This window comes from Quercus lobata, chromosome 4 (assembly GCF_001633185.2).
Source record: "Quercus lobata isolate SW786 chromosome 4, ValleyOak3.0 Primary Assembly, whole genome shotgun sequence".
Classification (NCBI taxonomy): Eukaryota; Viridiplantae; Streptophyta; class Magnoliopsida; order Fagales; family Fagaceae; genus Quercus; species Quercus lobata.
This window is the reverse complement of record NC_044907.1, coordinates 52,468,492-52,540,580: the sequence shown is the minus strand read 5'-3', so window position 1 is coordinate 52,540,580 and position 72,089 is coordinate 52,468,492. Positions and strand designations below refer to the sequence as shown.

General features: G+C 35.3%; 2 protein-coding genes, 2 long non-coding RNA genes and 1 pseudogene across 8 annotated transcripts in view; 1 reads left to right on the top strand and 4 right to left on the bottom strand.

The window, feature by feature from the left end:
* Positions 1-2,941, top strand: part of LOC115983886 (subtilisin-like protease SBT4.3) — a 4,820-nt gene extending 1,879 nt beyond the window's left edge. For both annotated transcript variants that reach the window (XM_031106740.1, XM_031106741.1), the window contains 6 exons: positions 180-675; positions 1,216-1,310; positions 1,399-1,605; positions 1,783-1,894; positions 2,017-2,230; positions 2,317-2,941. In XM_031106740.1, coding sequence (XP_030962600.1) covers positions 180-675; positions 1,216-1,310; positions 1,399-1,605; positions 1,783-1,894; positions 2,017-2,230; positions 2,317-2,843 — 1,651 coding nt within the window. In that variant the 3' untranslated portion in view covers positions 2,844-2,941. The remainder of the gene's footprint in view (positions 1-179; positions 676-1,215; positions 1,311-1,398; positions 1,606-1,782; positions 1,895-2,016; positions 2,231-2,316) is intronic.
* Positions 2,942-4,777: 1,836 nt separating this feature from the next.
* On the bottom strand, positions 4,778-5,666 carry LOC115983498 (E3 ubiquitin-protein ligase RNF181-like). Its single transcript, XM_031106204.1, has one exon. The coding sequence runs from the start codon at positions 5,566-5,568 to the stop codon at positions 5,014-5,016; it is 555 nt and encodes a 184-aa protein (XP_030962064.1). The 5' UTR covers positions 5,569-5,666; the 3' UTR covers positions 4,778-5,013.
* Positions 5,667-17,817: 12,151 nt separating this feature from the next.
* On the bottom strand, positions 17,818-19,850 carry LOC115987434. Of its 3 annotated transcripts, none has more exons than XR_004091084.1 (4): positions 19,653-19,850; positions 18,589-19,353; positions 18,196-18,270; positions 17,818-17,966 (listed from the first exon to the last, which is right to left on the bottom strand). It is a non-coding gene; the product is annotated as an uncharacterized LOC115987434 (long non-coding RNA). The 3 variants fall into 3 exon arrangements; XR_004091083.1 differs by having other exon boundaries at positions 17,818-17,963; XR_004091082.1 differs by lacking the exon at positions 17,818-17,966 and having other exon boundaries at positions 18,004-18,270.
* Positions 19,851-34,783: 14,933 nt separating this feature from the next.
* LOC115987435 lies at positions 34,784-40,367 on the bottom strand (annotated as a pseudogene). The gene is made up of 5 exons (XR_004091085.1): positions 39,247-40,367; positions 36,305-36,428; positions 35,566-35,859; positions 35,265-35,465; positions 34,784-34,890 (listed from the first exon to the last, which is right to left on the bottom strand). The product of XR_004091085.1 is annotated as a mechanosensitive ion channel protein 10-like (transcript).
* An 11,182-nt stretch (positions 40,368-51,549) lies between these two features.
* LOC115987447 lies at positions 51,550-53,019 on the bottom strand. Its single transcript, XR_004091093.1, has 2 exons — positions 52,924-53,019; positions 51,550-52,084 (listed from the first exon to the last, which is right to left on the bottom strand). It is a non-coding gene; the product is annotated as an uncharacterized LOC115987447 (long non-coding RNA).
* Positions 53,020-72,089: the final 19,070 nt, after the last annotated feature.

Here is a 72,089-nt window from a genome sequence, read left to right as displayed (position 1 = left end):
ACTCCCATGTGCTGGTTTGGGGCCATCCTGTGTCTTTCGCCATTAAAGCCTCTAAGAAGATTTTGAACACCCAACCTTTTACAGAGCCACCCTGTACCGGAACATTGTAGGATATTTGTAGGATTTTTACATTTTTCTTTGTATTTGAATACTCAAGAATATGAACTGTACATTTGCAGTAAGATCATTGGAGCTCGATTTTACACATTAGACATTCACAGTAATTCCGCAAGGGATGAAGAAGGCCACGGTAGCCACACTGCCTCAATAGCAGCTGGTAACAAAGTACCAGGTGCAAATTTCTATGGATTGGCCAATGGAAATGCAAGAGGAGGAGTTCCATCAGCAAGGATCGCTACATATAGAATCTGTGGTCCGGGAGGGTGCACAGATGACAGTATCCTTGGTGCGTTTGATGATGCTATTGCAGATGGGGTTGACATCATTACAATTTCAGTTAGTGGAAGTCCAAGACCCTTCAATTTTGATTCTATTGCTATTGGTTCTTTTCATGCAATGGAAAAAGGTATACTCACTGTTCAGTCTGCTGGAAATGATGGTCCTTTTCCATCAACAGTAGGAAGTGTTGCACCATGGTTATTCTCCGTAGCAGCCAGCAGCACAGATCGACGAATCATTGATAAGGTTGTTCTTGGGAATGGGAAGACCCTTATTGTAAGTATCTCTGATTTTTTTTTCTTTCTTCTTTGGTCAATTGAATGTAGACATAATTGTGTTGTGGGCAGCTGACAGATTTAGCTCTTTCTTGGTTATAGTAGATCCCGGGGTGTGATATTAATGTTGAGAAGCTTACAACTCCAACTCTCCGAGGCACCTCATCCCCCCATTAGGCTAGCAATGTGGACTTGAATGACCTGAGTCTTTCAGTAGTATATTCTAATGATTGTACAGTTACCAACAGCTTTGGGACAGATAAGGTGTCTAGTGTCCTGACGGCCATTTGGAATGAGGTTTCACAAGCAAAGCACCCTTAAATTATTTGTAGTGGTCATCAAGCGGTGTATTAAATTTTTTGTCATTGCAACTATTGTTATTATTCTTTGCAATACTTTTCCGCTAAAATTTTCTGATTTCATTCTTTGATTGCCACTATGTGAACTAATGTTTTGATTTTCTTCATCTGCATTAATCGCGCAATTTTCCTGTGCCTGATTTTCTTTATTATGCTTTTTTCTTTTTCCTTTTTCATTATAGGAAAATGCAGTTAATTCTTTCACACTAAAAGGAGTGAAGTTCCCTCTCATAAAGGGTGAAGATGCTAAGAGTAATTGTTCTGACGCTGATGCTCGGTAATTGTTTTTCTTTTCGTTATTGCTGACTTTGAGTTGTCTTAAAAAAGAAAAAAGAAAAAACTAAACACTCCATGTTCCATACCAGGCTTTGCAGTCACCTTTGTCTAGATAGCAGCTTAGTGAAGGAAAAGATTGTGGTCTGTGATAAGTCAACAGGATGGAATGAAGCTTTCAGAGCTGGCGCCCTAGGGTCAATCACCTTAGATGAGGATTATTTTGTAGTTCCCTTACCTTCATCTGGTTTAACTTCTCACAACCATGATTTGGTGAAGTCCTACATAAATTCTACAAAGTGAGAATCCTAATATTTTTGTACATTCTGATTTCTTTATTACAACTTTCAAGTTGTACTATTGCTAGAATTCATGAGAACTCGTACACTGATTGATTGGATTTTATTGGTTTAGTTTTTGATTTGGGAGAAGATTTATTCGATTCTGTTGTTCATGTCTCTAGTTTCATTTTTCAGTAACCCGCATGGAGAAATTATAAGAAGTGAAGCTATCAAAGATATAGCTGCTCCTAAATTTGCTTTCTTCTCTTCTCGTGGGCCAAATTCAATTTCTGACGAAATTTTAAAGGTTGCCCATCAATTACTGTCTTTCCAGGGATGCATGTACCGCTTAAATGAATTTCATTTCTAACAGATATATATATATAAATATATATATTTATATATTTATATGTTTGCCACATATTGCAGCCAGATATAACTGCCCCAGGAGTACATATTTTGGCAGCATATTCACCTGTTGCTTCACCATCAAGTGCCCCTGGTGATAAGAGGTCTGTCAAGTACAATATAATGTCTGGAACCTCCATGTCTTGTCCCCATGTAGCTGGAGCAGCCGCTTATGTTAAATCATTTCACCCTCATTGGTCTCCTTCAGCCATCAAATCTGCTCTCATGACCACTGGTAATCTTCATTCTCCATCTTTCTTGCTCTATCAGTTTCTTAGTTGTCCTATGTTTCTGACTTATTCTATTTTATTGCACTTCAAGCTTTGTCAATGAATGTCACAGAACATTCTGATGGTAAATATGAAGATGGCGAATTTGCTTATGGTGCTGGCCATGTCAATCCAGTAAAAGCAATAGACCCTGGTCTATTGTATGATGCTTCTAAAGATGATTACGTGAAAATGCTCTACAGTATGCAAGTTCGTCTCTTCAGTCCTAGCCCCAAGGAGACTAAAGGTTCTCCAAAGGATCTCAATTACCCATCAATGCAAGCTCTTGTTAAAATAGGCATGCCTATCACAGTTGAATTCACCAGAACAGTGACAAATGTAGGCCTTGCCAACTCCACTTACAAGTCAAAGATCATAGCAAATTCTCAAATTAATGTTAGTGTGAAACCTAGCTCCATCTCCTTCAAGTTATTATATGAGAAGAAGTCTTTTATTGTGAAAGTATCGGGGGAAGCATTAACAGCAAAGACAAGAATTTCTGCATCGCTCATATGGTCAGATGGCACCCATAATGTGAAAAGTCCTATTGTCATGTACACACAGAATCCAGAAGAATAAGGGATGAACTTAATTGGTTATGCAAGTGTTTTTATTAGTAAAAATTTGACCCATAAATGGTCCAGAAAATTATTTTTGAAGGTGTTGCAATATATATATTCTAGCATTTTGCAAGTAACTTTTCAAATTTTTCAGGAAAACATTTTTAAGATATTCAAGTTCAAATTCAATGATTCAGAGCAACAATTCCATTCATGCTCTTAAAGAAACCCAAACTCCGAATAAGAATTCTAATGGTCACCCCCAAACCATCGAGTGTTTGTTGCCATATAGCATGAACGGTCAGTCGTAACATCTTGGAAGAGACTGAAGGATCAATGAAAGTGGCAAGAGGGAAATATGAATGGCCAGGCAGAGTTGTTATGCAGAAAAGCCATACCCATGTAAAAGATATGTCAAATGACAACTACCAAATTGGACTAGAAGTCCACGCAGGGATGTTAACATAATTCAAAAAGTTCCACTTTGAAAGTAGAGAACTGATTCCAACAATTACCTCATTCAATTAATGGCAGCACTTAAAGCCATGTAATTTAAAAGAAGATTGCAAGTTAGAACCAATCCAATCTCAAAGAAGTTTAAACTTAAATCAAGACCTACCAATGTTCATAATAAATTGTTTAAGCTCAATATCATCTTGTCAGTAAGAAATGTCTGTTTTCACATGTCCTTGGCATTGTAACAAGGTGGCTCATTCTTTAGCAAGAAGACCGTTTTCCTATCCTCATTTGTTAGTTTGGATGGAAGATGTTCCACCAGACGTTTTTGATGTATTCCAAACTGATTTGAAGGGCCTTACTTAATAAAATGCAAGTCTTATTTCTCAAAAAAAATCTTGTCAGTAGCTGTTATAACTGTTTAATTGCTCAATATCATCTTTTGTGGTGCTACATCTAATACTAATGACCTTAAAGCTCCAAGAACGATAAACTTCCTCAAAGTTTTTAGTAGGTTCGGATAAAATATAAGTGTGTAGAACACAAGGCACAAAAATGCACATTATTTAAAAGCTTAAATAAACCATGCCTAACGAATTAAAGGACACGGAAGAAATTAGCATATGGCTTGCAGTTACTCACCACATCAAGCAGCAATAAGAAATAACACAAAATGTCACTAGCTTGGATATAACCAAATTGATGGTTCTTTGCTCATCAAATTAGGTCTATTTGTTGCTTCATCATAGGAATATCGTAACAAGAATTTAACTTAAATCAACCGGCATGAGAGCATCCACAACTAAAAAGCTATTTTTTAGCACCACCATACACAAAAAGGGTGCTACAATGGTGGTGGTATAAGTAAATTTTTTACTTACATTGCTACAATGCACAGCTATATATGGCTATGCACTATAGCTGAAAGCTAAAAAAAAATAATAATAATTAATTTTTACTCTACCTCCTATTAAAATATTATTTATTTATTTTTTTCGTTCAAAAATCTCACCTCTCTCTCATCGCTACTAGCCCACCCCCACGCTGCCGACCCACGCCGTTGCCCTGCTTGGTTGCATTTTTTTTTTTTTTTTTTTTTCCTGTTATGGGCTGTGGTGTGGTGGTGGTTGTGTGGGTAGATTGGGCTTGCTTGGTTATTTATTTATTATTATTATTTTTTTTTTCCTATTGTGGGCTATGGTGGTGGTGGTGGTGGTTTTGGTTGTGTGGGTAAATTGGACTACTTGGTTGCTTTTTTTTTCTTTTTTTTTCCTACTGTAGACTAATGGTGGTGATTGTGGGTGTAGTTGTGACTGATTGTGGAGGTGGTTGTAGTTATGATTGGTTACTAAAGTTTGTGGTGGATGTTTTTATTATTATTCTAATAAGTTATTTGTATTATTTTAATCAAATAGCTAAAAATATAGATTCATTAATGTTGAATATATTGTAAAGTGAAGAAGTAAAATAGATAAAGTGACTTTTGAAGATGTCAAATAACTAAATTTTTAGCTCTACCCATTTATATGCTCTTACAAGTGAAACCATTTATATGTTCTAACAAGTGAAACTTGAAATTAACTCACAAGAAGTTAAAAAAGTTCCAAATCGTAACCAGACATATTGTAACAAGTTCTCGCAGTTCTTTTAGGATCCACAAAATCATAAAAATATTGGACCCTAAATAAAAGGTAAACAGAAGATAAATGACTAATTCCTATCGTTGAATGTCTTCAGACCATATCTTGCGTTGACGAGTCATCATCTTCAACTTCAACACGATCCGAACCCGAATCCATACTTGAATCAACAAACACAAAGTGGACCCAGAACTCATGTTGATGGATACTCTCTCTTCCTTCTTCTTCTTCCCCATGTGCCATACTCTCTCTTCGTCCTTCTTCCTGTTGATGGTCCACAACATCCATACTCTCTCTTCCTCCTCCTTCCTCCACATGTTGATGGTACACAACATCCATACTCGCTCTTCCTTCTTCTTCATCTTCCTCCATAGGCATAACAAATCGGCAAAGCGGGCACAACCCTTTAACCCGGAGCCAGTTCTCGATACAACCCGAATGGAACTTGTGCTTGCATGGCATCTCTCTAACCTCGCCGCCGACTTCAAACTCTTCCAAGCAAATCGAGCAGGCTTTATCAGACTCCTCCGCCGTCACTGTCACTCTCGGCATAGCCTCTATAGCCGCCTTCGACGCACGCAACTCCCCATGCTTCTCCGGCGAGCTGTGGCGGATTGCTGCGGCTGCTGCTAAGACTATATCCAACATAGAAGGAAATCAACCTTGGATTTCTGGATTCGACATGTTCAACCCGGTTGAAATATAATTGAAACTATAATATTCAGTATTATCAGAGAGAGAGAGAGTTTTTTTGTCTGCGAAAGAGAAATAAGTTTGGAGATTGAGGTAGTGTGTTTTTATATGATACAAGTACGAAGTGAAGAAGGATTTGGAAAAGCCCTACAAGCTTCCGGAACTTTTGCTGCTTTTTTTTTTTTTTTTTTTTTTTTAAAAAAAATTTTATATTTTCAATAATTTTTATTTTTATTTTTTGGAGAATGTCAATTAAATAAACTTAACTTTGTTGGATACTTGTATAATAATAAAAATATTCCAAATCATACACTTGTATGTTTTCTATAATTTATTATTTCCCATATTATACTTCTTTAAAATTATTTCAACTTGACTGCTTAATTTTCATATATTTTGTTGTTGATAATATTATTTACTTATTTATTTTTTAAAGATGTGTTATAATATATGACTATTGTAGGGATAATAGTCCAGAATCATATATTGGGCTTTGGGCTTTGTTCGAGAACACTGAATGGTTTGAGGAGGAACAAATAGTTATTAGGAATTCTAATTTAAAGTCTCATAAGTAAGGAACGAATGGAAAGCGGTCCGAGGAGGAACTCCTCCTCGGATATGATGAAGGTAGCTCAAGTATGTACTCCAGCAATTAGAATGACCCTCCAAGAAACTCCAATGATAGGGACGTGCATCATGAACATACGAGAAGGAAGGAAACCTAAAAATATCTAAGGGAAAACTGCTACCACCGCATTAAAAGTATTGTAACTACTTTTCTGGCCGCATTTATGTGGAGAAGACCTCTGAACAGTGTTGTCTTGGCTACTGCAACTTATAAAAAACCAAAGAAGGTGTTCGATGGGACAGGTACTCAAGTAAGGGCTCAGATGATCAACAAGTGTAGGATCGAGATGGTCCAAAGGGAGCTATATAATGTGAGAGACCCTTCATGAGAAAGAGGATCGAAAGAGGAGAGAGAAAACACTGTAGCAATCTAAATTGTCCTTATATCTAATTGTGATCAAGTAATAAAAGTGTGATCTCCTCGGACTAAAAGTCCATTGATATCAGAACCTCTTATTTGTGTTTGATTGTTATTTAATTCAGTACTAACTGTTGTCCAACTCATTAGAACCTAGTTCTTTAACCCACTCTCTACAAATTTATTGTACTGGACTCATTGGGCTAAGATCTCATTCATCTTGGGCTTGGGCTGTAAATTGTGTCCATACAATTGGCGTCGTCTATGGGGAGAACTTATGTGATAGTGAGTACGACGTCTAAATATGGTAGGATTAGGTCCTCATCAAGAAGAATCCATGGGTTCTAGGTGACAGGATGACTTCCTTAACCTTGAACGCAAGCGAGATTGAGAAGGTAGCACACACACCACACATACTAGTAAAAGTCATTCTCGGGTTGGGAGTCATCTCTCTCAAGAGCAGAATGAAAGAGCCATGCAAAGGGAGATTGATGATTTAAAGAAGAAGTTGTGCTATGCATAACAAAAACGAACCCCTTCCAGTTCTGACATCTCCTCCAATGATGAGGAGGATGCTAATTACAGGCAAAGGTCAAGAACTCCACCAAGTGAGTCTTTCTCCCACGATGAAGAGCACCACCATAGGTGAAGATACAAAAGCCCGCCTCGTAAAGGCTTGGGAAACGACGTTATGAGCAAGGCGTTGAATCAAATCTCCAAATCACTTTTCACGCATAAGATAAAGAGGATAAAACTTCCTCGGTGGTTCTATCAGCCCACGTTCACCATTTACAATGGTTGAACGGACCCTATAGAGCATGTGAGTCAATTCAATTAGAGGATGACTATCCACTCTAAGGACGAGACTTTGATGTGCAAAGTATTTCCCTCCAGTTTAGGACCTGTGGCGATGAGATGGTTCGATAGTCTGAGGGCCAATTCCATAGACTCCTTTAAGGAGCTCACCTAGGCCTTTGGCTCTCGTTTTTTCACAGGTAGTAGGGTACCTTGGCCCTTGGACTCAATACTATCCTTGTCCATGCAAAAGGAGGAAACCCTGAAAACGTACTCGGACAGATACTGAGAGATGTACAATGAGATAGATGGTGACTTTGATGACGTGACTATTAGCACTTTTAAGGTCGGCCTCCCAGTCGAGCACGATTTATGGAAGTCTCTGACTGGCAAACCTGTTACCAGTGTGATCCAACTCATGGATTGGATTGATAAGTACAAGAGGGTGGAGGAAGACCAACAGCAAAGAAAAGGTAAAGCGAAGGTTATCCCTCAAGAGAGAAGGGATTTCAGGTCGGATTGATTCAATAATAATCGACCTCGGAGAGATTTCGTTGGACAGTCAGGGTCTGCCAACACCCAGGCAATTAATGCAGTATTTCGAGAACCGATGCATTAGGTTCTGGAGAAGATTAAGAATGAGCCGTTCTTTAAATGGCCGAACAAGATAGCTGGAAACCCCATGAGGCGCAACCAGAACCTTTATTGCCAATACCATCAGGACCAGTGACACATTACGAAGGATTACAGGAATTTATGGGACCATTTGGACTAATTGGTCCGAGAAGGAAAGTTGAAGTAACTGTTGTATCATTCCAGTAGCCAGGCGAAGTAGACAGGTTTGGATTCCCGAAGGGATTCTTCTTCAAGACCTCCTCTGGGAATGATTAATGTCATCTTTGCTGCTCCCGATAGAACCGATTCTTGTCCCTCCAGGGTGATGTCTATGGCTTAGTTGTCCACCCAGGACAACAATTTGGAGCCAAAAAAAGCCGGAATAGAAATCCCACCATTTCTGGGCTTCTTGGACGAGAATAAGATAAGAGCCATCCAACCCCATAACGATGCTTTGGTGGTCACACTTAGTATAGGGAGGTATGATGTGAAGAGAGTGTTGGTAGACCAGGGCAGTGCTGTCGATATAATGTACCCCGACCTGTACAAGGAGCTGAATTTGAAACCTGAAGACCTAACGGTCTATGATTCCCCTCTAGTAAGTTTCGAGGGAAAGACTGTTACTCCAAGAGGTCAGATTAGACTACCCATATAGACCGGTTCGGACATAGTGGAAGTAGATTTCATTGTGGTGGACGCTTATTCACCCTACACAGCTATTGTGGCTAAACCTTGGCTTCATGCCTTAGGAGCCGTCTCTTCCACTCTACACCAGTAGGTGAAATATTTGTCGGAGAGCCAGGTTAAAGAGATTGTGGGGAGTTAGTCCATGGCTAGGCAATGCATGGTGGCTGCCATCTTACATCGACCTAAAGCTGAGTCCTCAGCCTCTGTTGAAAGGGGCTTATAGCAATCAAAAACTCTAGTATTGCCCGATAAAGGATCAACCGAAGAAGCGAAGTGCGAAGATCTAGAAAAGATTGTTGTTGGCAATGATTTGGAGAAGTTCTTTCAGGTCGGTTCCCAGCTACCTCCCTAAGAAAAGGAAGAGCTAATTGAGTTCCTTAGAAAAAATGTTGATATATTCGCGTGGAATGCTTATGAAGCTCTAGGGGTGGACCCAAACTTCATTTGCCACCATTTGAATGTCAATCCATCTATTACTCCCAAAAAGCAACCTCCTCAGCGCTCATTTAGAGATCATTCTAATGCTGTCAAAGATGAGGTGACGGAGCTTAAGTAGGCAAGGGCTATCAAGGAAGTTTTCTACCCTGAGTGGCTAGCTAATACTGTGGTAGTGAAGAAAAAGAATGGGAAATGACAAGTATGTGTGAATTTCACGGATTTAAACAAGGCTTGCCCAAAAGATCCCTTCCCTATGCCTTGAATAGACTAGTTAGTGAATGCCACTGTAGGCCATCCTTGGATGAGCCTTTTAGATGACTTTCAAGGATACCATCAAATACCATTAGCCCTAGATGATCAACAGAAGACAGATTTTGTCACTCAAACTGGAAACTACCATTACAAGGTGATGTCCTTTGGCTTGAAAAATGCGGAATCCACCTATCAAAGGATGATGACTAAGATGTTTGAACCATAGTTGGGCAAGAATATTGAGGTCTATATAGATGACATGGTGGTGAAAAGTAAGGTGGTGTCTAAGTATGTGGGAGACCTTAGAAACATTTTTGAAATTCTGAGGGAACACAAGCTACGCCTTAATACTTCCAAGTGCTCTTTTGGTGTGGGATCAAGCAAGTTTCTAAGCTATATGGTGACTCACCGGGGAATCGAGGTTAAGCCCAATCAGGTTAAGGTGATAAACAGTTTACAACCACCTTGGAATCCCAAAGGAATGACTACTACCTTGAACCAGTTTATCTCTCGGTCAGCAGATAGATGCAGACCCTTCTTTCTATTGATGAATAAATGGAAGGGATTTGAGTGGACTGAGGAGTGTGCTTTGGCCTTCCAGCAGCTTAAGGAATATCCCTCTCATCCACCTATCATGTCTAGTCCTAAGATAGATGAAATTTTATTTGCTTATATTGCTATGGCCCCTCATGTTGTGAGTTTGGTGTTGATATGAGTTGATAGTAGCGTACAACGGCCAGTCTACTATGTGAGCAAGTCACTACATGAGGCCGATATTCGTTATCTACCACTAGAGAAAGCCATCCTAGCGGTAGTGCATGGTACACGAAAGTTTCCCCATTATTTCCAAGCAGATACTGTCGTCATCCTGACTCAGCTTCCACTCAAGGCTGTACTTCGAAGTATTGACCACATGGGAAGGATTGCTAAATGGGGCACAGTTCTAGGGGCTTTTGATATCAAGTACATGCCTCGTACCTCTGTCAAGGGCCAAGTCCTTCGCTAACCTGGTGGCCGAGTTCGCTGAACCCCTATTAGAAGAAGTGGCAGTAATGCAGAACATAGATGAAAAATCGGTTGGCACAATCTCCCTACAAGAGCCTTTATTTTGGAAAATATATGTAGATAGTGCAGCAAATCAAAGAGGCTCTGGAGTGGGGTTAGTTTTGATCTCACCCAAGAAGCTCACCATTAAGAAATCATTAAGATTAGGCTTTTCAGCCACAAATAATGAAGCTGAATATGAAGCTTTGTTGGAAGGAATGTCCATGGTTCAAAGGATGGGAGGAAATGCAGTAAAGATGTTTTCGAACTCAAAACTGGTTATAGGCTAGGTGAAGGGCGAACTAGAAACAAGAGATAAGAGAATGTAAGGGTATTTAAGTCAAGTTAGACATTTGTAATTAGGATTTGAATCCTTTAGCCTAATGCACGTCCCTAGAAGTGGAAACACACATACCGATTCCCTAACCATGCTTGCAACCTTCTCGACGTAAAGCCTACCTCGGGTTATCCTTATAGAAGACTTGTGCAAACCCACAAAGGTAAAGGGAAAGGTGGCCCAAGTTCATCAAGTCAGAGTAAGGCCTAGTTGGATAGATCTCATAGTACTATTTCTGAGAAAGGACATCTTGTTGGGGGATAAAACAGAAGCTGACAAAAGACGAAGAAAGGCGCCTCATTTCTAGCTATCTGATGACCAAAAGTTGTACAAGCGCTCTTTTTCTGGGTCATATCTACTCTGCATTCACTCTGAGGCATTATAGCTACTCCTTGAGGAATTATATAAAGGGATTTGTGGAAGCCACACAGGAGGTAGATCTTTATCTCATAGAGCCATCACTCAGGGCTATTAGTGGCCAAATATGCAAAAAGAAGCACAAGAATATGTGAGGAAGTGTGATCAATGCCAAAGATGTGCATCAAATATACATCAACTAAGGGGAGTCCTTAACTCCCTATCCAACCCTTGGCCGTTTGCTCAATGGGGCTTAGATATCGTTGGCCCTTTCTCCAAGGCCGCAAGGAACAAAAGGTATTTGTTGGTTGGCACGGACTACTTTACTAAATGGGTTGAAGCTGAGCCCTTAGCGAATATTAGAGACATGGATGCTAAGAAATTTGTCTGGAAAAACATTGTCACCCGGTTTGAAGTCCTTCGCACCCTCATCTTGGACAACGGCCTTCATTTTGATAACAAATCTTTCAAAAGATATTGCTGTGATTTGAGAATTACGAATAGATATTCTACACTAGTTTATCCCCAAGGGAATAGAAAAGCTGAGGCTGTTAACAAGGTCATAGTAAATGGACTCAAGAAGAGGTTGGATGATGCGAAGGGAAAACAGATGGAAGAGCTACCGCATGTCCTGTGGACGTATCAAACCACACCTCGTAGGTCAACGGGGGAGACTCCCTTTTCAATGACCTATGGAGTCGAGGTCATTATTCCTTTAGAAACTGGCTTCCCAATGCTAAAGACCAGCTTATTCAGTCCGAGAAGTAACAATGAGTTGCTAGAGAAGAGCTTAGACTTTATTGAAGAAAGAAGAGAAAGTGCAATAGTTCAATTGGCATACTACCAAGATAAACTCAAGCAAGGTTATGATGCCAATGTAAAGCTGAGGCCATTAGTGCCTGGTGACTTGGTATTGAGGAAAGTTCTGGGCACTACAAAGAACCCAGCATGGGAAAAGTTAGGGCCCAATTGAGAAGGACCATATCGCATCACCTCAGTGGCTGGTATAGGAGCATATTTTCTAGAAGACTGAGATGAGCATATAATACCATGCCCTTTGTCAATGTGTTCATTTGTTGTATAAATGCATTATACTTCCCATTGTTCAATCCTTATAAGTGTTAAATAGATCCTAAGGCATGTCAGGTCTCTCGGACCATATGCTTAGGTGAAATTAACACTTAATGACATCTTTATAAATGTTAAACAAATCCTAAGTTATGTCAGGTCTCTCGGACCACGTGCTTGGGTGAAATTAACACTCAATGACATCCTTATAAGCATTAAACAGACCCTAAGTCATGTCAGGTCCCTCAGATCACATACTTGGGTGAAATTAATACTCAATGGCATCTTTATAAGCGTTAAACAGATCCTAAGGCATGACAAGTCTCTCGAACCACATACTTGGGTGAAATTAACATTGAATATCTAATCCTTCAGACCATATACTTAGGGGAAATCAATATTTGATAGTATATTGCTAAGTATTAACACTGGGGTACTTATTTTTCCTTCACTAATTGGTGAAACAAGTTTAGGATTACGCCCAAACTCCTCGGATTGTTACTTTTGAACAGGCTAAAAGTCTTCATTTGTTTGTCTAAGTGTTGGGCAGAATGTAGGATGTTTGCCCCTTCTACATTTTACAAAGTAAATTACTTACCTATAATAGATTCGATCTTCATTACAAAAGGATCAAGTCACAGTACAAGTATGTGGAAAATATTTTTACAACTGATATTTAGTCAAATTATTTAAGCTGATGACAAGTTGCTATCATTAGATATTAAAGAAAGAGTTATAACAGTTCAAGTTTATTAGCAATAGTCATAATCTTAAAGGCATATAAAATAAAAACACATAGAATAAGAAGAAAATTCTTTTCATTAATCAAAGAAAAGTGCATTACAAATGGTGGCAGAATGCCATTACAAAAGAAATATATACACATAGAAAGCTACAAAAGAAAATCCTATACTTAGGCCTTCGCCTGTGGAGGGTCCTTCTTAGGATCAGCCTTCTTGGATTGGGAATCCTCGGCTTGAGACTTAAGCTTTACGTCCTTGGCTTGGTCAACCACATCCCTGATTGTAAGGGCATCCTCGGAAGGCTTGGCCATCATCGGAGACTGAGTTTCCTCACCCACTCCAAGATGGAAAGCTTGGGTGGTAGAGAATTGCTCGAGGTGGGGGACCGCATCCGGAATCTCTCGAATATCCTTCGGGAAGAAGATATTCTCGACCCTCCTCATCTCGGAGTCTATAGGGACTCTCGCCCGATCCATTGCTACTCCCCAAGACTCGGTACAATAGTCCCTACACACTACGGCCACCTCCTTTGCCAGCCCGTTCTTCGTGTCCTGCACCCCATGCTCGTAGGATGCCTTCACCACGGCCTCAGTGACTTCCCTGGCCACTCGAGCTACATCCTTGGTTTTTTACAGCTCCGCCTTAAGGTCCAAAACAGTTTGTTTTTCGGTGGCTAGGTTTATCTCGGTAATGTGCAATTTCTGGCGCTAATCCTCGAACTGCCTCTCCGTGGTTTTTAGGCCTAGGCGAGCCTTTTCCGCCTCTTTTAACTTCTCGGGCAACTAGGCATGCCCTTCTTAAGGGCTCCGAGAGCCTTCTCAACTTCAAAACGAGAGTGGGCCTCAGCTTTAACCTCATCATGAGCATTCCTGACCCACTCCTCGGCCACATTAACTTGTTGAGTGAGCTGCATGATAATAGCAGAGTGATCAAACATATGCATATGAATGAATATGAATCCTTGTATTAAACTCAGAAGAGTATTGACTGACTTTCCATGGTGAGGTCCCTCTTCAATGACATGAAAAGGTTAGGTTGCCTAGTACGCTTGAGGCCCTCCATGTCCCTAGGGAAAAGAAGAGGTTACTCTAGGGCCTCGGTGAGGATGGTGGCGTACCCCCTTTAGGACTCCCAAATCGTGGCATCCCAGGGAATGGGAGCACCTTCCACCTCTAGTTGAGGGGCCCAAGAGCGCTGCCCTCGGTGTACTTCAACTTCATCCCGGCTTTCCTCTGATTTGGCCCTTTTGTCTTTGGGATCCTTTGCCTTCTTTTGTTGTTTGGCCCCCTTTTGAGGCGCCACCTCGCCTTCCTCCAAGTCCTCAACTGGCCTTTTCTTCCTTAAGTTCGGGATGGCCTTCAATTCGAGGTTAGTAGGGGGCGGAGGTGGAGGAAGAGGAAGACTAGGAGGAACTTGGGTCTTGGGAACTTCTTTTGAAATTAACCCTTTGTTCCTATTTGCCAGCAGCCCCTTTAAGCCGGTCCTTGGCTTCAAATCCATGCCTTCTTCTTTGACCTCTGAGCTAAAGTCGACCTGAGCAATTACCAACCTCGGATAATGAACAGTAGAAAACCTATCCAAATTGGCCTCAGAGTCCGAGAGCTCTACCGGCCTTTCTGGTACTTCACTTCCTCCTTAAGGTGAAATTGGTCAATCTCGGCCTCAAGAGATAAATGTGTGGAGGCTATCCTCTCTCTTGGAGTAGCTACTTCTTGAGGGGCGCGTTAAATGGGCAACTCAACGGGTGTGAGATCTCTCCGAGCCAAAAATTTGGGCTTAGAGACATCTATGCAGTTCAGCCAGGAGTCACCAGTCTTTTATTGCCTACCCCGCGTCCTAGAATTGGCGAGACAAAGGCTCATAATCTAAGATCACATGAGCAGCTTTTAACTTTTCATCTTCGCTTATAAATACCTAAAAACCTCAACAACTTGTTGAAACCCGATACGTTGACAAAACTAAGTCTCAGGGCAACGTGGTTTTTATCTGTAAAAAGAATCCTAGGAGAAAATTACGGTTAGATCAATTGAGACTATTATCCGGGAAGAAGAGATGTTAAGGCAGAGTTCAAAAAAGAGAATTTTTGCTAAAAAAATTAAGAATGTTAAAATCCCCTGCCAAAAGGACTAATCCTAAAGTACCCCACCTATCTCTCCCGCTCGAGTTGGGCAATGAAGACCGTCGTTCCACTCCCCAAAGACAATCAGGTAGTCATCCTTCATGCCCTTATTAGATTTAAGGAGGCAAGATATCAGTCTGACGACCTCGGACTGGGACTTGAGATAGTATCTCGCGTCGGCGAACTTGTGGCACTCGTACATGTGAACCACATCATGCCACATGAGCCCCAAGCCCATCTACTCATTGAGAGCATCTACGCAACCCAAGACCCTAAATAGGTTAGGGGCGCACTAATGGGAAGTTAGTCTATGGTTAATCAGGTAATCCCTGGTTATCCTACCCATGGGAAGCATCATTCCTCCCTCTATGAAAGGAATCATAGGAATGACGACTTCACCCACTCTTCTGTCTATAAGTATTCGGTCCGGCAGACAATATTCTAAAACCACCCCCTATGGGATATGGTACTTGGTCCTAAAACCCTCCATGCTAGCCGGAGAGTCAACTTGATGTTTAAACCTACCCATTTGAACAAACTAAGAAGATGCGAAAGAAATTTTTTGGAAAGAAAGAAAGCCGAGGAGTTGGCCGAGAAGAAGAAGAAAAATTTAAAGAGACAGAAACTTACAAAAGTAAGTGTGTTAATCCTGATCCTTTAGAAATGATCTTTCAAAAATTTCTTAAGGAAAGAGTTATGGAGGCTTAGGAATTTAGAGTGTTTTTTGAGTTAGAGCGCTGAGATTCTCTGGAGTACTTGAAGATTTGTGAAGTAAAGAAGAAAAGGAGTTCCCTTAAGGCTTTATATAGAGGGAGGAAATGAGTGGGAATACTCCCACTCAAAATTCTAGGAAAAATATCAGCCATTGGATTGGCGCCTCACCGTTGGATGCGGGGAACATAAAGCTGCCTGGAACAATTAATGACGCCTCGTGGGCTACGAAGCATTAGTAGCAATTAGGAGGTGCGTAAAACTGCACTCCCGCACATGTGAATCAAGGAATCAGTTGGTCTTATCTCCTAAAAATCAAAACCCCACTTTTTCTCCTTGGATGAAGGGGAAAAACCGGAGTTTTGAGAGGCTATTGTAGGGATAAGGGGCCAGAATCATTTATTGGGCCTTGGGCTTTGTCCGAGGACGTTGAATGGTCCGAGGAGGAACAAATAGTTATTAGGAGTTCCAATTTAAAGTTTCATGAGTAAGGAACGAATGGAAGGCGGTCCGAGGAGGAACTCCTTCTCGAATATGATGAAGACAACTCAAATATGTACTCTAGCAATTAGAGTGACCCTCCAAGAAACTCCAATGATAGGGACGTGCATCATGAACATACGAGAAGGAAGGAAACCCAAAAATATCTAAGAGAAAACTGTTACCACCATATTAAATGCATTGTAGCTACTTTTCTGGCCGCATTTATATGGAGAAGACCTCTAAACAGTGCTGTCTTTGCTACCGCAACTCATAGAAAGCCAAAGAGGGTGTCCAATGGGACAGGTACTCAAGTAAGAGTTCAGATGATCAACAAGTGTAGAATCAAGATAGTCCAAAGGGAGCTATATAATGTGAGAAACCCTCCATGAGAAAGAGGATTGAAAAAGAAGAGAGAGAACATTGTAGCAATCTAAATTGTCCTTGTATCCAATTGTGATCAAGTAATAAAAGCGTGACCTCCTCGAATTGAAAGTCCGTTGATATCAGAACCTCTTATTTGTGTTTAATTGTGATTTAATTTAGTACTAGCCGTTGTCCAACTCATTAGAGCCTAGTTTTTTAACCCACTCTCTACAAATTTATTGTACTGAGCTCCTTGGGCCAAGATCCTATACATCTTGAGCTTGGGCTATAAACTGTGTCCATACAACTATAAAATTATCAAAACTAATATTTTTTGTTTCATCTTTTACTTATTTATATTAAACATCAACATTTTCAAATCTATTATAGTTTTTATTTTTTATCTATTAAAATTTTCTAGAATTTGTATTTTTAGATATTATTGTCATACGTAATTTGTATGTATGTATATTAGATTTTAAATAAAAAAAATTAAAATCAATTTAAATTATAATAATATAAGACAATAAAAACTTCTTTTTGGCTATGTAAGTGAATGAAGGAATCTATGAAATATATATATATATATATATTTCTTGAAAGCATAACTATTTTTTTTTTTTAAAAAAAAAGACATATATACTTAAATAGGTGATTTTTATATGGGTTTTAATTAGCTCAATTAATAATAATAATAAAAATTGTTGTTGAATACATGTGATAAGGCTTTTTTCTTTTGATTTAGTTTCATAATTTTTTATTCATCATAATTTGAGGTTTACACATTTTCTTGCTAATATTACACATTTAAAATTACTAATACAAAATGAACAAATAATTTTAGTAGTATTTCAGTTGTATTAGTAATTCTATATATGTAATATTAATTATTTGTGGTACAACTAGGAAATTTTTCTAGGAGGGGCCAAGTTAAAGTGCTCAACATTAAGTTAAATTTTTCTTTGTTATATTTTAAAATTGTGTCTTACATTCTTTAATAATACTAGTCGCTAACCCGTGCGATGCACGGGATTATTTTAAATCAAATGTTAACATCTTTATGTTTAAACATTTCTCAAATTTCAATTATTGAAAGCTAAATTGGCTCTAATATAAGATGAAACATGTAATATTATGAAGTAATATTAAAAATGAGATAAATACAAATATTATGAAGTAATATATTACAATAATCATAATGTGCTCTTACATTTGGTTTAATAAGTATTACAAAAGAACCAATAAATATAATAAATATACAATTGTGCTTACATCTTCAAGCTTTATCCAATGCTTTTTAAGAATGTATTTCCTCCATTTCTTAGACTCTTCTCTTTTCTCAACTTCTTCAAGCTACTTAATTTTTCGCCAAATTAGTATTAAGTATAACACCAAATTATACCAATTCATCAAAAATTTAAAATGTAAAACCAAACACTCATAATGTCAATAAATTTCATAATAACCCCACCCCAATTTATTCTACAATTTGACATCCAATTCTCTTTTAATAGCATCCAATGATTCATTGTATATTAATAATTGATGGAAATTTTTAAATGATAATAATAATTTATATCAATACCTGTAAGCTCCTTTAACAAAATCACCAAGCAAATCCAATTGCTTCCACTAACAGTACTAAAGAGAGCCTATAAAACTGTAGAGAAACACATAAAAGAGCTGAATAAAATTTATAAGCCAACAAATAACAAAAACAAAAACCAAAAAAAAAAAAAAAACTAATCATAGTTCTACCTTTTTAGTCTGAAGGAATAATTTCAATTTGATGATTTCATCAATAAGTAAATAAATAAATAAAGAGTAAATTCAACTATTGGTATTTTCTTGTTTTCATTAATGCATTTAATTGTTTTGATTGTACATCACTAAACTTCTTTGAGGCCTATCAGCTGAATATAACAAAGTGAAAAAAATAAATAAAAAAGAAAAAATCTGTGGAGAGCCTTATTGTTACCTGAGGATCCATTCACATATCAAGAGGTCCATTACCAAGGACACTGAACCCTCTTTCAGGATCATTTACCTGTCCAAAAGAGAAGGCATTCAAAACGGAATAATATTATGTAATATGTAATACAAAGGAATTAGACCGCCCCCTAAGCAAAGATCATAAATAACACCATTTAGAACAAATCAATTAATCATCGACACAACCAAATTAACCAATCCTAATCCACCCAATTGTAGAAATCATAAATAAAAATATCAAAAAACTTAGAAATAAAAAACAGGGCACAATTTTTAGTTCTTGGATAGCCATATCACGTTCTTGGACAGCAACATCCTTCTCAGCCACAATGGTCATGTACGTTTGCATCAAATGCTCCTTAATCACATTATGAAAAAAAGTCAGTACAAATTTAACCAATCCTAATCCACCCAATTGTAGAAATCATAAATAAAAATATCAAAAAACTTAGAAATAAAAAACAGGGCACAATTTTTAGTTCTTGGATAGCCATATCACGTTCTTGGACAGCAACATCCTTCGCAGCCACAATGGTCATGTACGTTTGCATCAAATGCTCCTTAATCACATTATGAAAAAAAGTCAGTACAAATTTAACCAATCCTAATCCACTCAATTGTAGAAATCATAAATAAAAATATCAAAAAACTTAGAAATAAAAAACAGGGCACAATTTTTAGCCATATCACGTTCTTGGACAGCAACATCCTTCTCAGCCACAATGGTCATGTACGTTTGCATCAAATGCTCCTTAATCACATTATGAAAAAAAGTCAGTACAAATCCAGTTAATCATGTATTCTAATCCCATTTGTCATAAATCAGAGGCTGATATGTAAACCAAAAGCTCACTCAGCTATAAACAGCTTTCGTACAGATTGAATTTTTACATATTTCAAATTAGGAAGAACTTCCATGTCAACAACAGTGATAATTTTGAAAAGCACTGACCGTATTTGGAAGCATATATAAGAACCAATACAGGGAAGTAAAGATCATGCCAAAAGGAAAAAGTAGAGAATAGTGAATAGAGAAGAGAATAGACATACCCTCTGCCACGGCTGGGACAGTGGTTTGTTCGGTGATGCCTTCTTTCTATCTCGGACCTGACAGTGTGGGGATGGCTTCTTGGCATGATTGATTTTCAGTGTTGAGTTTTGGGGAAGGTGAAGGTAGAGAATAGAGAAGAGAGAGGAACGGCAGAGCTGGGTTAGGGTTTTCAAATATATATATTTGCGTTTATTGGGTTTTAGAATAGGTTTTTTTTGCGCTTATGTTTTTTTTTTTTTTTTTTAATTGTGCTAATGTGGAAAATTGTGGGAGCTTCGGAGGCTTCGGTTTTATATATATATATTGATTAAGAGTGCATTTGTTTAGGCATCTATACACCCTAAACACGCGTTTTTAAAAGAAGTGTAAAACGCCTTTTTAAATATGCAAGGGAGTCTAGTTTTTACGAAGGCCCCTTAAAAACCATTTATAATTGATTATGGGTTTTTCATTAAATTACTCACTTTAAAAACTTTAATATAGAATTTTTCTAAACTAATGACGTCGCCAATTTTTTCACTTTAAAATATGTAAACGATTGTTTAGGTTCAATCAAATATAACAGACAACTTAAGTGTAAATTTGTTTTTTTTTTTTTTAATCTTTAATACTTCAATAAAAATAATATACAGTACTATAAATATATGAAAGAAAAACGTAAAAGAATAAAACAATTTAATTACTTAATCCATTATCTACTAAAGAAATAGATAGTAAACCATTTTCGTCAAATTTAAAAATAATATAAAATTGTAGAACATTAAAAAGATACAAGCTACAAAGTAAAAGTACAAACCACTAATCTAATATAGGAAAAAATGTTCACACACCCGCTGAATTTTAATGTAGTGGCCATGACACCCCCTAAACTTTTATATTGGCCAATTTACTCCATTAAGTCTATGCACCTACCAAATTAATACTTCATTAGTTTGGTGTTAAAAAAACTAAAGACAACTCACATTAGCTTAAAAATTACTCAAATAATTTGTCGAAAAGTGCCTTTCCCTTGTAGGAGCTCTCCCTCTCATATCGTAACGAGCCTTTCCCTCCCTTAGGCCAGCTTTAAGGGTACTATGTTGTTCAGTTTTTCTTGTTATTTCCAATGGTAGAGAATGTGATTGAAAGTTTGGAAAATATGAAGTTAATGGCTGATGAAGAAGAAGTTATTGCTATATCATATGAAGGAAGGATGGAAGCTATTGAAAGTTGTAACTTGAGTCTCATTGTAAAATTTCTTACGTGCCAAATCTTTCAACAAAAGGGCAGCAAAGAATACATTAAGGAAAGCATGGGGCCTGGAAGACAAGATGCGAATTCTTGAGGTTGGTCTTAATCTGTTTCAATTCAAATTCTAACCGGAGTTTGATATGACTCGAATACTTAAACGCAGTTCATGGACGTTTGATAATCAACTGCTCATGCTTTAGCGATGGAAAAAAGGGATGAATGTGGGGAATATACAAATGGACTATGTGTCATGCCCCAAACCCCAAAGGGTCCAAAGCATGAGAAAGACATCTCAAAGTACCTGTAGATTTTTTTCTTTCTTTCCTTTTTGATTATCCAATCCACAAAAATTATATCAAGTTCTAATATCAAGAATTATCATAATAATTCCATTGAATATACTCTCAGAGTAAGTGAGAGCTCTAAGCATTAATCACAATGACCACTGGCCACAAAATAATAGAGGTCTGAATAAATAATTACATATTAACAGCTTGTCTCATCAGTGGAAATAAAGTCACAACCACTATAATATACAAAAGAATAAGTCAAGCCTATTCTAAGATGTACAACATCTAATATCTCCATTACAAAAGTTCAACCTCCATCAGTAGTTAATCTAACTACTATTAGCCATAAAAAAACTGTCTCAAAAGATTGTTGCCTACTCTGAAAAGTTTATAAAATAATGGGATGAGACAGAGCCTAGTAAGTAGCACATTTAATGGGGGTGGGGGAAATGCAAGTTTCATCTTCAAAATAATAATATGACAAGAATGATTAAATAATGAAACACAAAGTTTCTCAAAGTAAATATCTTGAAACTATATACTATATTCTGTGAGCATCAACAATATAATTTCCAAGGCCATAATATCTAACATAAGATAAATTATCACAAATATACCACACTACCACATAAACCGGTCAGGGGATCCACCCATTCACAACTGGCATGATATTGTCCTCTCTGGTATGCAAACTCTTGGCCCCATGGACAGCAACCTCACCGATACCCTCAAGGTCCCCCACCCCCCCTCATGGGTAGCAGAGAGAGCGCGTCAAATAGGACCTCTCTTGCATATGGTTTCTTGGCCCCATGGGCAGCAGCCTCACCCACACACAATCAAGGAACCTCTTCCCCCATGGACAGCAGGGAAGAACTCGTCATCCAAAGTGAAAGGGCATTGACTTGGATTTGATTCCATTATCACAAAGACTACGGAAACCAAATCGGGTGATCACCGGGAAATCACACATGGCATGGTGTTAAAACCACATAAACTCATAGGTTACATTACTTTAAAACACATAGTTCATATCCAAGTAGTTTCAGAAAACCTTAAATAATCTAACTTCTACAAAGTTTGTAAGGTTTTCAACTTCATTCTTGTCAAGAGATTTTCTATCAATTTCCCAATTAATACAAGACAAGATAAGCATCTTTAAATTTTTCAAGATACCATAAAATCAATGATTTTCTTATCAAAGATTAAATAAAAGATGCTCATTTTTCCATATCAACAATTCATGCATTTCCCCAAATGCAATATCAAATATGATGCATTTCCATATATAATCATATATATATATTAAGCTTACAACACAATAGTTTTTAGGAAAATATAATTTCCATAGGTAGTTTCCAAATGCGTGTCTAACCCAAAAAAATTTATATAACATGGTTATTTTTCAAAATCTCATTAAAAAGCTACTTACCTCGCAACCGCAAAATCCTAATTCTCCAAACTCCAAGGAGATTAGCTAGAACCTAAACAATATCAAGTAAACCTATCACAATAAGTATAGAGCTTAAAATTGCATCTAGCCACAATTTAGGAATTGCCAAATAATCACTTAATTAGGCAAGTCTAGCATCTAACCTCGTCAATAATAATGTATTCTACTTCCATAGTTTCTCAACAAATTGATTCACAAGGCATAAACTCCAATTATAAAGTTAACCCATTTAATATCATCTCCAACATTATGATTAGCTTCCATAAAATTTACACTACATTATTAAGAGACCCATGAAAACAAAATCAATATATCCTCCAAGATAAGAAATTTAGAATTTTAACTAATTCCAAACAAACCCATTGGCAATAGAAAAATTAAATTCACCAAACATCACATGTTATAACTTAAAACCCCTAAATTTTTCCACCTTACATAAACCTTAAGTAGTCATCAATAGCACAAAATATATACCCACTCATCAAATAATTCCACCAATACAAAACCCATACATAAAAACACATAAATATCACTTCCAATGCTCATAAATCACATGGGTATCATTATTAAAGCTTAGATAAAAATAACCTCAAGCAAAACTGCAAAACCCACCAAAAAGATGAGAAATTTTTACCTCAAAAAAAGGATGTGAAGGTGTTTATGGGTTCCTAAGAATTTTCCGGTGATCTTGCTGGAAAAATGATGGTGAAAATGGTGATGGTGGTGGTGTGGAAGTGCCAGTGGAGAGGATGAGAGTAGAGAGTGTTCTATAGAAAATGAAAGAGAAGAAAAAGAAATAAAACAGAAGTGAGGGAGTGAGCCGGTCAAAGGAATGAAAAGATAGAGTGATTGTGAGGTGGGTAGTGGGGTTAGGTGGGGCTTGGCACGTGTGAAACCAAAAAATATCTGATCCTTTTTTTTTTTTTTTTTAAATGACAGGACATTACCCTATGCTTCTCTATGGGTCTAGATATGGGGAGGCCCATTTGATATGGTTTCCCCCAAAGTAGCAATAGAAGTTGGCAGCAGGTTAGGTATGGTTAAGGAGGTGGAAATGAGAAGAAGACAAGATGATCTAAACTTCTTCATGCAATTTCGTGTTACACTGCTGATTACAAAGCCACTCAGACATGGTGGTTTCATAACTGGATCGGATGGTGATTGTACGTGGGTGAATTTTAAATACGAGTGACTTCCAATGTTTTGCCGCTATTGTGGTATGCTTGGACATGATTTGAAACACTGTGCAACACACTTTGCACTAGAAAAAAAAAAAATGGAAGGGAGATAGAGTATCAATATGGTAATTGGTTAAAAGCTACAGGGGACCATCCAAGATTTCCACCTAGGCGAGATTTGGGGAAAGGTTTTAATTCTACTAATGATATGGGTGATATTCCAGAATAGACGACAAACCATTAACCGAAGTTTGGAAAGCTGACGGCGGCAAGGAAGAGTGATACAGAAAACCCTAGTACGAGTAGTTGTCACGATAAAGGAAATCCAGTGATTTTTGGAACTGTCCCTGATCTCTAGTGAATCGATATTGTAGATAATAGATTTCATGCTAACGTGAAGGATGGAAATATTGTGAATTCTGGAACTGGTACTGATATCCAGCAAATTGATAACATAGATAATGGATTTAATGCTAATGATAAGGATGGAACATTATCTACCTCAATGGATAGGATAAAGGGGAATTTAAATTTAAATCATGAAGCTGGTATTGCACCTCACCTCTCTATTACGAATTGGACCTCTGGAATAATTAGGCCGCTCTCATCAAAGCCCAAAGCCACTTGGACTAGAATCAACCGTATGGATTTTGGGCTGAGTGGGTTTACTAAGGCTCTCACATTGCCAACACTTGGTAAGAGGGACTCGATGAATGAGGCTACTGCATGTCCGTGTGATGAAAAAGGAAGATTGGTTGTAAAGCATGGGAAGGTAGACATTGATGGAACTATCGATGATGATGTCTTAGTGGGGGTGGAGGTCTACCCTTGTCGAGAGCAATAAGGCTTCTAAGCTGGAACTACTAAGGGCTTGGAAACTCTTAGACAAGTCATAGCCTTCACAAGATTGTGAGGGAACAAACTCTCATTGTGTGTTTTCTCATGGAACCACGTCTAGATAAAGAAGGGTTTGAGAAACTTTACAACAATTTGCCTTTTCTATATCAGATTATTGTAAAACATCCTAATTCAAGGGGAGGATTAGCATTAATTTAGAAGAAAGATGTATCAATGGAGGTCATTAAATTTACTGCAAATCATGTCTTAGCTAATGGTGGAGGATGATAGTTTTACATGGTTTTTGACATGTTTTTATGGCTGGTTAGAAGTACATCAATGGGAGAAGTCGTGGAAACTATGAGCTCACTTGAGAACATTTGTCGATGGACCTTGGCTCTACATTGGTGATTTCAATGCTTTTCTCAATGTCTCAGAGAAGAAAAGCAAACGACCACCACAAACAACCTGCGGAGTAGATTTAATGGCATGGGGAGCTACTAAGTCTGACCTGAACACTAAGGCTATTAAATAGCTTCAAAATCGAGTTGATGCTCTGAATGAAGCTGAAACCACTGATGAGAATAGAGTCGAGTATTTGGAAGTGAGCTAAAGGACAAATGAACTCCTTTTGAAGCAAGAGATTTATTGGGCACAAAGGTCAAGAATTCCCTGGTGAAAATATGGGGATAAAAACACTTCCATTCCAAAGCAACCCAATGGAGACGGGGAAATCACATTATGGGGATTAAAAATGTAGAAGACCAGTGGGTGGAAGACATGGAGGCTATAGTCAATGTAGCTTTGAACTACTTTGATAATTTGTTTAAAGTAGGTTCAAAGTTTATAGAACAAAAGCATTATGCAGAAAAAATAAACACATGAGAGAGAGAGAGAGAGAGAGAGAGAGAGAGCAATAAAAAAAATGGAATAAGGAACTCAAGCTTGTCAAACTCGAGAGAGAGAGAGCAATAAAAAAAATGGAATAAGGAACTCGAGCTTGTCAAACTCGAGTTCCATATTACAAGGAACTCAAGTACCATAGAAGTACAAAAAAGAGCATTTACCAAGTTAGCACAAGTTTTTTTTTATGAAACTCAAGTATTTAAAACTCAATTTACACAGCAAACTTGAGTTTCATGAACTTGAGTTTCAAAAAAGTTGTATATTGCTACTTATTTTGCAAACAGTGATATGTTGCTAATAATTTATGCGAAAAGTGGTAAATGGTCGATTTCACCCATCAATAATATCAATCCAGCCGCAACAATAATAAGGAATGATGTGAACACCAATGCTACTCTCTATAGCGAATTAATCTGAGCTCAAATGGCATTTAAAAAGGATTATGTATTTTTGCAAACAAAAAAATACCAAAAAAAAAAAAAAAAAAACATATCTTTGTCTTCTCCCTTCCAACTGAAATCTCAAATTTATTTGACCTACTTTATAGGTACCCAATTCTTTTATTCAAATTTTGTATTTATCTCAATTTTCAAGAATGGATAATTTATTTTTGGCTAAAATGCAAAATTAACTATCTAAACTTCACCTTTTGTTAATTCAGTCTTTTAAATTTTAGTTTTATTATTTTAGTCCTCTAAATTTCAAATATAGTCAATTCAGTCCTCCGTTAGTCTTCCGTTAAGTGCTACCATCTACTAACCAAAACGGCCATGTTTTGGATTTTTTTTTTTTTTTTAACTTCTCTCAATTAAAAAAAAAAAAAAAAAAAACACGTTAATTAAAAAAAAATGTAAGGGTAACAAGTAACAACATCATTCCCTAGTCCACTAGAAAAACAAAACAAATCCCCAGCCCTAACCTAAGAAATTTGAGGAATTGAGGGAGAAAGAAAGGGGGAAAAGAGAGAGCCCGAGAGATTGGAAGAGGGAGAGACCGAGAGAGAAAGAGAGATCGGGAGAGGGGGAAGAGAGACCGAGAGGGAGAAGTTCTAAACTGGAACTCTAGAAAATCCATTAATTCTTCCCATGTTAACATGAAGCATTTGGGTAGGTCATAGATCAAGTCGAATGGGTCTTCCTTATTTTCTTCTTCGGTCATCAAGTAATTAATCCTCGGTCCTTTCCCAAAGTTGTGATTAGGTAAGGGATTGTTAGTGATGCTAGGCCTTGTAGGCGGCGCAATCACCTTATTGTCTATTAGGTCTTGAATTGCATGACGAATGGTAAAACAACAATCAGTTTCATGACCAAGGCTTTGGTGATAAGCACATCTTTTATTCACATTAATGCTTGAGGGCAAGGGGTTTGGAATTGGTCTTGGGTCTAAGGACTTCAGTAACCCTTTTACTTTTAGCTTGTCATACACTTGGCTCATGGGCATGTACAACTCATGAAATTCCCTCTTAGGCCTAGGCTCTTGTGGTACTTGAACAAGTGCAATGGGTGCAATCAATTGATAAGGATCATTTTATGGATGTTGGAAATTTCTACAGCCTTGGAATTAGATCCTACATTCTTTCTAAACCTTGGAAGGTCATCAGTCTTTATAGCACCATTGTTCATAGCATTCTTAATTTGGGTTCCAACAGCAATTAAAACTTTAAAATTGGGAAAATATTATGCAAACAAATACTTTTGGAATATAGGCAATAAATTCTTTACAACCATAGCTAATTGTTCTTCCTCACTCGGCCTATTCATCATCTGTGCGGCCTTAGCTCTCCACTTGGTAATTAAAGTAGAGAAGGATTCTTTTGGCTCTTGCTTGGTAGTCTCAAGGTTTCTTCTTGTGATATCCACTTCCATATGGTACTTGTATTGCTTGTGAAACTCTCAACAGATGTCCTCCCAACTTCTTGCTCTTGCATCATCTAGATTGAGGAACCACCTAAGAGCGGCTCCGATCAGTGTGTTTTGGAACATCTAAGCAAGTACTTCCTCGGTCGCACCTAAGAGCTGCATAGCCCTCATATACATCTTTAGATGGGACTTTGGGCAACCAATCCCATCAAATTTGTCTAGGGTTGGCATCTTGAACTTGGGTGGCAACCTTGCATTAGGGAACAGGGAGAGAGAATCGTAGTCCATAATTTCCTCCATCTTACGGGCTCTTCTAATAATCTCCTTCATTTTATTCATCCTCTCATTGATCTTCTTCTCACTCTCTACAGCTGGTGGATCATGATCAGTCTTGTCCTCCTCTTGATTACTCTTCGAATTCTGAAATGGTTGCATCATAGGATTCATATCTTCCCTCAACTAAATTTGACTAGCTACCATAGTGTTGAGTAGCTCTTGGGTGTTCATGAGTTTCTCTATGTTTGGGTGTTCTCCCTCTTCTGCCATTTTTCTAGGAGCTTCAAACTTCTTATGGCGTGAACTATCTTGGAGGTCAAAGATGGGGTTGTGATGTTGTAGCAGTGGAGTCTCTTCTATGCTCGAAGGCTTCAGTATTGTGATGGGGGTACATATTTGGTCACTTAAGTCTAATACAAAGCTTAACCCTCCACATCCCCAATGGAGTTGCCATCATGAGAGACCTCGAAAGTTGCCTCTCAAAAAAGAGAGATTTTTGGAGTGCTTTTTAGGGCACTTCTCTTTTTTGGGTAAGTGGTGTGAAGTCGCCACTTATTTTTCTTTTTATACAAAAAAAAAGAAAAAAAAATACATGACTGAATTGTTCTCTTCATTGATTGAATAAAAAATTACATAATTGAAAATTTGAAAAATTACATGTCTTTGGGTCCTAGTTACAAGCTACCAAATAATTACATGGCTTTTTGTCCTAGTTACGTTCTACCCAAAATAAAATAAAGACAAGACTATATCTACTTATCCAAAGACCTAAATCCGGAGGCTAAGTTACGGAATGGGAAGGTGTTAAGCACCCATTCTACCCAGATAAAGTCTGGTCTTCTAGACTGTTGTGACCTATGTACCCTCTTTATGCATGCTATGAATAATATGTTGAACATGTGAGACAAAAACTAAATCACATAAGTTTATCTATGAATGAAGTCCCTTCTTTTGAAAAAGAATCATATTAGTTTTGGTTGGTAAAATAATTTGATTTGTCAATATACCAAATCTGTTTTGTAGCATGTAAAAAAATATGGTTTTTGGAGATAAAAAATTCAGATCTGTGTTTATTACATAAAATAAACTCCTCTAATTTGAAAAATATCAGATCTGTTTTTAAGAACTAAAAAAAAAAAAAAAAATAGTTTGTAAAAGATCATATCTATTTTGTGATAGTAAAAAAATGGTTTTTTGATAACTGAAAAATCATATATGTTTTTTTATTATATATTTTTATAAAATATGGAAAAGATTGTTTAAGAAAAGAGTTTCACACATAACATAAATTTATGCAACATGAATTAACTAAAACAAATACAAACACAATCATGTTTAATCTTTTTCTTTGCTTCAAAATCTACATATGTTAAAAATTCATAAAAAGAAAGATGCAGATCTAATTTTGATTGAGAAAAATTCAGATTTACATCTAAGAAAGATGTAGATTTGTTTTTAATTTCAAGAAAGAGTGTTGATCATATGCAAATTATTGGAATTAAGAAAGAGATCATGACGATTACATAAACAAAATCCAGATCATGCTTTAACCAGACAATGATTAACAATTCATGTAATGGATAAAGGAAAACATTCATCATCATAAACAAGAATCATAAAAAGAATAGGGTGATTGAAAACAATCTCTTGCATGAGTACTCCTTGTTTTTGAGAGGGTGTTTTAGGGTTCAAAGAAATTTATTCCATTATCTTTGAAACCTAAAAACCTTAATTTAAGCAGCAAATCTCAAAGAGGATCAGCAAATATCAGCAATTTGAAAGCCTCAAAACGTATGCCTCTCAGAGTGTAAAAAAAAGGTGTTGAATTATGAGACCCAGCCTCTATTTATAGAGTTTAGAAGACTCTAAAAATTAGCTCTGATGTGTAGAATGCGAATTGGGACTCATCCTTTTGCGAAAAGTTCAAATAGGGTGTGCCTTATCGTCAGCCAAAAAGCATTGGACCAAAGCCCAAAAGGGGGAAATTCAGCCCTTTTAAAGTGCCGTTTGGCACTCCAAAAGTGTCGAATGGGCTCTTGGACACCGAACGTTCTTCTGTGTTTAGGTGCGTTTTGGACTCTCCTTCTAGGGTTTTTGATCTGGTCCCCACACCTAGACGTGTTTTCATAATTGTGCCGAATGGGGGAAATTCTATGATTTTTTTATCTCTTTTCTAGATAATTCAAACTTTTTCAAGAACAATTATCTTGTAGATAAATACCTTAAAATAAATCTTGATAAAGTTTAGATTATCAACAATTTTATTGTAATTCAATCATCCCTTTTATTCCTATACATGCATCCCTATTTTAAACACTAATTATCAACCAATTACAAAATTATTTAATTAATTTTAATTGCTTAACCAATCAGAATTAATTTAAATTGATCATGTGTGGTCGACTCTACCTAGACACAATGCATGTTGACCATGCAACTTAATGATGCGATATCTTTCGATCCGATGGTCCGATTTGGAAACCGGGCACACCATTATGACCTTTAGAATCTCAAGATCATTTTTATGATATGCAATGAATGAATTAATGCATGTAATGCAAAGACAAATTGATGCATGTAATACAAGAACAAATTGATGCATGTAATGCAATCATGATTTTTGGGTACATGGATAGTCATTTAAGTCATTCTCCCTAATTAAATCATGAGTGCAAAATTGAGTGTTTACAATGGTGTTGGGGGATTGAGAGGTGCTTATGATTTTGTTGGATTAGGGAAGAAATTACTTTTTGGAACCTCATAGTTTAATTTGTTACTTTAAAATTTAATTTATTAATTTTTGAAACTTCAATGGTTTAATTTGTTAATTTTGAAACTACAAGGTTTAATTTGTTACACTCCTAAATTATAGGGTTTAAAATGTAATTTTTAAAAAAATATTTCATTTCCTTTGATTCCTCCAAATTTTGGAGGAATTACAAAATGAATTTACAAGGGAAGATAATTGCTCAAATTACTTTCACTACTATCCCCTCAAGTCCTCCACTCGCTTCCATACAAAACAATTAAGCACTTCAAATTCAGTCAAGATACATGTGTAAAATATCATATTAGCCTTGAATTGTTAATGGAGACTAATCGCAGGAACAATTAGAGCGGTTTAACTTTCTATATAATTTAGAAATTTACAAGCAAGCGGTTGCTCAAAAGATTGTGGTTTAATTGATATGGGTTTTACAGGAAATATGTTCACATGGGAAAATGGACGCCAAGGAGAAGCATTTGTCCAAGAAAGGCTAGACCGAGCATGTGCAACATTGGAGTGGCGTGAATTGTTTCCTCATAGCAAGGTAACACACCTCACCTCCTCATACTCAGACCATGTACCAATCTTGCTCAATACCCAAGTAGAGAGACACACAGGGAGGAAGAGGAGGATCCCGAAGCGCTTTGAAGAAAAGTGGGTGACACATCCACAGTGTGAGGAGATAGTACAACAAGCTTGGACAAATATGCAAGCCATGGGTAGCCCCATGTATATCTTGTTTGAGAAAATAAAGCATTGCCGAAGGGTATTGGTGGAGTGGAGCAAAAGTACATTTGGCTACTCCACAAGCTTAATAAGGGAGAAACATCAATTATTACAAGAGCTTACAAGGAGCAATGGGAATGAAAATTGGCATGAGATTCGAAGAGTGAAGGAGGAGATAAATTCCATGCTATACAATGAGGAATTGCATTGGCGCCAAAGATCAAGATCCATATGGTTGAAGGCGGGGGACAAAAACACTAAGTTCTTTCATCAAAGAGCTAACCTAAGAAGGCGAAAAAATAATATTGTTGGAGTTTTTGATGGAGGGGGGCAGTGGCATGAAACTGATGAGGGTATAGCAAGAGTGGCTGAGGACTATTTCCAGGAACTTTTCACAACATCAAACACAACCACAATTGAACCCGTGGTGGAGAATGTGGATAGGGTGGTCACACCATTGATGAACCAGCAATTGCTTCAACCTTATACAGCTGAAGAGGTAAAGAAAGCACTATTTCAGATGCACCCGTCAAAGTCCCCTGGACCCGATGGTATGTCCCCTTTCTTCTTCCAAAAATTTTGGCATGTGGTGGGGGGTGATGTTTCAAATGCAGTGTTGTCTGTTTTACATTCGGGTCACTTGTTGAGGAAAATGAATTATACCCACATTGTGCTTATCCCAAAAAAGAATGAACCCTTGTATATGGCTGATTTTCGTCCTATAAGTTTGGAAAATGTAATATCTAGGATTGTCTCAAAGATCATGGCAAATAGACTAAAATTTATTTTGCCTAATGTAATATCTGACAATCAAAGTGCCTTTGTGCCTGGAAGACAAATTATTGATAATACATCTGTAGCTTTTGAGATCTTACACAGGATGCGAAATAAAAGAACTGGAAAAAAGGGACAGATGGCGGTCAAGCTAGACATCAGTAAAGCATATGACAGGGTGGAGTGGAGCTTTCTTCGTCAAATGATGGTTAGGTTGGGATTTGATGAAAGGTGGGTGGAATTGGCCATGGAAACAGTGAGGACAGCCACATACTCAATTTTGATTAATGGGGAACCGAAGGGTTTTGTTCAACCATCAAGGGGTATAAAGCAAGGAGATCCGCTCTCACCATACTTATTCCTATTGTGTGCAGAAGGGTTATCAGGAATGATGAGGAAGGCATCAGAAACCAGACATATACATGGAGTGTTAACTTGTACAGGTGGGGTATGTGTATCTCATCTTCTCTTTGCAGATGACTGCTTGCTATTCTGTGAAGCATCAATGGAGTAGTGTCAGCGCCTCCTAGACATATTGGGGAGATATGAGGCAGCCTCAGGGCAAGCAATTAATAGGCAGAAGACATCCTTATTTTTTAGCAAAAATACTAAACCGGAGGTGAAGGATGCTATAAAGAATATGTTGGGTGCAAGGATTATGAATGATTGTGAGAAGTATCTTGGGCTACCAATGGTGGGGGGACAATCAAAGGTAGCTACGTTCAAAGAGCTGCAGGAACGAATAACCAAGAGGGTTATGGGGTGGAAGGAAAAATTCATCTCAAAAGCCGGAAGGGAGGTTTTGATCAAGACAATTGCTCAAGCCATTCCAACCTACACAATGAGCATGTTCAAGATTCCAAAGACAGTGGGGGACTCAATAAATTCAATTTTGGCAAAATATTATTGGGGACAAACAAAGGATGAAAGGAAAATACACTGGGTAAATTGGAAGAAGCTATGTACACAAAAAGAAAAGGGAGGTATGGGGTTCCGTGATATACATGCGTTTAATTTAGCTATGCTAGCTAAGCAAGCATGGCGTTTGCTGCACCACACGCATTCCCTATTTTACCGTGTCTATAAGGCAAGGTATTTTCCGAACTGCTCATTCATGGACGCTAAATTGGGCCATAAACCATCCTTTGTTTGGAGGAGCCTAATTGCTGCTAGAGAAGTTATCGTAAGGGGTTCAAGGTGGAGAGTGGGGGATGGAAGCCAGATTCGGGTTGCATCATCAAACTGGCTGCCACACAGACCTGTCTTCGATGGGGAGGTGGACTACACGCTAAGAGTGGCTGACCTTATTAACAGAGATACCTGGCAGTGGGATGAAAGGAAGATTGAGGAAAAGTTTGCACCAATGACTAGACTGAATATCCTGGCAATCCCTCTTTGTCGTAACCGGTCCAGGGACAGCCTTATTTGGAAGGAAAATAGCAAGCATGAATTCACGGTGAAATCAGCGTACAAGGTGGCAATGCGACTTCGCCAACAAACAGAAATTGAGCACTCACGGGCACAAGAAGATAGAAAGTGGTGGAAGATGATTTGGGCAATGAACGTTCCACCAAAGGTGAAATCCTTCATGTGGAGGGCGTGCTCAAACATATTACCTACACGGGAAAATCTTAGGCGAAGGAAGGTACAGGTGGATCCGAGGTGTGAGCTGTGTTGTCAACATGCAGAAACATGTGCTCACTTGTTGTGGGAGTGCCCCTTTGCTAGAAATGTATGGGCAATGGTGAGAGGAAGGGTGCAAAAGTGTAGCAATGAGGTTCAGGATTTTTTCCACTTGTTTCAGATGTTGGGGACGAAACTGCCAAAGGAAGAGATGGAGATATGGGCGACCCTGTCGTGGGCAATTTGGAATGCAAGAAACAAGGTATATTTTGAGAAAACTCAGGCACACCCCAAGGCAATCATGGACAGAGCATTAGCGACATTAGAGACTTACAAAAATCTGTCTGCTACTCAAGATGTGGCGGGACACATAGTTTCGGCATGAATGTATGTATGTCACCCCCTGTTTGTAGTAGTGGGAAACAGGGGAGCCACTAAGGAGATTTTCCTTTTTTGTAGTCTTTTTGCTGTTGATATGTTTGTGGGGAAAGTTATGTAATGGCCCAGGATCCTTATTGTATACGTGTCTTACAATATCAAATAAAATTCTATCAGTTTATCTCAAAAAAAAAAAAAAAACAAGTTAAAGGCTGCATTTAAGTTTCATTCCAAGACAAAACATGATACATTCTTAACATACATATCACGCAATTAATGGCAAATGTCAAGCGCAACATATGTCAGTCAAAGTGTGAAATTTTCAAAATATTGCAATTAGGACTTGGTTCAAGTCCAATGCATTTTGAGTCAGATGGTAACATATGTTTAAAAGTAGACACATGTCATCATCTCAATGAGTCCAGCGCTATTGGACACTGAACCTAAGCCTGACTCTTGCAATTAGAGAACAATGTCACATTTATAATGAATCATTTCTCATCGAAAATCCACACGACAACACTGCACAAATACCTTTATATCTTCTTTTAGCAAGTTGGTGGTGGGAGTGAAAAAACTAGTGAATCAATCAAAATACAAACCCATCTATGATTCTCAGTAGAGAGAGAGAGAGGGAGAGAGATACAAGAGAACACTGACTTGAGCATATGTTCAAGATGGAATTGCCATTCCCCCATTGGTCACGCTGAATCGTGTGACATGTACCTCTTGAGGAAGAAAGTTGTATTTTATGCCAAGGTTTTCAAAAATCTTTTTCAATTCCAAGACTAGATCTGATCTTCGACTGTTCTTTTCCCCATAATTTTGATGGTTCATGGTGTGTTGAACACAAAGAGCCATCTTCATCTTGTCTACATTCTCAATCTCCCTCACTATCACAGCATGTTTCGGGCTCCAATGCTTTGGCTTACTTTCAAGGTATCTGCATCCAATAATAACATTTTTCACACAGATAAATCACTCTTGTAAACACTATGATTATGAACAATAAATATATATTGAAAAGACTAAGCACTCAGCATTCTCAAGGGCCAAATAAACTCAATGAACTTGAATATCAGCACATGTAAAAATAGGTAGTTGTTATAGTTCAAGCTTCAGAATTTTTCACTTCTCTAAATTTTTTATAGAAGTTTGGGTTTTTATTTTACTTTATTTTATTTTTTGTTCATTTGTAACACATTTTGATATCCTTTAGCCTAGTTTGTAACTTTTGTGATTTTTTCCCCTTACTTAGCAAGGCACTTGTGACTGCAGAAAACAATTTGGTGAAGGTAGACGCAATAAATCACTTACACTTATAGCCTTCTTCAGGGCATTAATATCATCTATATGAGTAGACACATCAATGGTGAAGTCAATAACATCGGCCATATCCGGACTTCTTCTGAAATTGCTAATTGGCTTCGTAAGAAGAACAGAGTTTGGGTAATATATTTTCTCATTATCATACCGTAGGAAGACTGTTGTCAATATATTCATCTCTTCAACAATCATCTGCATAGAAAATATTAATCATAGTGATAATAATGATAATAAATAGTATTAGTCGCATTCCATTTTCACAATAAAGTATACTTTCTAATTATTTTTTTACCTGTATGCCATCAACCACACATCGATCACCAACGTCAAAAGGGTGCATCACAAACACAAAAATGATGGACTCAAACATAGTTTTGCACATGTTTTGGAACATGAACCCCACAAGCAGTAGCTGAGATGTAACTACAAAGATCACCTTAGTTGTGGCCAAACCCATTACCAGAAGGGACACCACAGTTATAATTACAGTCACAATCGTGCTTGCCAACTTGTGAAGTTGCTGGACAGCCGTCTTGGTATCATTCAGGGAATGAGCTAAAGCTTTACGCTCAACATAGGCATGGACCTGACAAAGTCAAATGCTTAGCAAAATATTTCAAGAGTAATTTCTTCTTCCTAGCTAGAAAAACAAATGTATGGTAAAAAAAAGCAATTAGAATTCTTTCATTTTCTTAAAAAGCCATAGTTAATAAATAAAGCTAAATTTGCATTGTAGTGGTTTTAGAGCAAATACTAGATTGAAACATTAAAATCGCGGGTATAACACTTAAACAATAAACCACAAAATATTGTGGCTACTTCTGTAGTACAACCAAGTTTAAATTGCATTGGTCCATCCATGTTCTCTAATGTCTAATCTAATATAGGAGCAGATCGTAATTCGAAGCTATGGTTGTCTTCACTAGGTAAACAAAAGAGCCAGCAGGGCAAGCAAACACATGTTGATAAATATTATATATTGGAAAAAGTGTCAACTTGATATATGTCAGGATTATTATTTTGAAGCTTACCACCCAGTTTCTGAATGAAGATTTTGTGATTCTTCCAGTTTCCAATGCTCCTTCAAAGAGAGGAAATATAGTGTGAACCTCCTCACTCTTCAAAAACTTTAGTAAATCTTCCTCGTCTATATATCTGTAATAGAAAAGAAAAACTGATGAATAAACATGCAAAAAGGAGAATTACTGAACTGAATTGTAGCATAAACATTGTAGAACGTAATTAATACTTACACAAGGGAAGGGATTTTTTTTTTTTTTTTTTCCCCATGTTTTCACAAACAATAATATTAAACTTGGAACATTTCTCTGCCTCTCCAGATCAGCATTCAAACGTCTCTATACAAGTTATTATCTAAGGAAAGAATAGAAAAGATCAAGGTAGACGTTCATATCTTCAACATGAGGTCACATGGAAAGAGAATTACACAAGCTTCAAACATTAGGCAGTTATTTAATCAAAAGGCATATAAGTTTCAACATGAGTCTCTTTCTGAAAATTGAAACTCAATATAAGGATTCCAAAAGCCAAGACATTCTAAGGTTTCGAAATGACCAGCACTATATATTGGAAAGGAAGTACTGTTAGATTATGCCACGAATCTCTCTCTCTCTCTGTTGCTCTCAATCAAATCATAACCAGTCTCAAAATTTTTGAAAAGCTACTGTTAAGTTACAAAACCACCCAACTGTAAGAACACAATTTTCTTTTCTATGTGGCTTTTGTGGGTTTAATTAAGCATTAGATTATACAATCAGAGAAGTGCACAACATGTTATCCAGGCTTATCACTTATCATTTGAACTAATAAAAAAGTACTGCATTACATGGTGTGCATCCTTTCTAACTGCTGAAAAATTTCAGGGGTCCAGTTAAATTTTTAATTGCTGCTGGTGGTGCACTAATTCGAGTAGTTTCAAAGTTTAACGAGAAAAGGACCGTCGACTAAATTGTTGACTCCAGATTGACAGTGTACTGAATTGGAATTTTCTTTTTTTAAACATCCAACATTTTAACTCATTTAAAAAAAGAAAGAGGAACCATTTAACAATGAATGAAGATATTAAAAATAAAGAACAAAATAATCAACATAGTTTCACAAAATTAGCCATATTGCATTTCAATTATACAATGATTGTACATTTTCCATGGAGTGAATTAAAACCCTATATGTTGTGTGAATATATTGATTAAAGACTGCTCAGCCATTCAAAGTGGGCTGGCTCTCTTTATTTTTGTTTCTTTGGCTCCAACAAAAGTGACTTGGCTCTCACTTGTAAAAAGTAGGCAACCATAATGGAAGAGGATCAGTGGTCACCGGTCAGTGGAGGAAGATCTTCCACAATGGGGACAGAAGATACTGTTAAATTGTTAAAGGGCAGCCGTGAATACTGAATGCATGCTTAAGTGGACCATGTGGTCCATTGCATTGCAAAGGGCAAATCTCATTTACTCAAGCACGTGAAAAATATTGCTAGCTAGCACAATGTTGACAAAATGACAGTGGTACTAAGTACACCTAAGTACCATGTAGCCGATGTAGACACTGGAGAACATGTAGATACAGGTGCCATCAATCGGGACCAATAAAGATCTCAACTCTTCCAGCTAGTGCATTAAATAAATAGAACAACGGTCCTGTTAATGTACTCTAAGGATATACGATAAACGATAGTATATTATTTTAATAAAAAAAAATTTTAAAATGGTATAACATTAGTAAAATCTATAAAACAATCATTTTCCTCAAGACCAAAAAGAAAAATTCCATGGGCCCTTACTGACATGAGTTCATGAACAGTGACCACCACCAATGAAATATCCCATCAAATTGTTATTGAGAAAGCCAAAAATCGGTTGGTATTTTCAATTTTATTATCTTAATGAAAACCAATACTAGAGCAGGTTGAGTGTACAAGAAGCCCCTACAGAGTACTCTGGCAAAGAATTCAAAAGAGGTGTAGGGAGTAGGGACTGGTTGGAGTGGAACTAGATTTGAATCTTACCTAGTCAAGGAATAACAGTATTTCCATTTTTAAAAAAAAAAACAGTATTTAAACAAGAAAATAAAAAAATAATTAATGTTTTATAAGCTTTTTTTTATTATTTCTTATAAAAATTGAGTAAAAATTTTTCTAAAATAAATTATTAACCAATATATTAAAAACACTCATTAGTATTATTCTTTAAATAAAAGAATGTTCTCTAGCAATCATTTTCTTCATTCTTGGGCCATGTAGTAATATGAGTAACGTGTCATTAACAAAAAAATAAATAAATAAAAGAGTAACCACCATCTTTGCATATTTGTCAGATGAGAATCATGTGAACCACAAGTGGGGGATGGACAGGTAATATGATGCGTATGTAATAGCACGATCAACCACCAGCATGTAATGAATGATAGCTATAAAAATAATAAGAGAGAAGAAAAAAAGAAGAATGATGGCTAGAGAAAGGTAGGGATCCGGTGGTTTTTTGATTCCAAATCTTCTGTCTCACTTTTCCTATTCTATTTTATACTTCACCAATAAAGTCTTACCACGTGTTCGTCTAATCAATTAAATACTATAATTATTAACTTATTAATACTTCAGTTATTAATTAATAGTAATATTTAATTAATTAGGTGAATATATGTCAAATTTTTATTAGTAGAATATAAAATGAAGTAAAAAAAGTGAGATGGAAGATTTGGACTCATTTCCTGAGCCTCACAACATCGATAAAGGAACTTCACTTGAAGACAAGAGAGTCCATTTCATGATTCATATTAATATCAATAATAAAAAACTACCCAAAATATGATATTTGGAAAATTATTTTATGGTTTGGATTTTATTCTTTAGGCGACAAAAAATATTGTTCAACCAAACGGCCCTGAGACACCAAAAATTAAAATTAAAAAAAATAAAAAATAAAAAAATTTATAACTAGAGAGTGAGAAAACTCACTTGGCATCAGACTTTGCAACGTTCTTGAATACTCTCTGAGCACAATTCCTAGCCTCCCATTCACTATTAATCTCAGACTCAGCCTTGCCAAAATCATCAACAGTCCTTGAAATAGTAGACAAACCCGAGGACCTCACATAACTCACCAACCTCTTCACACTCCAAGCCGATGGCCTAGCCTCCGAGCTAAGCTTCCTCAGTCTCTCCATATCAATCCTCCTCGACCCATACTTCTTCGACCTTGTGAATGGATACGTCTGATCCCTCAGCCTCGCCGGCAATGTCTTCGACGCCTGTAATCTTCGACGAGGCAAGTCCCTCTCTTCCTCATCCAATGGAGGCCCAGATAGAGTTTCCAATATATAGTGATTAAACACACTCTCTTTCATTCGATCAAAGAATGTAGCAACATGAAAAGATGAAGCTAGGACTTTCACAAATACTATCTTTAACAACCATATTGTTGCCGCAATGAGAACCGCTATAAGAGTTCGAAACACCTTCATGAGGAACTTGTTTTGTTTGTGAAAATTAGGGAGCATGATCATCCATGCTATTAAGACAAGGCCAAGCCAAACACAGTTTTGGAAACTCTTACGCAAACCATAGACAAAGTATAGTACTTTTTCTCTAAGCATGAAGTTTCTTTCAATGAGAAATACAATAAACCCCACTACCCAACCAGAGAAAAGGCGACCACAGAATACCACCATGACCATTAAGCACCATTTCCATATCTCTAAACCCCACTTTTTCTCATATTTAAGAGAAGGTTGTGTGAGAGAACATACCAAACAAGTCATTATAATGAGAAACAATGCCCATTCAATCACAGCTCTCTTATTTATCTTCCTTTTCCTTTTCTTTCTGTACTTTCCTTGTGCTTCATCATCTTCTTCGTTTTCTTCTTCCTTTTCATACCACTCTTCATCATCGTCATCTGTGGATCATCATTGGAGTCTCTCTGGGGTGATTGTTTGAGCTTGGGATCTGGGTGTTCTATATTGAGGACTACATGGTCTGTGTTGCTTTTTTGGACCTCCATGACCGTGAGTAAGTACTCTCTGAGAGAGTGAGTGAGAGAGATGTCTGGGAATGAGGGTTTGTACTTTTTTTTATAGTTAAGGAAGGAAAATTATTAAAGGCAAGGCAATAATAAGCACAAAAGAACAAACGAAACGTAAAAGGTGGAGCCTATATTTTGTTCTTTTTAAGCTTTTATGTTGGCCAAAATGGCCAAATAGCCATAAAATTGTAAGTACATGGTCTGTGTTGCTTTTTTGGACCTCCATGACCGTGAGTAAGTACTCTCTGAGAGAGTGAGTGAGAGATGTCTGGGAATGAGGGTTTGTACTTTTTTTTATAGTTAAGGAAGGAAAATTATTAAAGGCAAGGCAATAACAAGCACAAAAGAATAAACGAAACGTAAAAGGTGGAGCTTATATTTTGTCCTTTTTAAGCGTTTATGTCAGTCAAAATGGCCAAATAGCCATAAAATTGTAAGTATATAGTTAGTAGGTTTAGTTTGCAAACATTATAATTTTCTAGCATCTCGAGTCTAAAAGTCTCAATTTTTATAGTCTAATTATTTTCGATGTGGGATTATTTTCCACGTGGTTAGACGAAAATCGAGTCTCTAAGACTCGATTTTCAAATCTTATATAACCCAACAGAACCCAGATCCAGAAAAAAAAAAAAAAAAAAAAAAAAAAAAAAAAAAAAAACCAGAAACAGATGGAGAAGAACCCAGGCCGCATGGCGGACCGCGCTGCCTGGCCTGGGTCCCGCACCGGCGCTCGCGGCTTGGCCTGGGTCGCGCGTGCCAGATCCAGAAGAACCTATAGGGAAAAAAAAAAAAAAAAAAAAAATCCAGAAAGAGATGGAGAAGAACCCAGGCCAGGCCGAGCGCGCCGGTGCGCGACCCAGGCCAGGCAGCGCGGTCCGTCGTGCGGCCTGGGTTCTTCTCCGACCGATCCAGGTTCTTCTGTTCTGGGTTCTTCTCTCTTTCTCTTTCTGTTTTTTTTTTTTTTTTTTTTTCTGGGTTCTTGATATGTTCTGGGCAGATCTGATTCTTTGTCTTTGTGTTTTTGGATTTCTTAAAAAAAAAAAAATTTGTGTATCTAGGCTTGCACAAGAGAGGCCTGAGAGTTGGAAGGTTTTTGGTTTGTAAATCGAGTCTTAGAGACTCGATTTCCAACTAGGAACATAGTGCCAGATCAGAGGATAAAAATCGAGTTTCTAAGACTCGATTTATCGAGATGCTAAAAAATTATAATGTTTGCAAACTAAGCCTACTAACTATATACTTACAATTTTATGGCTATTTGGCCATTTTGGCCTTTTATGTCTTCCATAGATACTTCAACAATGTCCCTCAGGGTGTTGAATACCGGTTATTTTGTTAAAATTAAAAAATTATTGTTAAAAATATTGTAAATAAAATAGTTGAAATATTATAGTGGAATCATAAATAGTATCAAAAAGTATATTAAGACCTATAAATAATAGGAAAAATAAATTAAATAGTGAAATAATTTTAATTTTTCATTTCAATCCAAACATACATGCTTTTTCATTTTAATTTTTCCTTCGTGCTTTGCTTTTTGATGAATACTTTATATAAATTACCTTAGTGCTCTAAGGAGATAGGTCAATGGTGAAAGAAAAATCAATCGAGGTTGAAGTAAAGCGAGATAATTAAAAATAATGATGATGATGGATTCTTATGTAATTATGGGGTGGCAGTCACACTAACATATATTTTATATATCAATATGTTATATTATATTTAGCACATATCAATCACCATCGGGTCTTGTAACCTAGTGGTACCCGGTACCATGTGTATCTATGAGCTCGGAGTTTCTATCTCCCATAATTACCTAGCAAAAAAAAAAAAATGTCAATCTTTGATTATAATTTTAAGGGATTTACTAACATATGTCCTTAGTAAAATTATTTTAAAAAACTTTTTATGAAAAAAAAAAAATGACTAATTTTTTTGACAATTTTTTCAACTTGTCATAATTTTTTTTTTAAAATAGATAATTAATATATATCCTAAGAGTACACATTGACCACACCCTAATTTTAATACTCCAAATTTTTTTATTATAATTAAAATTAATCACTTGGTTGGAGTTCAGAAGTCTTATGGAGGGACATTCACACATATGTCCCTCCATAAGCACTTGGTGGTTTCTATGTCAAGTCGCATTCCCAATCTCTTGAAAACTCATTTAAAGCAAGGTAGTAGGAACATGCCTCTTGGTTTGAGGCCGTGTGGACTAAAGATCAAGCCAGTAATGAATGGGTCTCATTGTTTTAAACTGGCTAGAGAAATTCAGCAAGCTAAGTATAACCTAAAGAGGTGGTATAGAACCATTTTGGGTACACCAGAACAAGAATCGTGGTTCCCTTAAAAAAGAGAGAGAGAGAGAGAACAAGAATCGTGGAGCTTTGAGAATGATATTGAAGTTTTGCAAAGCAAGGATCCCACTGAAGAGATGGAGAAAATAAAGCAGCACAGCCTAGAATTAGATAATTGGCTGGAAAACGAGGAGTTGTGCTGGAAGCAGAAGTCAAGAGAATTATGGATACAAGAAAAGGATTGAAATTCCAAGTTCTTCTATCTTTTTACTCTAATCCAAAAGAGAAGGAACAACCTAACATAAATTAGAGAGAGTTAGAGAGAAGGAATGAGACCAGATTGCCAAACAGGGAGGAGATTTGTGGACTATTATACATGTAAATTCCAAAAGGTGTTTAGTACCTCTTCACCTCAAGCTTCGATGCTAGAGGATTTAATTGACCCTTGTATATCAAAACTTGAGAATAAAGAACTCACCAGAGTTCCAACAGAAGATGAAATTAGAAATGAGTTATTTGAGATAAACCCGATCAAATCCCTTGACCCAGATGGAATGCCTAGGATATTCTATAGAAATTATTAGCTAACTAGTTGTCCGTGCGATATAGATAATATTGTAATATTTTGTGTAAGATGGTTTTGGAGAATGTTGTATATATATTATAGCGTAATTTTATTAGTATTGAGTTCATTGTAAGAAGCAACAAAAAATAAAATAAAAAATTACTCATAGGGGTTTCGGCAACTTAATGGTGGTGGGAGGCCAGTATGACGATGGTTACGACCCCTCAGATTCTTCTTTTTTCCTTCTCTTACAAATGTTTTTTCAATCACAGGTCTTTTATTTTGGTAATAGTGAAACAATGTGATAAGGCAAAAATGAATCAACCCCTTGCAAATTAATTAATTAGTCAAATTACATGCAATAACATGTTAGCATAAATAAATCACCAAATAACTAAATGCAGTAGAAATTAAATTTGACACAGGAGATTTGTTTACGAATGGGGAAAACTATTGAGACAAAACCCTATCGAGTGAATTTAATGTCACCACTCCTGAGAATCCATTATTATCAATCACAAGTGGTTACAAATATAAGGAATCTTCCCAAACCCTTTGGCTTATCCCAAAATACCAACTTACGGTTGAACCCTTACCCTAATACCTAATTGGACTTGTATAGTAGCGGCAATCTCTCTATTCAATGCACAAATCCTAGTACGTGACTAACCAATAATGCACAGATCCTAGTACGTGACTAATTCACCAACTTAAGGAAGATTGTTGGCTGCAAAGTTCTTTAGTTCATCAACAATGAAGATCAGGAAGTTCTTTGGTCACAAAACCCTTGACGTACAAACGCAGTAGTTTCTTTAGAGAGAATGATGAACTAAGGTAATTTCTGGCTCCAGTCACATACAATACATGTATTATTCTTGCATCACTTTATAACAACCCTTAAAATAATTCTTATACAAATACTTAAGGATATGCGTATAATCAAATCTAAAAAAGTCTATTTTCGTAATTCTCGAAAAATACAGGTTGTGTCGAGCTTCAGTGTTAAATCTCGATAGAAAGGATTCTGTCGAACTTTAATGAACAGCACTTCCTTCACTTGTTTCTTGGTTAGACTTGCATAATTTCAATACTTAACTTGAACACTTGTTTCTTGAAGTACTAAACTCATCCTAGATCTACCCAAATACAAGTAAAGTGCGTTTTATCAAAGGATTAGCCAATTACATAAATATGTCCCTAACATAGTGCATTTCATTTAACAATCCACAACATTTTTTTTTTTTGTTTCTCTATCTCTCCCCAATGCCTTATTTGGTAGTTATATTAGTCCTTAATTTATTTTTTTCTTTAGTTTTTAATACTCAAATGCGGGTATGCTAAAAGATATGAAGAATGATTTTTTTTTCTTTTTTATAAAAAGGTAAGCGACATGAAGAACAAATAAATGTGTGGTGTAAGTTTAGGTAATTAATGAGAGATTAATGAGGTAATAGTAAAAATAAGTTAACATTATATTTTTGGTAACTATAAAAAAATCTTAATAAAAAAAGGTAAAAAATGGTTGTGTAAAATTATAGTGCCATATGGTAGGAGCTCAAGCAATCTTGCATGAGATCTTTGCTTTATATATATATATATATATATATATATGGGTTCAAGTTACACCTGGTGTAACTTCACAAAAGTTACACCTGGTGTAATTTTACAAGAGTTATACATTTTTTGGACCATTGATTTGTATTAGATCTAAGGGTAAAAAAACACTCATAGTCATGTATTTATTGTTCCCTGAAAATTAGTAACTAAGTCATTAATTATTCTTATTAAAAATAGAAAAATAAAAAATAGAATTAACTCTATGCTCTCCATCATCTTCATCTTCTCTCCCTCTCTCACTTGGTCTTGTGTTCTACCTTGTGGGCGTCAATTGTGGGCTTCAAGACAAGAAAGACAATAGCAATTGAAGTTTTGTTCAGTTGTTAAGTTTGCAATTTAAAAAATGATTTTGGATTTTTTAGCTGTGTTCCTGTTTTGCTTAAATAATTCTCATTCCGAATTAAAATTATTCCAAAGTTCATGAATGGCGTCGTTAAGTACTTGGGAAAGGACAAAAAGTCCTTATCTTATGCAAGAATTTTCGTAAAATGATGAAACTTCAATCCTTATCCGATTCAAGTTAGTCGTGGTTGCACTATTTTAGTTTTATATATATATATATATATATATATATTGATTGATTTGTTGGCAATCAATTAGTAGCTGTTATTTAAAGTTTCTTTAGGAATGGGTGGCTCCTTAAAGAGTTTAACAATACCTTTATCACTCTAATCCCAAAAGGTCCAAGGTGCTCATAACTTCATCTAGTTTTAGTCGATTAAAGAGCGTTTGATTCGCTGTAATGTGCCCCTGATATGATGCACATTATGATAATATGACATTATGATTTTTGGTCTACTTTATTTTTTCTAACATTATCATAATCTAACATTAAGATAATATATCACATTACCTTAATCTCATCACTTTCCTAAATAATATAATATTGTATTCTTGTATTGAGAGTATATTAATGTAATATTAAAATAATATGATATTACGGTATAATTAGTTATCACTGTGAACCAAACGTCCTCCTATTCTATGCAACTAGCAAGTTGCCCATGAGATACATGGATAATTTTACGATATTTTATGTAAAACAATTTTGAATAATATTGTACATAAATTATAAGTAAAAAGTAAACTAAATTGGAGTAAAGAAACATGTACATTTTGAGATATTAAAAATTGGTTTAGTAGCTTCACTGCATATTTGTAACCTTCTTAAGGTAATATTATTATTTTTTTTAAATTATGAAACCAAAAATAAATACAAAAGAGTAACGGGACCACGAAAATAAACTAATTTGTATTGTGTTCACATATTTTATACTATGAAAAAAAAAGTATACCTAATTCATTGACTGTCTTCCACTCATCGATAGTGTAACATTAAGACATGGTGTGAGCAAGTGTGTATGCATGTGTCTTATAGATGATTTAAAATTAAATCATGATAGAATATGACTTTACATTGTGCACCAAATATTCTCTTTACTTATACCCAAAACAAAAACTAACTAACCAAATTACCTAAACCTAAATCATATTTAAGCTTCTAATTTAAAAAGAAAAAAGGATTACCCGTAGGGGTTTCGGTGTCTTGATAGTAGTGGGAGGCCAGTATAACGAAGGTGGTGACCCCTCAGATTCCTCTTTCTCTCTCTTTCAAATGTTTTGTTAGTTTCAGGTATTTTATTTTGATAATATATAGTGAAATAGTGTATTTTATTTAATAATTCACAATATTTTTGTGTCTCTCTATCTCTCTCTAGAGTCTTATCTCGTTAGTTATTACTATTAGTCTTTATTTAAAAAAAAAAAAAAAACTAAAATAGTGAGTATGCTAAATAACATGAAGAATAGCGAAAGGTGTGGTGTAAGCTTAGGCAATTAATGAGATATTAATGAGATAACAATAAAATAAGATAATGTGAAATTTTGGGTAACAATTAATTTTTTTTTTTTTAAAAAAAAACTAAATGAAAGAGGTAAAAAAAAAGCTAAATGCAAAATTAGAATACCACTTGGCAGGACCTCATGCACTCTCGCATGAGGTCTCTGAGAGAAAGACGTTTTGTAACAAATTTTATTCTATAATATTCCTCCAATTTTTTTTTTTTTTTTACTCATTCCTTGAACTGAATAATTATAATGATTATGTATGTGCAATTTATAATTGTTGTTTCACTGCATATTTATAACCTTCTCAAGATAAGATTTTTTTTTTTTTTTTTTTTTTAAATCATGAAACCAAAAATAAATGCAAAAGAGTAACAGGACCATGAAAATCAAATAATTTGTGTTGTCTTCACATATTTAATACTATGAAATAAAAGTATGTCCAACTCTCTCACTATCTTCCATTCATTGATAGTGCGACATTTAAACATGGTGTGGGCAAGTGTGTATACACATGACTTATAGATGATTTAAAACCATGGTAGAATATGGCTTTACATTGCGTACCAAATATTCTCTCTACTTACATACCCAAAACAAAAACTATCCAACCAAATTACCCAAACATAAATCATATTTATCCCCTAATTAAAAAGAAAAAAAAAATACCCATAGGGGGTTTCAATGTCTTGATTGTGGTGGGAGGCCAATATGATAGAGGCGGCGGCCCCTCAGATTTCTCTTTCTCTATCTTTCAAATGTTTTGTCAATTTTAGGTTTTTTATAGTGAAACAATGTGTTTTAATTTTGTAGTGAAACAATGCATTTTATTTAACAATCCACAACATTTTTGTGTCTCTCTATCTCTCTCCAATGCCTTATCTGGTTAGTTATTACTATTAATTCTTAATTATTATTTTTTTGCTTTTTTTAAAATATTAAAATAGTGGGTATGTTGAAAGACATGAAAAAGAGAGAAATGTGTGATGTAAGCTTAGACAATTAATGAGAGACTAATGAGATAATAGTAAAATAAGTTAATATAAACTTTTGGATAACAGTTAAAAAAATAATAATAATAAAAAAATTTAAAAAAAGAAAAAAAAAACCTTAATGAAAGAGGTAAAAAAATACTAAATGCAAAATTAGAACGTCACTTGGCAAGACCTCATGCACTCCTGCATCAGATCTCTACTTATATATTTATATATATACACACATTGATGATTATTCCTTTATAACTCCTAATCACTAATCAACATGAGTCTCAAAAAACTTTGTGATAGGACTTTATCATACGTACAAAATAAGCATAGATTTTTTTTTTTAATCTTTATTAAAAAAAAAAAAAGGATATTGCTATTGTGTTCATCCTTATAAGAATTTAACCATAGATTAAATTTTCGTTATTTTTGACAATTTTTCTTTGATTCCTTTATAATTTATATATTGTGTTGGTTTAAATGAATTTTTTCTCAAGCTTTTAGAGGATGGAATTTAGATAAGACGTTCAACTTTTATACGTCAAGCATTAATTGTAAGTCTTGTACAAGGAACAAATAGAGACAAGAAATTAAGAATATGTTCCATTCCTTAACTTGATTTGTCTAGATATCAATTTTTTCTCTTGACAAAAGTCCGACTTATTTTAGGTGGAAGTTTCCTTGATTATTACTTGTATACAAAATTTCAGGATCATTAAATTGGAATAGGTCCCTTACTAACCTAACCAATTGGAATAGGATGAAATTTCTTGTCATCCACACTAGACGTTGTATACACTGCAATTTTTTTTTGCACCTCATAATGATACGTTGTTGATAGGTGTCATCCAAGTCCAACATAATTGAGAGTTTTAATTAAGACTATAACCCAGAAGCTTTACTATTCAATACTTTGCGAGAAAAATTAAACACTCATTTGGTGTAAGAGGAGACTGAAATTTGACACTGTATACATTGGGGTTTGTTTTTGATATTGTGAAATTGTTGTAGGTACTAAAAATTCTAGTTTAATTAGTTGGCAAGTCATAATCTTTAATCGGGAAAGTTTACAATGGAAAACTTTTATGTTCCTACAATAAATGTTTTGGAGAGAAAATTGTTAACTTCCTCATCCCATTGGAACCCCCCCTATTTATACCAAGGAAAAATGGTCCAATATTCCGAAGTGTGACTTAGTTACATGGAATTTTTGTGCAATTGTGCCTAGATTTCTTTTAAAATTTTAATTATAATTTTAAACTCTAATTTGGTGATTTTTATATGATTTTTGTGGTTTGATTTTGATTCAGTAAAGACATATTAGCCAATAGAAACAAAGGTAGAGCTATTAAAGAAATCTGTACTTTCAAATTAGCAATTACAGATGGCTAATAGTGCATTGTCATTTGTGGTTATGGTATGAATAAGTGGTATGTTGTTTGGGTGACTGATTGAGGCAAAGCAATTAATCATATTCAAAGGGATTAGCAACTTTTTCTTTCTTCTTTACCAATTGTTTGGGCGACTACCTTTTCCACATATGCTCAAGTGAAGTACCCATTAGGATTTCCCATAATTATGATAAACATATTAATTTTTTAAAGAGAAGTTCTATATTTATTAAATGATATATATATATATATATGTGTGTGTGTGTGTGTGTGTGTGTGTGTGTGTGTGTCGAGGGTCATGTACTTGAATTGGCACCTCCCCATACACAAAGTATTTGGGGTTTAAGGGAGAAAATGTTCAAATTGCGAGAGTCTGGGAAAAAATGTTCAAGTTGCGGGATTAGCAGCATATTGTAATTATTTCTAAATTATAAAAAATAAAAAAAAGATATATATTGTTTTCCTTGAGCTAAAGCAGTTGCGATGGAAGTGTGGAGTAGATGGTTTTTTGTTTTTTTTTTTTTAGTCCTTGAGTATTTTGGATTGTTTCAAATGAGTAATGGCTCCTCTTAGGCTCCTAAAATTTTTGGTTTAGTGATTTTGCTACCTATAACTTTGATTCTTCTTTACCTAATAAAGTTTAGAATTTTTCGTAAGTACATTTTTTCTTCAAGAAAATGAATCGAAATCTCCCTTCATGTTCATGTTCATGCTTATGTTAATGTTCATATTTGTATCTTTTGCAATACTCAATAAGTTTTTTACTCATTTTGTGAATTATCAATTGTAGTTAAGAAAAAAAAGTATAAACACAATACTATTCAATTAAACTAACATGAAAAATTAAATCTATTAAATTAAAAAAAAATGGACAAGAAAATGAAAATTTCACAAAAGAATTTCTTAAATAGAGTTAAAATAATTTTTACTCAATATTGTTTATTAAGCAATCATGTACTAACTAACAACATTCCAATCATTACGTGCATAACAGGGTGATGAAATGGTCATTCAGTTTATTTAAGAAATGTGATCTACCTAATAGAAATTAAAAAAAAATACAATAACTTTCATGCGTAGTCATGAATTATACCTTTACGTATATCTTATGCATTTTATGAGTTTTATTTTATATAAATGTATTACATAAAATTAAATAAATTTATCATAAAACCCTTCATTGTATTTTTTAAAATCACTACATAAAAATGAAAGAACCTTTTTTTCAAAAAAAAAAAAATGTTCTCCAGTCATAATATTTACCAAAAAAATCATACAAAAAAAAAAAATTGTGCAACGCACAAGCCAACAACTAGTCTATATATAAAATTATAGCCAAAACTGAGAGAAAATACAATTAGAATCTAAATTGGATTCCAATTGTTGTCTAATTTTACGCCACATGTCCAATTTAAGGTTTTAAAAAAAAAAAATTTGATTCCAAATAGCAATGGACTCACCATTCCAAATACATTGCTATTTATGAATTTTTTTTTTTTTTTTTATGAGATAGTTTTTTTGATGAGATAGTGGCTCCTAAAAAAGGGCCATATATGGGACTATGATTTCATGAACAACATGTAATTTTAAATAGAGTGATGGTAGGTTGCCATACATACCGCTACAAGAAATTTGGTCTTTAGCGACGGCATATAGTCGTCGCTAATGCTTTAAATATCGTCGCTAATTATATTGGCGACGAAAAATGTCGTCGCTAACTTTAATTAAACGAATTTGGTTACAAAAAAGTTTTTTAGCGACGATATTAATGTCGTCGCAAATACAATACTATTAACGACAACAAAGTTGTCGCTAATAGTGACAGTTGTCGTCATAAATAACTCAAGACCCCAAGACGAAATGTCGTCGCTACTATCTCATTAGTAGTGACAAATTTTTTTGTCGTCGCTAATAGATTATTATTAATGACGATATGTTTATGGTCATTGATATATCATTACTAGCGACGACGCTTGTTGTCGTCACAGATAACAAAATATAAGTGACCACAAACATGTCATCACTAAAAATTGCATATTAGTGATGATATTGTTTGTCGTCACAAATAACGATATATAAGTAACTACAAACATGTCATCACTAAAAATTGCATATTAGCGATGATATTGTTTTTCGTCACTAATGATATGATAAAATATTAGCGATGATATTGTCGTCGCTAATAATATTTTACATTTTTTTTTTAATTTTAGAGAATTTTCTCTAAAATTTACATTCTGAATTTTACAATGGTACCTGTTGGGTAATAACAAAGCTCAATCCTATGCACATAAAAAATTTTCAATCACAAATACTCATAGAAGCATAACAACTGCTCAATCAATAACTACTAATAAGGGAAAATAATACCCAAGTTCAATATCACATACATAATAAAAGCTCCAATCTATTCACTCAAATACTAATCAAAGGATAATGAATTTCTCATGAAGATATGCAATCAAGCTAAAACTTGTTGCAATGAACAAGACACAAAACAAGAGCCAACAAGGAAAAAGACAAAGAAGAAAAAGAAAAGAAAAGTAACCGCTAAAATTCCATATCCAATTTTCTCAGTATTTCCAAACTAGTCTCCTTTTAAAAAGTACACCATAACTCAAATTAAATTAAGACCCTTTTTACAATTCACCAATCAGTTACACCCAAAACACACAAAAACTCCAAAAATCATTCAAAACCCATGAAACTCTAAGACACAGAGACCCACAACTAAACCATGAAATAGCTGCTGATTTTCAAAGATACACACAACTTGTTTACCAAAATAAAGGAATACCCAGAAGGTAAAATGAAGAGAGATCATCAAAAGTACCTCAATTTAACACAACCAGGAAAGATGTGAACTTTGACACTCCCCAAAGTTGAAGTGTCAGACTTTGAGTTTAGTTTCTTCTTCTATAAAAAATAAAAATAAAAACTTTTTTTCTTTTACATAGTGTCTGGTAAACGCCTTGGACTTAGAAGTTGAACAAAAGAGTGAAGTCGTGCTCTTTTCTGATCACGTTTGTGCCTTCAAGACAAACTACCACTGGTACTTTCAGCATAACCTTCAAAACAAGTATAAGATAAAGAGTTATAACCAAAAGGTGTATAAAATTAAGCACATGGGTTACCTTTGACCCTTCCACAAAAAAACTATCTCAAGCATTAACTTAAAAAGATTTTAATTTTTAGAAAGATGAGGTAATGGGTCTATGCAGATTTTTATACTCCCTCTCCAAATTGAGAGTCCCACTTTGGGAATTTAACAATAAAGTGAAAATGATAAATGGTCAAAAATATACCTCAAAAGCTAAAAATATACTCAGATTTTCTTTCTTTTTTTAAATGATTCATTTTTCCCTCCAAAAAGATTAATTCAAGAAGGTTCTAGTTTTTTAACTTTACTATTCAAAATGCTACATTTAGGGAAGGCAGGGCGGGGTGAATATTCTTTGTTGGAAAGATTATGGGCAGGTTCATGGTTTACTTTATATCACAGGTTTGCAATACAGGTGTACTTTCAAATTCTAAGAGAAAAATACAATACATGAAAAGCAACTCACATATATTTTGAGTGAAACTTAATCACGACATTAGTTAACGTTTAAGCATAGCTATATTAGTTTGAATGAATGCAAATTTTTTTCACTTTTGCAAATAAAAAATGAGAAATAGAAATTTGGATGCGATGTTTAATTTGTAAGTGTAAGAAAATTAGGAGCAAGATAGAATTAAAAGGCAAGCGTCCTAATAAACTAGAATATGTGAGGTTTCTTCATGGTTTTACAAGAAAATGGCATCTGATGACACCTTTAAAATTTTAGATTTATATGGAATAATTTACAATAACATTGAATTATAGAAGTAAACACAAAAGGAAGGAGAAGAAAGGGAGACTACTCACAGCCTTTGAAGACTAGAAGACCCGAAACCGAAATATTGGAGGGCTTTAACACTTCACCAGCCAAATTGTTCAACTCCACAACAACAGCAGAAGCTAGTTCTTTTGCTTAAAAAAGCCTCTTCAGCCAATTTTTTACTCTACACACATAACCCACTATTCTCCTCTGAAAGCTAAACATGTTCCAACTTAAGTTTCTCATTCTCAATCTCCTATCCAAACAAACAAACACACCAATGAGTTCCAAAAGTGCAAGCACTTGTTAAAATGTAAAATGACACATAAACAATGTGCTTTAATACCAGACAACTATGCAGTATATTTTGCAAATAAATCAGGAAGTTTCATAGTATGAGTGGGTCAAGCAGCTGGATCTTTTACAAGGATCACACGCTAGCCATTTGTGAATTAGATTTACGCAAATGGATTGCCATGATGTAGAAGCCAAGGTGTTATTTGCATGTTATAAACAGGAGTTTTAAATTGGGCCAAAAAAGATGAACTCATGATAAGGACAATCAAGTTGCTACCATAATAATCTGACTTTAATAAACCATATTTCCACACATCACAAATTTTCAATCACAAATACTCATATAGGCATAACAACTACTCGATCAATAACTACTAATAAGGAAAAACAATACACAAGTTCTATATCACATACATAATTTAAATTCAAATCTACTCTCTCTAATAATAATAAAATAATGACAAATTCCTTAAGAAGATATACAACCAATTTTGCAATGAAAAGTATCTCCCCTTAACATCATCAGTAGCCCAAGGTATGCGACATTTTAACCTGAAATAAAAAGAATAAACCAATATAAAGGTGAACTAAAGTAAATGACAAAAATGTGTACAAAATAGTTTTAACATCCAAGTAAAACTTTAACATTTTTATTTTTCAAAAATATCATAGCTGAGAAGATATGAAAGCTTTATGTATTTAACAAAACTTAACCTGCATGAAAACTCAACTTAATCTTCATCCCTAAGATCTCCAATAGATTCATCATTGCTAGATAAATCTTTTTCCTAATCTGAGCTTGAAACATCATCATCACTATATGTTTCTTCTTCATTATTGGAATCTGTATCCCATTCCTCATTAGAAAAGTCATCATTGATGAACATACTTTCATCAAGTTGCACATATACATCATCAACAGGTATGAAGTCCTTCAAATCTATTGCTGGCACACCATCTCTATGTAACAAAGTTGAGTCTTCATCATTTTTTTGTTGAACAGTTGCATTAACCCCAATGCATTCACTTTCTTGGTATACCGCATCACCATTATCTTCTTCATTTTCTTCATGCACTTTCTCTGTGTCTGTGGGAATATCATACATGTTTCTATGGGTCATATGTTGCACTACTCGCCAACTACTGCCCAATTTGGTATCATTCAAGTAAAAAACTTGTGAAACTTGGCATGCTAGGATAAATGGGTCAGAATGATACCATGTACGAGATGTATTCACACTTGTACAATGCTCATCCCTTTGCATTCCTGTTGCATCCCTAGTGTCCCACCAATCACACTCAAATAAGTATACACGATTATTGCCCATATAGGTTAGCTCCAAAACATTCCTCAACTCACCATAATAGTTAGTTTTTGTTCCACCATCTTCACCCGAAACAAAGCACCGCTATTTTGAGTACGACGAGTATGTTCACGGTCTTTTGTGTGGAACCTAACACCATTAACAATGCAACCTTGGTAAACTGCAACTAAAGCATCAGATCCGCATGCAAGACTATATAATTCTTTTGACACATTTGTCGCATTACTCCCACATATATGATCTTTGAACCAATTTTTGAATTCAACTTCATGCTTATGATCAATGTCAACGATGCCTTCTCCCTGGATGTCCAAATAATGCTCACTACATTATAAATACGTAAAAACACTTCATTTTATTTTCAAGTAACATGAAAATTTTCTTTAAAAGAAAAATCAATGGATCTTCAGATAACACTTACTACATAATAAAAACATATAAGCACTTCATTTTATTGCTAAGTAACATGTAAATTGAAAAAAAAAATCAATGAAACACTTACGTTTTGTACGAATCAATTTCTGAGCAATTGCTAAGCACATACCATCGAGCCCGTGTGAGATGCGTATCATCAAGTCTTACATATTTTGCTGCTCCTAAAGGACATACTGGTTGTGAAAAAATAGACAAGCCTACATCCCTTTCCCCCTGGCACCTATCGCTATTCTGCTCCTCACAACTCCATACTGTCTCAATCTCACGAAGATACATGGAGCAAAATGTCAAACATTCAACAGATAAATATCCCTCAGCAATTGACCCTTCTGGACGTGCTCTGTTTCGCATAAACTGCTTTAATTTACCAAGAAACCTTTCAATTGGATACATCCAACGAAATTGAACAGGGCCTACAAGCTCTACCTCTCGAGGTAAATGAAGAGCTAGATGTACCATTATATCGAAAAAAGCAGGTGGAATATCATTTCCATTTTGCATAAAATCACAACAATGTCTTCCTTCATTTGATTTAAGACATCTAACTTCAATGTTCGTGAACATAAGTCCTTAAAAAATAAACACAATTCAGTCAATGTTGTACATATATTATCATTGAAATATCCACAAATTGCAACAGGAAGTAATCGTTGTAAGAGTACATGAAAATCATGACTTTTCATTCCTGAAATCGTACCCTCATTGGTGTTCACACATCTACTAATGTTAGATGCATACCCATCAGGAAACTTTACATTTTTCAGCCAATCACAGAATCTTGTATTCTCAGCTTTTGTCAATGTATACTTTGCTTGTGGCATTTTTGTAGATGTACCAGTTTTCTGTAAGTGCAAATCTTTACGTATGCCCATATCTTCTAAATCCTTTTGTGCTTTAGAAGTGTCTTTATTTTTCCCTTTTCCACTATCATACATCAGTGTACCTAAGACACTGTCACATATATTCTTCTCAATATGCATGACATCTAAGTTATGTCTCAGTTTCAATGTTGACCAATAAGGTAACTCAAAAAAAATACTTTTCTTTGTCCAATTCAACTCGATCTTCGTGCGTTTTCTTTTTCTTGTAGCTTCATCATCTCCAAATTGCACTTTTGGAACATTCATTAGTTATTGTAACAGTTGATCTCCTGATAATTCATTAGGATTGCTCCATCAAAAAATTCTTTTTTTTTTGCACCAGTTATGCTCCTGAGGTAAGAATCGACGATGACCCATGTAACACAATTTGTGGCTAGACTTCAAATAACTCGACTCTGTATTCTCGTTACATATGGGACATGCTAACTTTCCCTTGGTAGACCACCCAGATAAGTTCGCATATGCAAGAAAATCATTTATAGTCCATAATAACGCTGTATGCAACTTAAATGAATGTTGCGTTGATGCGTCATACGTCTTGATGCCTTCATTCCATAATTCTTTTAAATCATCCACCAACGGTTGCAAGTACACATCAATTTTGTTTCCAGGTGCCTTATGTCCAGGAATAAGTAAGGACAAAATCATATATGGATCCTTCATACACCTCCATGGAGGTAAATTATACGGCATAAGTACTACTGGCCACATGCTATATGATGTACTCATGTTACCAAATGGATTAAACCCATCGCTTGCTAAACCAAGTCGCACATTGCGAGAATCTGCAGCAAACCAAGCATGTTTTTTATCAAACTTTTTCCACACTATTGAATCAGCAGGATGTCTAAGGTAATCTCCATCTTCAAGTCGCTCATCTTTGTGCCACCTCATGTCTTTAGCTATATCTTTCGACATAAACAATCGCTGCAACCTTGGTTTAATTGGAAAATACCTTAAGACCTTCCAGGGAATTTTTTTACCTTTACCAGTGTCTTCTTTCCATCTTGAAGTATGACATTTTGGGCATTCTTCTTTATCAGCATGTTCCTTCCAAAAAAGTGTACAGACTTTTTTGCATACATGTATCAACTCATAGCTAAAACCCAAGTCTCGCCTAAACTGCTTCGCTTCATAATACGATTTTGGCAATGACTCCCCATCTGGGAGTGCCTGCTTTATCAAGTCAATCATCAAATCAAACGACTTATCACTCCAATTGCAAAATGTCTTTATATGAAGCAGCTTCATACAAAAAGAGAGTTTAGAAAATTTCTTGCAACCTGAATAAAGCTCACGTTGTTCATCTTCCCACAACTGATCAAAAGGTCTTGCTTTGTGATCATTGTTTGATGGACCTGGAGAAGTGGAGGATTCACCTATATTTGCATCTGGAAATGTCCCCCTATAAATGTCATCTAACATTTCTCCAACGTCATCAATGTCCTCTGCTTGGGAATTATTATCATTATGCTCAGCTTGCACATGTTTAAAAAACGGATCTTCTTCCCCATGAAATATCCATTCGGTGTAATTCAAATCAAATCTATTCAAAATCAAATGAGTCTCCACCGCGTCTATATGTTGATAATATCGATTTGTGCATTTACAACATGGACACTTAATCCTACCAACTCGATCCGCATGATCACGTGCCATGTTAATGAACTGCTTAACACCTTTACTATATCGTGTACTAGTTCTATCAGTTTCATGCATCCAACTTTTATCCATCTTGATGTCCCTATCATAATTTCAACAAACACATTCTTACTGGAAATGAAGTAGGCCGATGAGTTAAACAAGTTCTCTATTATGATGTCTCTATCATAATTCATAAAGATAAAAGAAGTGAACTACTTACCAAGTATAACCCAATTTTCTTCAGAAATAAAATCAATTAAAAAATATAAACAAAATTGCTTGTTATTGAAACAACAACAATCATAATAGACTATTTTCAACTAGTCCGATCAATTCATTGTACAAGACTTCAAGTGCCTCAAAAAAAAATTAATATTTTTTTGATAAGTAAAAATAATAATTATAATAAATATGTACATTGTACATACTAAATTTATAAAATTTCAGGGTGACACCCATAGTTTCAAAACCAGATCTGATAAGTTGATTCAACTAGTTTAGCCATACCTATACCAAACCAATGATTACCTTAAAACCGAAAAAATTCAAAAACTAATCAAAATTAGTAAATAGAAGGTTCAATCTCCAAAATTGTGTACCAAACAAATAACTATTGCACAATGAAAATATATAGAAAAAAAAAGTTAAGAAGGTAAAAAGTAAAAGATTAAATTTTTATTAATCTAAGAACTGATATTAAAAAAGTGAATATTTTATTTTCTAAAAAAAAGAGTAAATATTTTAATTTTTAATTTCAATATTTAAAAAATTATTAGACCGTTGGCATTGTAATTATTGAGGAATAAAATCATTACTTCATAGGCATTAAAGTTGAATGATTTCTCCCTTTTTTGCTTTTGTACCAACGAGAGGTCTGGACTCAAGGCTCAAATGTACATATCCCAAAAGGTTGGTAAGATGAATAAATTTAATTTATCATTATTTTGACATTATTAATAATCATTATCTGACATGTACACTTGGGGAGCAAAGATGAGACGTGGGAACTCAGATATTTCCTTGAGAATATAAACTATAATACTTCCCAGCTGTATTACTAGCCTATAGCTACTTTTACTCACTTATGTAGCTACTATTTTTTTTCTTTTACATAAAAAGTCAGAACCTTGGAATTGAGATGATGATAGGACGTCTCAAGGACACTGCCTCCATTGAATGCTCAAGTAACCTGCTCACTTTTTTGCTGAATTTTTTTTTTTTTTTGTTTTGGCTGGATAGTTAGCTGCTCACATGTACACTTTTTTAATATTTATATCCAACTTTACATTAGTTTTGTCCTTTTTGATGTGCTTGACCCAAAGTATCTCATGAAACCTCTTTATTAATTTATTTTGAATAAAATAATGTTATATTTTACTTATGTCTGACATCTTTTTTTTTTTATTACTTTTTTTTAATACTTTAAATACGGTACATTAAAATAATATCAAATATTTAAATAGATTTATAATTTTAATCTTAATAAAAAATAAAATTTATTACCATGTGCCATCTAAAAAAGGTTTCTATTTTTAATATAAATGTATAATGAATTTATAAAAAAATTAAGATTTTAACTAAAACTTAAGAATAAAAAATATTAAAAAACTTTTATAATTTATAAATATTTTTAACAAATTGTGTGGCCTTGAACTTTTACCAAAATGTGTATATATATATATAAATTTATAAAATAGTAAAACTCTGAGATGGTATGCAATGATATATCCAAATAGATTTATATCAAAATATTTTGTTTTAATAGCAAACCGAAATAATCGAAACAATATTCATAATATTAATACTAACTACTACAAAGGCGTGCTGTAGACTCCTAAAAAAACAAAGGGAGTGCTGTAGAAAAACTTTCAATAAAATCTTGGAAGGCATGATGAAAAATCAAAGTTGCGTGTCTAAGTCAATGTGTAGATAAAGATGAAAAGATGTGGTGAAGGACATAAATAAAGGTGTCAGACAGAAATGAAGATGTGAGGGACTGAGAAAGAACAAGAGGTTAAAAAAAAATGATAAGTAAGTAAAATATAATAAAATGTTGGGCAGTGTGCCTAGCCTTCGTTTGCCAGTTTGCTACATTAAAAGAATAATTAGTATTTTAATAATATTTTAATTAAAATAATAGTTTTTTTTGTTTAATTAATTAAAATAATAGTAGCTTAATTGATTTGATTAGATTAATTTTAAAATAAAAAGTTTTATAAATATAACACTTATGTTTTTAAAAGTAATAGATATCTTTTTTTTTTTTTTTGAATGGAATAGATATCTATTACCTATATTAAAAAGCGCGAATGCACATGTAAATAGTTCTTTTGTCGAGTAGCTTGTTTGCTATTTGTTTATTGTTTCAGCACATTTTTTTGTTTTTTTTTGTTTTTACAGACATTGTCCAGCACCTTCTTGACTTTTTTACCCTTAATATACAAGCAGGCCGAAAGGGTTTGTTTTGTCTTTTGCTAGCAACCACTGAGGTATAATACAAGTACACTTATAAAATTCTATTTATTTGTTTATTAAACTTATGAAGATATAGTTTAATAGTTCATAAATCTCTTGTTTTGAATATGTTTGAAAATATATGAAATTCTCACATTATTGCTCTAATGGTAGGATAGAATAAAAAATTTAGAAAACATTGCAAGGCTTTCTTCTGACCAAAAGTTCATTATTCATCTCAAATCTGTAAGCTATGACGTTCATGGAGAAACACACAATAGATTTAATATTATTTCCATCTTTGATGTGCAAAATGAAAGTAATTGAATACAAGCTATTGTGACAAGTAAATTAATATGTATATGTGTTTGAAAACTTCACTAGAAATTAGAAAAAAAAATTTGAAAATCATGAAAGCCAGATAGAGACATAATTATTACTCAATTATGTATCAATTTGTCTTCCCTTTTGTAGATCTAAGGTGTAGATATGGATACATTTGTTTTTTTACACCTCTTTTTGTACACAATATATACTCATCTTTATAAACTGCGCTTGTGATATTAAAACTCTTTTTGGTATAAAGTCTAATATGATTTACATTATTATTAAAGTTAATTTAAATAAAAAGAAATTCTTTTATTTAGATTTTGACATAAAATATAGTATAAAAAATTATATTATCTACTTAATGTAACAAATACTACATTTTTTTATTTATTTTATGTATGTGATCTTTGGCAATAAAATATAAAAAATAGCATTTACGAGAAAAGTAATGGAACAAGGCTAAGAAATTGATATCTGAATATTTTGAAAGATTTAATTGTATAATTTCTAGGCAGTCCAATAATTAAATAACTATAAATAAATTTTATTTATACCTATAATTGTAATCTTTTTACTAGTTAGCACGTGCTTCAAAACTAGTATATATATAAGTAATATGTTTTTAAAAGTAAATAGTTTTATATATTTTGAAATCCGAAACGTCTTGAAACGGTACATCGAAATTGGTCGGTATTAAAATATTTCAATCCATTGGACAAATCGAAATGGGATCCTAAATAGTATTCATAACATTGGATAGAACATAGCTATACAGGTACATAACATATGTCCATCACACACTATCCTTAGATTTGAAATCTAACCATTGAATTTGAAGAGTGCAATGAAAGGTTCATTCTAGTAAATTATGATTACAATCAAACGGGTTGATTTTGAGAAATGAGCGGTCAAAATTTAGTTCAAATTGATCAAACCCGGTCAAACTTAATAGATGGTCTCGAAACCACTAGACTTGGTAAAATTCATATTCAAATCTTGACCATTAGGATTGAAGAGTATGGTGACATATTGGTGTTGGTGAAATTTAAGAACAATTGAATGGTCAGATTGAGAGAACATAGCCATATAGTACACAACACATGTCCATCATGCGGCATTTTTAGATTTGAAATCTAACCGTTGGATTCGAAAAGTGCAATTAAAGATTCATTTTAGTAAATTATGGTCACAATCAAACGGTTAGATTGAGAGAAATTTGCAGTCAAAGTTTAGTTAAAATTGGTCAAACCCAGTCAAACTTAATAGATGGTCCCGAGACCACTAGACTTGGTGATATTCATATTCAATCATTGGGATTGAAGAGTATGGTGACATATTGGTTTGGTGAAATTTGAGAACAATTGGATGATCAGATTGAGAGAACATAGCCATACAGGTACACAACATATGTCCATCACGCGCCATCCTCAGATTTTAAATCTAACCGTTGGATTCGAAGAGTGCAATGAAAGGTTAATTCTAGTAAATTATGGTTACAATCAAACGGTAGGATTTAGAGAAAGGCGTGGTCTAAGTTTAGTTAAAGTTTGTCAAACCCGATCAAACTTAATAAATGGTCCCAAGACCACTGGACTTGGTGAAATTTATATTCGAATCTTGATCATTAGGATTGAAGAGTATGGTGACATATTGGTGTTGATGAAATTTGAGAACAACTGGATGGTTAGATTGAGAGAATATAGCCATACACGTACACAACATATATCCATCACGTGCCATTCTTAGATTTGAAATCTAACCGTTGGATTCGAAGAGTGCAATGAAAGGTTAATTCTAGTAAATTATAATCACAATCAAATGGTTGGATTTAGAAAAATATGCGGTCAAAGTTTAGTTAAAGTTGGTCAAACCTGGTCAAACTTATTAGATGGTCTCAAGACCACTGGACCTGGTGAAATTCATATTCGAATATTGATCATTAGGATTGAATAGTATGGTGACATATTGGTGTTGGTGAAATTTGAGAACAATTTAATAGTCAGATTGAGAGAACATAGTCATACATGTACACAACATATATCCATCACGCGCCATCCTTAGATTTCAAATCTAACTGTTGGATTCGAAGAATGCAATGAAAGGTTAATTCTAGTAAATTATGGTCACAATCAAAAGGTTGAATTTAGAGAAATGTGCGGTCAAAATTTAGTTAAAGTTGGTCAAACCCGGTCAAACTTAATAGATGGTCCTGAGACAACTGGACTTATTGAAATTCATATTCGAATCTTGATCATTGGGATTGAAGAGTATGGTGACATATTGAATTGGTGAAATTTGAGAACAATTAGATGGTCAGATTGAGAGAACATAGCTATACAGATACACACCACATGTCCATCATGCGCCATCCTTAGATTTCAAATCTGATTGTTGGATTCGAAAAGTGCAATGAAAGGTTAATTCTAGTAAATTATGATCACAATCAAACGGTTGGATTTAGATAAATATGCGGTCAAAGTTTAGTTAAAGTTGGTCAAACCCGATCAAACTTAATAGATGGTCCCGAGACCATTGGACTTGTTGAGATTCATATTCAAAACTTGATCATTAGAATTGAATAGTATGGTGACATATTGGTGTTGGTGAAATTTGAGAACAATTTGATAGTCAGATTGAGAGAACATAGTCATACAGGTACACAACATATATCCATCACGCATCATCCTTAGATTTGAAATCTAACCATTGGATTTGAAGATTGTAATAAAATGTTAATTCTAGTAAATTATATTCACAATTAAACGGCTGGATTTAGAGAAAGAGGCAGTCAAAGTTTAGTTAAAGTTGGTCATACCCAATTAAACTTAATAGATGGTCCTTTGACCAATTGGACTTGGTGAAATTTATATTCAAATCTTGATCATTAGGATTGAAGGGTATGGTGACATATTGGTGTTGGTGAAATTTGAGACCAATTCAATGGTCAAATTAAGAGAACATAGCCATATAGATACACAACACATATCCATCTCACACCGTACTTAAATTTGAAATCTAACCGTTGGACTTGAAGAGTGTAATGAAATGTTAATTTAGTAAATTATGGTCACAATCAACCTGTTAGATTTAGAGAAAGGCACAGTTAAAGTTTAGTTAAAGTTGGTCAAACCCAATCAAACTTAATAGATGATCTCGAGACCATTAGACTTTGTGAAATTAGGTTTAGTAGGAAGGTTTTCAGTGGATTATTGGGTATTGGAGTAGTTGTTAGAAAATGTTAATAAATAAATAATTTTGAAAGATGATGAACATCTTGTTAACATTGACTTAAATAAATTTGATTAGGCAAAATGATGAAAAATTTTATTATTTTGGCTCATATATCATGTATTATTACTTTTGATTTTAATTAATTTGAATATGTATGTTATAAATATATTTTAATTTGATTTGTTTACTTACTTTTGGTAAATATCATTACATAATTGATGATTGAATTGGTTATTAGTTAAATATATTGTGAATTTATAATGAATATACCTTTCAGATATTTATAATGAATTTATTAGTTTGGTAAATATTGACTAATACCTTTCTTATGACATATGATACAGAAAAATCAAAAATTGATTCCTGATACAATTCACATTTTGATAACTATGAGAATTAGTCAGTATTTTGAGTGGAATTAGAACGTTCTCAATTTTTATTATTTTATCGATTTCAAGTTTCAAATGGGTAACATTATGATTTGAGGGTATATTGAAGCAACAAGCCCTCTGTTGTCTCATATATATATATATATATATTTTTTTTTTTTTTTAAACGGATTTGAAAGTTTTAAATTACTTTGGAGGCTGCAAGTTTATTTTGGTCATTATATAAGTTTAGGGGTATTTTGGTCATTTTGACGAGGTTAATGGTATTTTAATCATTTCAAACATTTTAAAGGAATTTATGTCATTTTTAATATTTTAAGAAGCATTTGGAGGATTTGATAAAAAAAAATAAAAATCATATTATATCAAAATTGTTTTGGCCACATATTAGTGACGACAATCTTTGTCTTCATTAAAAGATCCCTTATAGCGACGACCTAATTCATTGCTAATATAAAATCTGCTTCCCTCCAATAATTCCCACCACTTTTTGAGAGTGAAAATTTTACCCTCCATTATATTTAGGTAGATATATTTGTGACGACATGTTATATCATCACTAATAGCATTCTAATAGTGACCACCAATGTGTCATCACTGATAAATAAAGCATATATATAATATATTTACTATATATTTTTGGTCACATATCTGTGACGAAATATAAGGTCGTCACTAAAGATGATTATTAGCGATGATAGATGTTGTCATTAAAATACACCTTATTTTAGCGACATAAATGTCGTCACAACAAAATTTATTGTCATTGCTAAAAGTTTCCCTCCATTTTTCCAAAAGTAAATGAAATTCCCTCCATGGCGTTAGCGATGACTTATTAGTGACTACCTTAGTGTCGTCGCTACAATACACTCATTAGCGATGACCATATATTTTCGTCGCTAATGTATGCTTAATAGTGACGACTTTTTGGTCGTCGCTAAAACATTGGTCGCAAAAGACCAAAATTCTTGTAGTATACATACATACATACATATATAGCAAAAACTGAGAGAAAATTTAATTAAAGTCTAAATTCGTGTCTAATTTTGTGTCACGTGTCTCATCTAATTTTTAAATTTGTGTGTTAAGTGAATTATTAGGTGCAAAAATCAAAGAGTTTATATTCAAATAGATTCTAAATTGAATTTTAATTGGAGTTCAATTTTGCGTCATGTATCTCATCTAATATTTTAATTTTTGTAGCAAGTGTATTATTTCATACAAAAACAAAAGTGTCTAGATCCAAATAGATTCTAAATCATATATACACAGCGTTATATATATAGATTCTATATATATATATATATATATATATAATTGTGATCGTTTTTAAATGTACATGTGCATATACACAGCGTTACACATTACTTTTATTAAATGAATGTATTTGTGGGGTACATAAATTTAAATAAGGTAATAGTGCCACATGTCATACCCATGGCTGAGGAGGCCATTACTGTGCCGAGGAGTCCATGCACTTGGACAGTAAAACCGAAGGAGGGCCACACTGGGGAGGAAGAGTTTCAGAAAGGGGGTTAGCCTTGACATGATTGGAGGGATGGAGGCTGCCACCACATTTATTGCGCCTCACCAAACCCCCTGACCGCATTTATGTGGAGAAGACCCCTGAATAGTACTATCTTAGTTGCCGCAACTCACAGAAGACTGGGGAGGGCGTTTAATGGGACAAGCATTCGAGTAGTGGCCTACATAGTCAACAAATGAAGGGCCAAGATCAACCAAAAAAGGATATATAATGTGAGGGATCCTCCAGGGATGGGGGATCGGGAAATCGATAGAGAAAACACTGTAGCAACAAGAACCAAAATTGTATCCAAGTTTAAAAAAATATACTCAAGGACCACTCTCCTTGGACTTTGTCGAGGAAGGCTCTCTTTGCACAAAGTTTGTTTTTCTTTACTTTCTTACTATCTTTAATCCACTATGCATGTTGTTCGATCCATTGAAACCTAGTCTTTAAGCCCTCTCTCTAAAAATTCATTGTGTTGGGCTCTTTGAGCCTAAATTCTTTTACCTTTTGGGCTCAAGACTCAAACCCTACCCCTATAGAATCAATTTTTAAACACAAAATAGAAAAATAATTAGAAAATTGATTTTTCACCTTGTTTGACATGACACGAATTATATTCATTACCATGTTAGTTTACAAGATTTTTATAATATAATTGGTAATAACTTTAACTTCTTTAAAAAATGATAATGTAAAAAATTGACATTTGGCTCTTGTTTTTTTTTTTTTTTAATTTTCATTTTAATTAGGTAAATAGTATGTTTTTTGGATGATGTTCATCAGCACTTTAACTAAAAAGTAAAGACTTAAACCCCATTTGGTTGCAAAGAAAGCAGAGGAAAAGAAAAGAAAAGAAATTTTCAATTTCTGCTAATAAAATGACATCTCATTTACTTATGGAGATGCAATTAATTTACTTTCTAATTAAGGACACGTAATAATTCAAAGGATAGCTTAGATGGCATAAAAATATTATTTTGATATTAATGTTAGATACATCAATTCTTTTCATGTACCGCTTAATAATAAGGATTATTTTGACAAAATACCAAAAGTTTAGAAACAAAATTGACATGTTTAAAATGTTAAAAACCATTTTGATACATAGTATAAGTGTTAAAGACTAAAACAGTAATTAAACATGTTTTATTATATATTTTTATTAAAGATTAAATTCTATAAGGATGTGGTTCAAAACCCAAGTTTCACACCCTCTAATTCCAACATGCCACATCATCTTATCACGTATTAAAGAATAAGAACAATTACACTCAATCAATTATTATACTTATCTGAAAATTCAACTAAATTGGGGTTTATTAAGATGTTATTAATTGTGGTATGATGTAATAAATTTTAAGTAAAATGTTGTTGTGACATCTCTTATTGGATGGTGTAAAATAGGAGTGTGCTTTGGCCTTCCAGCAGCTTAAGGAATATCTCTCTCATCCACCTATCATGTCTAGTCCTGAGATAGATGAAATTTTATTTGCTTATATTGCTATGGCCCCTCATGTTGTGAGTTTGGTGTTGATATGAGTTGATAGTAGCGTACAACGGCCAGTCTACTATGTGAGCAAGTCACTACATGAGGCCGAGATTCGTTATCTACAACTAGAGAAAGCCATCCTAGCGGTAGTGCATGGTACACGAAAGCTTCCCCATTATTTCCAAGCACATACTATTGTCGTCCTAACTCAGCTTCCATTCAAGGCTGTACTTCGAAGTATTGACTACATGGGAAGGATTGCTAAATGGGGCATAGTTCTAGGGGCTTTTGATATCAAGTATATGCCTCGTACCTCTGTCAAGGGCCAAGTTCTCGCTGACCTGGTGGCTGAGTTCGCTAAACCCCTATTAGAAGAAGTGGCAGCAATGCAGAACATAAATGAAAAATCGGTTGGCACAATCTCCCTACAAAAGCCTTTATTGTGGAAAGTATATGTAGATGGTGCAGCAAATCAAAGAGGCTTTGGAGTGGGGCTAGTTTTGATCTCACCTAAGAAGCTCACCATTGAGAAATAATTAAGATTAGGCTTTTCAGCCACAAATAATGAAGCTGAATATGAAACTTTGTTGGAAGGAATGTCCATGGTTCAAAGGATGGGAGAAAATGCAGTAAAGATGTTTTCGAACTCAAGACTGGTTATCGGCTAGGTGAAGGGCGAACTAGAAACAAGAGATGAGAGAATGCAAGGGTATTTAAGTCAAGTTAGACATTTGCAATTAGGATTTGAATCCTTTAGCCTACTGCATGTCCCTAGAAGTGGAAATACACATGCCGATTCCCTAACCACGCTTGCAACCTTCTCGACGTAAAGCCTACCTCGGGTTATCCTTATAGAAGAGTTGTGCAAACCCACAGAGGTAAAGGGAAAGGTGGCCGAGGTTCATCAAGTTAGAGTAGGGCCTAGTTGGATAGATCTCATAGTACTATTTCTGAGAGAGGACATCTTGTCGGGGGATAAAACAGAAGCTGACAAAAGACAAAGAAAGGCGCCTCATTTCTAGTTATTTGATGACCAAAAGTTGTACAAGCGCTCTTTTTCTGGGTCATATCTACTCTGCATTCACCCTGAGGCATCAGAGCTACTCCTTGAGGAATTGCATAAAGGGATTTGTGAAAGTCACACAGGAGGCAGATCTTTATCTCATAGAGCCATCACTCAGGGCTATTAGTGGCCAAATATGCAGAAAGAAGCACAAGAATATGTGAGGAAGTGTGATCAATGCCAAAGATGTGCATCAAATATACATCAACCAAGGGGAGTCCTTAACCCCCAATCCAACCCTTGGTCGTTTGCTCATTGGGACTTAGATCGTTGGCCATTTCTCCAAGGCCGCAAGAAACAAAAGGTATTTATTGGTTGGCATGGACTACTTTACTAAATGGGTTGAAGCTGAGCCCTTGGCAAATATTAGAGACATGGATGCTAAGAAATTTGTTTGGAAAAAAATTGTCACCCGGTTTGAAGTCCTTCGTACCCTCATCTTGGACAACGACCTTCATTTTGATAGCAAATCTTTCAAAAGATATTGTTGTGATTTGAGAATTACGAATAGATATTCTACACTAGTTTATCCCCAAGGGAATAGACAAGCCGAGACTGTTAACAAGGTCATAGTAAATGGACTCAAGAAGAGATTGGATGATGCAAAGGGAAAATAGATGGAAGAGCTACCGCATGTCCTGTGGACGTATCGAACCATACCTCGCAGGTCAACAGGGGAGACTCCCTTTTCAATGACCTATGGAGTCGAGGTCATTATTCCTTTAGAAACTGGCTTCCCAACGCTAAAGACCAGCTTATTCAGTCCGAGAAGTAACAATGAGTTGTTAGAGAAAAGCTTAGACTTTATTGAAGAAAGAAAAGAAAGTGCAATGGTTCAATTGGCATACTACCAACACAAACTCAAGCAAGGTTATGATGCCAATGTAAAACTGAGGCCATTAGTGCCTGGTGACTTGGTATTGAGGAAAGTTCTGGACACTACAAAGAACCCAGCAAGGGGAAAGTTAGGGCCCAACTGGGAAGGACCATATCGCATCACCTTAGTGGCTGGTATAGGGGCATATTTTCTAGAAGACTTAGATGAGCATATAATACTACGTCCTTAGAATGTAAACAAACTGAAAAGGTATTATTATTAATGAAAGTTTTCTTTGTCAATGTGTTCATTTGTTGTATAAATGCATTATACTTCCCATTGTTCAATCCTTATAAGTGTTAAATAGATCCTAAGGCATGTCAGGTCTCTCGGACCATATGCTTAGGTGAAATTAACACTTAATGACATCTTTATAAATGTTAAACAAATCCTAAGTTATGTCAGGTCTCTCGAACCACATGCTTGGGTGAAATTAACACTCAATGACATCCTTATAAGCGTTAAATAGATCCTAAGTCATGTCAGGTCCCTTAGCTCACATACTTGGGTGAAATTAATACTCAATGGCATATTTATAAGCGTTAAACAGATCCTAAGGCATGACAGGTCTCTTGGACCACATACTCGGGTGAAATTAACATTGAATATCTAATCCCCCAGACCATATACTTAAGGGAAATCAATATTTGATAGTATATTGCTAAGTATTAACACTGGGGTACTTATTTTTCCTTCACTAATTGGTGAAACAAGTCTAGGATTTCGCCCAAACTCCTCGGATTGTTACTTTTGAACAGGCTAAAAGTCTTCATTTGTTTGTCTAAGTGTTGGGCAGAATGTAGGATGTTTGCCCCTTCTACTTTTTACAAAGTAAATTACTTACCTATAATAGATTCGATCTTCATTACAGAAGGATCAAGTCACAGTACAAGTATGTGGCAAATCTTTTTACAACTGATATTTAGTCAAATTATTTAAGCTGATGACAAGTTGCTATCATTAGATATCAAAGAAAGAGTTATAACAGTTCAAGTCTATTGGCAATAGTCATAATCTTAAAGTCATATAAAATAAAAACACATAGAATAAGAAGAAAATTCTTTTCATTAATCAAAGAAAAGTGCATTACAAATGGTGGCAGAATGCCATTACAAAAGAAATATATACACATAGAAAGCTGCAAAAGAAAATCCTATACTTAGGCCTTCGCCTGTGGAGGGTCCTTCTTAGGATCAGCCTTCTTGGATTGGGAATCCTCGGCTTGAGACTTAAGCTCTACGTCCTTGGTTTGGTTAATCACATCCCTGATTGTAAGGGCGTCCTCGGAAGGCTTGGCCATCATCGGAGACTGAGTCTCCTCACCCATTCCAAGAAGGAAAGATTAGGTGGTAGAGAATTGCTCGAGGAGGGGGACCGCATTCGGAATCTCTCAAATATCCTTCGAGAAGAAGATATTCTCGACCCTCCTCATCTTGGAGTCTGCAGGGACTCTCGCCCGGTCCATTGCTACTCCCCAAGACTCGGTGCAATAGTCCCTACACACTACGCCCACCTCCTTCGCTAGTCGGGTCTTCATCTCCTGCACCCCATGCTCGTAGGATGCCTTCACCACGGCCTCAGTGACTTCCCTGGCCACTTGAGCTACATCCTTGGTTTTCTGCAGCTCCGCCTTAAGGTCCAAAACAGTTTGTTTTTCGGTGGCCAGGTTTATCTCGGTAATGTGCAATTTCTGGCGCTGATCCTCGAACTACCTCTCTGTGGTTTTTAGGCCTAGGCGAGCCTTTTCCGCCTCCTTTAACTTCTCGGACAACTAGGCATGCCCTTCTTTAAGGGCTCCGAGAGTCTTCTCAACTTCAAAACGGGAGTGGGCCTCAACTTTAACCTCATCATGAGTGTTCCTGACCCACTCCTCGGCCACATTAACTTGTTGAGTGAGCTATATGATAATAGTAGAGTGATCAAACATATGCATATGAATGAATATGAATCCTTGTATTAAACTCAGAAGAGTATTGATTGACTTACCATGGCGAGGTCCCTCTTCAATGACATGAAGAGGTAAGGTTGCCTAGTACGCTTGAGGTCTTCCATGTCCCTAGGGAGAAGAAGAGGTTACTCTAGGGCCTCAACGAGGACGGTGGCGTACCCCCTTTAGGACTCCTAAATCGTGGCATCTCAAGAAATGGGAGCACCTTCCACCTCTAGTTGAGGGGCCTAGGAGCGCTACCCTCTGTGTACTTCAGCTTCATCCTGGCTTTCCTCTGATTTGGCCCTTTTGTCTTTGGGATCCTTAGCCTTCTTTTGTTGTTTGGCCCCCTTTTGAGGCACCACCTTGCCTTCCTCCAGGTCCTCAACTGGCCTTTTCTTCCTTAAGTTTGAGATGACCTTCAATTCAAGGTCAATAGGGGGCGGAGGTGGAGGAAGAGAAAGACTAGGAGGAACTTGGGTCTTAGGAACTTCTTTTGAAATTAACCCTTTGTTCTTGTTTGCCAGCAGCCCCTTTAAGCCGGTCCTTGGCTTCAAATCCATGCCTTCTTCTTTGACCTCTGAGTTAGAGTTGACCTGAGCAATTACCAACCTCGGAGAATGAACAGCAGAAAACCTATCCAAATTGGCCTCAGAGTCTGAGAGCTCTACCAGCCTTTCTGGTACTTCGCCTTCCTCCTTAAGGTGAAATTGGTCGATCTCGACCTAGAGAGATAAATGTGTGGAGGCTATCCTTTCTCTCGGAGTAGCTACTTCTTGAGGGGCGCGTTAAATGGGCAACTCAACGGGTGTGAGATCTCTCCGAGCCAAAAATTTGGGCTTAGAGACATCTATGCGGTTCAGCCTGGAGTCACCAACCATTATTGCCTGCCCCGCGTCTTGGAATTGGCGAGACAAAGGCTCGTAATCTAAGATCAAATGAGTAGCTTTTAACTGTTCATCTTCGCTTATAAATACCTAAAAACCTCAACAACTTGTTGAGACCCGATACGTTGACAAAACTAAGTCTTAGGGCAACGTGGTTTTTATGTGTAAAAAGAATCCTAGGAGAAAATTACGGTTAGATTAATTAAGACTATTATCTGAGAAGAAGGGATGTTAAGGCGGAGTTCAAAAAAGAGAAATTTTGCTAAAAAAATTAAGAATGTTAAAATCCCCTGCCAAAAGGACTAATCCTAAAGTACCCCACCTGTCTCTCCCACCCAAGTTGGGCAATGAAGACCGTTGTTCCACTCCCCAAAGACAATCAGGTAGTCATCCTTCATGCCCTTATTAGATTTAAGGAGGCAAGATATCAGTCTGACGACCTCGGACTGGGAC

Excerpts from the sequence above, each read along its gene's own strand:
- LOC115983498 (XM_031106204.1), bottom strand. The coding sequence starts at position 5,568 with ATGTTGGATATAGTCTTAGCAGCAGCCGCAGCAATCCGCCACAGCTCG.